The sequence below is a fragment of the Triticum dicoccoides genome, chromosome 4B (assembly GCF_002162155.2).
Source record: "Triticum dicoccoides isolate Atlit2015 ecotype Zavitan chromosome 4B, WEW_v2.0, whole genome shotgun sequence".
In the NCBI taxonomy this organism is placed as follows: domain Eukaryota; kingdom Viridiplantae; phylum Streptophyta; class Magnoliopsida; order Poales; family Poaceae; genus Triticum; species Triticum dicoccoides.
This window is the reverse complement of record NC_041387.1, coordinates 142,919,264-142,991,352: the sequence shown is the minus strand read 5'-3', so window position 1 is coordinate 142,991,352 and position 72,089 is coordinate 142,919,264. Positions and strand designations below refer to the sequence as shown.

Sequence of the window (72,089 nt, the reverse complement as noted above, 5' to 3'; positions counted from 1 at the left end):
TAACCATACGTGCATGCTACGGGACTTGCAAACTTCAACACAAGTATTTCTCAAATTCATAATCACCCAACTAGCACGACTCTGATATTATCACCTCCATATCTCAAAACAATTATCAAGCATCAAACTTATCTTAGTATTCAATTCACTCAAAAGAAAGTTTCACATATCTTGAACACCAAGTATATTAACATTAAGCAAATTACCATGCTATTAAAGACTCTCAAAATAATCTAAGTGAAGCATGAGAGATCAAATAGTTTCTTTAAAACAAATCCACCACCGTGCTCTAAAAGATCTAAGTGAAGTACCAGAGCAAAAATTATCACGCTCAAAAGATATAAGTGAAGCACTATGAGCAAAACTATCAAGCTCAAAAGATATAAGTGAAGCACATAGAGTATTCTAACAAATTCCAATTCATGTATGGCTCTCTCAAAATATGTGTACAGAAAGAATGATTGTGGTATACTAGCAAGCAAAGACACAAATAATACAAGACGCTCCAAGCAAAACACATATCATGTTGGTGAATAAAAATATAGCTCCAAGTAAATTACCGATGGAAGTGGACGAAAGAGGGGATGCCTTCCGGGGCATCCCCAAGCTTTGACTTTTTGGTGTCCTTGGATTATATTGGGGGTGCCATGGGAATCCCCAAGCTTAGGCTCTTGCCATTCCTTGTTCCATAATCCATCAAAAGAATTCATCCAAAACTTGAAAACTTCACAACACAAAACTCAACAGAAATCTCGTGAGCTCCGTTAGAGAAAGAAAACAAAAGACTACTTCAAGGTACTGTAATGAACTCATTCTTTATTTATATTGGTGTTAAACCTACTGTATTCCAACTTCTCTATGGGTTATAAACTAATTTACTAGCCATAGATTCATCAAAATAAGCAAACAACACACGGAAAGCAGAATCTGTCAAAAATAGAACAGTCTGTAGCAATCTGTAACTAACGCAAAATCTGGAACTCTACAAATTCTACCAAAATAGGAAGTCCTGGAAAATTTATTTATTGATCAGAATCAACAAGAATCAACGCAAAAGCACGTTCCTGTGATTTATCATAACTAAATTCGTGCGTGCAAAGTTTCTGTTTTTCAGCAGAATCAAATCAACTATCATCGTAGGTTATCCTATAGGTCCTACTTGGCACAAACACTAATTAAAACACACAACCACATCTAAACAGAAGGTAGATGGATTATTTATTCCTAAACAGAAGCAAAAACAAAAAAACAAAAAATAAAATTGGGTTGCCTCCCAACAAGCGCTATCGTTTAACGCCCCTAGCTAGGCATAAAAGCAAGGATAGATCTGGGTATTGCCATCTTTAATTTTTAGTTTTTTAGCAGAATCATGCTCGAATCCGGGAGGTTCTTTCCGCTTCCCTTCATACTCGGAAATTTTTAGATCTATAGAATCCAACCGCTTATTGCAAAGAGTAATCAACATATTCATGCGGTGAAGATTTCCGCTAACACTTTTAAGAGGCTCAAGAGACTTCTGTAAAAAAATTGTTACTTCGCAAATCTTTCCAAACACTTGGGTTTCTTCTTGGGTAGGATGTGATCCTCCCTTTTGAGGTAGTGTTCCCACTATTCCCTCTATAATTTCATGCGCAATACTGGGATCAATCTCAATGAAATTTCCCTTGGCAATGCAATCCAAAAGTTGTCTATGCGTCATATTTAACCCAACATAAAAATTACGAAGAAGAATTCTAAAGTTCACCTCTAGCGTGCACTTGCGATAAGATTCCATCATCCTATACCAAGCATCTTTTAAATTTTCTCCTTGCCTTTGCTTGAAGTGAAGAACTTCAAACTCGAGGAACATAGGAGCGGATAAGGAACTGGACATGACGACAAGCAAGAAAAAGAGCTAGCACACAAGCAAACAGAAAGGCAACGGGAAAAAGGTAAAACGGCAAAGAGAGGAGGAGATTGGGAAAGAGAGGGCAAATAAAATGGCAAGGGTGAAGTGGGGGAGAGGAAAACGAGAGGCAAATGGCAAATAATGTAATGCGAGAGATAGGGATTGCGATGGGTACTTGGTATTGTTGACTTGCTTGTGTGAGCCTCCCCGGCAACGGCGCCAGCAATTCTTCTTGCTACCTCTTAGCACTGCGTTGGATTTCCCCGAAAAGGAGAGGATGATGCAGTAAAGTAGCGTAAGTATTTCCCTCAGTTTTTGAGAACCAAGGTATCAATCCAGTAGGAGACCACACACAAGTCCCTCGTACCTACACAAAATGATAGCAACTCACAACCAACGCTTAGGGGTTGTCAATCCCTTCACGGTCACTTACGAGAGTGAGATATGATAGAGATAATATTTTTGGTATTTTTGATAGATAGATGCAAAGTAAAAGGTAAAGGCAAAGTAAAATCAAAGCAAGTAAATAAAGTGATATAGATTGATATGATGAGAATAGACCCGGGGGCCATAGGTTTCACTAGTGGCTTCTCTCAAGAGCATAAGTATTCTACGGTGGGTGAACAAATTACTGTTGAGCAATTGACAGAATTGAGCATAGTTATGAGTATATCTAGGCAATGATCATGTATATAGGCATCACGTCCAAAACAAGTAGATCAAAACGATTCTGCATCTACTACTATTACTCCACTCATCGACCGCTATCCAGCATGCATCTAGAGTATTAAGTAAAAACAGAGTAATGCCGTAAGCAAGATGACATGATGTAGAGGGATAAATTCATGCAATATGATAAAAAAAAACATCTTGTTATCCTCGATGGCAACAATACAATACGTGCCTTGCAACTCTTTCTGTCACTGAGTAAGGACACCGAAAGATTGAACCCAAAGCTAAGCACTTCTCCCATTGCAAGAACTACCAATCTAGTTGTCCAAACCAAAAAGAATAATTCGAAGAGACTTGCAAAGATAACTCAATCATACATAAAAGAATTTAGAGAAGAATCAAATATTTTCCATAGATAATACTGGATCATAAACCCACAATTCATCGTTCTCAACAAACACACCGCAAAAAGAAGATTACATCGAATAGATCTCCACGAGAGAGGGGGAGAATATTGTATTGAGATCCAAAAAGGGAGAAGAAGCCATCTAGCTACTAGCTATGGACCCGAAGGTCTGAAGTAACTACTCACACTTCATCGGAGGGGCTATGGTGATGATGTAGAAGCCCTCCGTGGTGGATGCCCCCTCCGGCGGAGCTCCGGAACAGGCCCCAAAATGGGATCTCGTGGATACAGAAGGTTGCGGCGGTGGAATTAGGTTTTTGGCTCCTGTTCTGATCGTTCGGGGATACGTAGGTATATATAGGAGGAAGGAGTACGTCAGTGGAGCTCCGAGGGGCCCACGAGGTAGGGGGCACGCCCAGGGGGGCACCCTCCACCCTCGTGACCTCCTCGGACACTTCTTGGAGTAGGGTCCAAGTCTCCTGGATCACGTTTGGTTGGAAAATCACGATCCCGAAGGTTTCATTCCATTTGGACTCCGTTTGATATTCTGTTTCTTCGAAATACTGAAAAAGGCAAAAAAACAGCAATTCTGGGCTGGGCCTCCGGTTAATAGGTTAGTCCCAAAAGTAATATAAAAGTGGAAAATAAAGCCCAATATAGTCCAAAACAGTAGATAAAGTAGCATGGAGCAATCAAAAATTATAGATACGTTGGAGACGTATCAGTTTCCACGTACCAGTCATGTAATCTTCATACCATCATAGTTAGAGGAGGATGATCAGGTTTGAAGAGAGGCTTCCCGTGCTCGTATCTAAATATCTGTACTACCTCCCGCGTAATTACCAAGATTGGTACCGAGCACTAGCCCCAGATGATTAGCGGCGATATTGCTAGACACTTTGAGCGGGGGCACGATTGCTTATTTTATTCACCGAGCTGGGGAATTGTTTTCCCACTTCCTTGTTTTGCTTCTGTTGCAGCAATGTAAGTACTTACCGACCGCCACCCTTCATCATATGCCCTTTCAATATAGCGCTCATAGTTGGATTGCGGCGGAGGCGGTGGTGGTCGCTTAAGGGCATCCATAGTGCGCTTCACTTTCACCGGACCTACCGTTTCCTTCGGAGGTGGACGTTTCTGTGCAAAATGGGCCTACACTTTGGCTGCCACGATTTCATCGGTTTCCTTGTCAGTACTCTCATATGGTTGAAGGAAATATGCCCTAGAGGCAATAATAAAGTTGTTATTTATATTTCCTTATATCATGATAAATGTTTATTATTCATGCTAGAATTGTATTAACCAGAAACTTAGTACATGTGTGAATACATAGACAAACAGAGTGTCACTAGTATGCCTCTACTTGACTAGCTCGTTAATCAAAGATGGTTAAGTTTCCTAGCCATGGACAAAGATTTTTCACTAAACAGGTTCACATCATTAGAGAATGATGTGATCGACTTGACCCATCCGTTAGCTTAGCACTATGATTGATTTGTTTATTGCTATTGCTTTCTCCAGAACTTATACATGTTCCTATGACTATGAGATTATGCAACTCCCGAATACCGAGGAACACTTAGTGTGCTATCAAACATCACAACGTAACTAGGTGATTAAAAAGATGCTCTACAAGTGTCTCCAATGGTGTTTGTTGGGTTGGCATAGATCGAGATTAGGATTTGTCACTCCATGTTCCGAAGAGGTATCTCTGGGCCCTCTCATTAATGCACACCACTATAAGCCTTGCAAGCAATGTGACTAATGAGTTAGTTACGGGATGATGCATTACGGAATGAGTAAAGAGACTTGCCGGTAACAAGATTGAACTAGGTATTGAGATACCGACGATCGAATCTCGGGCAAGTAGCATACCAATGACAAAGGGAACAACGTATGTTGTTATGCGGTTTGACCGATAAAGATCTTCGTAGAATATGTAGGAACCAATATGAGCATCCAGGTTCCGCTATTGGTTATTGACCGGAGATTAGTCTCGGTCATGTCTACATAGTTCTTGAACCCGTAGGGTCCGCACGCTTAAACGTTCGGTGAAGATTGGTATTATGAGTTTATGTGTTTTGATGTACCGAAGGTAGTTCGGAGTCCCGGATATGATCACGGACATGACGAGGAGTCTCGGAATGGTCGAGACATAAAGATCGATATATTGGATGACTATGTTTTGACATCGGAATGGTTCCGGGTGAGTTCGGGCATTTACCGGAGTACCGGTGGGTTACCGGAACCCCTCGGGTAGTGTATGGGCCTTATTGGGCCTTTGTGGGAGAGAGGACAAGGCGGCCAGGTGGAGGGCACCCGCCCAAGCCCAATCTGAATTGGGTGGGGGGCTGCCCCCCCTTTCCTTCTCCCTCTCTCCTCCTTCCTTCCTCTCCTACTCCAACTAGGGAAAGGGGGGAATCCTACTCCCGGTGGGAGTAGGACTCCCCCTAGGGCGTGCCATAGAGAGGGCCGGCCCTCCCGTCCTCCACTCGTTTATATACGAGGGAGGATGGCACCCCATAGACACATAAGTTGATTGTTTAGCCGTGTGTGGTGCCCCCTCCACCATATTCCACCTCGATCATATCGTCGTAGTGCTTAGGTGAAGCCATGCGCTGGTAACTTCATCATCACCGTTATCACGTCGTCATGCTGATGAAACTCTCCCTCGACCTCAGCTGGATCTAGAGTTCGTGGGACGTCACTGAGCTGAACGTGTGCAGATCGCGGAGGTGCCGTACCTTCGGTGCTAGGATCGGTTGGATCGTGAAGACGTACGACTACATTAACCACATTTTCATAACGCTTCCGCTTACGGTCTACGAGGGTACATAGACTACACTCTCCCGTCTCATTGCTATGCATCACCTAGATAGATCTTGCGTGTGCGTATGATTTTTTTTGAAATTATCACGTTCCCAACAGTGGCATCCGAGCCAGGTCTATGCGTAGATGTTATATGCATGAGTAGAACACAAAGAGTTGTGGGCGATAATAGTCATACCGCTTACCAGCATGTCATACTTTGATTCAGCGGTATTGTTGGATGAAGCGGCTCAGACTGACATTAGGCATACGCTTACGCGAGACTGGTTCTACCGATGTGCTTCGCACACAGGTGGCTAGTGGGTGTCTGTTTCTCCAACTTTAGTTGAATTGAGTGTGGCAACGCCCGGTCCTTGTTGAAGGTTAAAAAGCACACTTGATGAAAAATCGTTGTGGTTTTCGATGCGTAGGTAAGAACGGTTCTTGCTAAGCCTATAGCAGCCACGTAAAACTTGCAACAACAAGGTAGAGGACGTCTAACTTGTTTTTGTAGGCCATGTTGTGATGTGATATGGTCAATACATGATGCTATATTTTATTGTATGAGATGATCATGTTTTGTAACAGAGTTATTGGCAACTGGCAGGAGCCATATGGTTGTCGCTTTATTGTATGCAATGCAATTGCCCTGTAATTGTTTTTACTTTATCACTAAGCGGTAGCGACAATCGTAGAAGCAACAGTTGGCAAGACGACAATGATGCTTCGATGGGGATCAAGGTGTCAAGCCGGTGATGATGGTGATCATGATGGTGCTTTGGGGATGGAGATCAAAGGCACAAGATGATGATGGTCATATCATATCATTTATATTGATTGCATGTGATGTTTATCCTTTATGCATGTTATTTTTCTTAGTTCGGTGGTAGCATTCTCTCACTAAATTTCAAGGTATAAGTGTTCTCGCTGAGTATGCACCGTTGCTACAGTTCGTCGTGCCGAGACACCACGTGATGATCGGGTGTGATAAGCTCTACGTTCACATACAATGGGTGCAAGCCAGTTTTGCACATGCAGAATACTTGGGTTAATTTGACAAGCCTAGCATATGCAGATATGGCCTCAGAACACTGAGACCGAAAGGTCGAGCGTGAATCATATAGTAGATATGATCAACATAGTGATGTATCCATTGAAAACTACTCCATCTTACGTGATGATCGGACATGGTTTAGTTGATATGGATCGCGTGATCACCTAGATGATTAGAGGGATGTCTATCTAAGTAGGAGTTCTTAAGTAATATGATTAATTGAACTTTAATTTATCATGAACTTAGTACCTGATAGTATTTTGCATGTCTATGTTGTTGTAGATAAATGGCCCGTGCTGTTGTTCCGTTGAATTTTAATGCGTTCCTAGAGAAAGCTAAGTTGAAAGATGATGGTAGCAATTACATGGACTGGTTCCGTAACTTGAGTATTATCCTCATTGCTGCACAGAAGAATTACGTCCTGTAAGCACCGCTAGGTGACAAACCCGCTGCAGGAGCAACACCAAATGTTATGAACGTCTGGCATAGCAAAGCTGATCACTACTTGATAGTTCAGTATGCCATGCTTTACGGCTTAGAATCGGGACTTCAACGACGTTTTGAACGTCATGGAGCATATGAGATGTTCCAGGAGTTGAAGTTAATATTTCAAGCAAATGCCCGAATTGAGAGATATGAAGTCTCCAATAAGTTCTACAGCTACAAGATGGAGGAGAATAGTTCTGTCAGTGAACATATACTCAGAATATCTGGGTACCACAACCACTTGACTCAACTGGGAGTTAATCTTCCTGATGATAGTGTCATTGACAGAGTTCTTCAATCACTGCCACCAAGCTACAAGAGCTTCATGATGAACTATAATATGCAAGGGATGGATAAGACGATTCCCGAGCTCTTCGCAATGCTAAAGGCTGTGGAGGTAGAAATCAAGAAGGAGCAACAAGTGTTGATGGTCAACAAGACCACCAGTTTCAAGAAAAAGGGTAAAGGGAAGAAGGGGAACTTCAAGAAGAACAACAAGCAAGTTGCTCCTCAAGTGAAGAAGCCCAAGTTTGGACCTAAGCCTGAGACTGAGTGCTTCTACTACAAAGGGACTGGTCACTGGAAGTGGAACTGCCCCAAGTATTTGGCGGAGAAGAAGGATGGCAAAGTGAAAGGTATATTTGATATACATGTTATTGATGTGTACCTTACTAATGCTCACAGTAGTGCCTGGATATTTGATACTGGTTCTGTTGCTAATATTTACAACTCAAAACAAAGGCTACGGATTAAGCGAAGATTGGCTAAGGATGAGGTGACGATGCGCGTGGGAAATGGTTCCAAAGTCAATGTGATCACCATCGGCACGCTACCTCTACATCTACCTTCGGGATTAGTTTTAGACCTGAATAATTGTTATTTGGTGCCAGCGTTAAGCATGAACATTATATCTGGATCTTGTTTGATGAGAGACGGTTATTCATTTAAATCAAAGAATAATGGTTATTCTATTTATATGAATAATATCTTTTATGGTCATGCACCCTTGATGAGTGGTCTATTTTTACTAAATCTTGATAGTAGTGATACACATGTTCATAGTATTGAAGCCAAAAGATATAAGTTTAATAATGATAGTGCAACTTATTTGTGGCACTGCCGTTTAGGTCATATTGGTGTAAAGCGCATGAAGAAACTCCATGTTGATGGGCTTTTGGAATCACTTGATTATGAATCACTTGATGCTTGCGAACCATGCCTCATGGGCAAGATGACTAAGACTCCATTCTCTGGAACAATGGAGCGAGCAACAAACTTGTTGGAAATAATACATACTGATGTATGCGGTCCGATGAGTGTTGATGCTCGCGGTGGGTATCGTTATTTTCTTACTTCACAGATGATTTGAGCAGATATGGATATATTTACTTGATGAAACATAAGTCTGAAATATTTGAAAAGTTCAAAGAATTTCAGAGTGAAGTGGAAAATCATCGTAACAAGAAAATAAAGTTTATGTGATTTGATTGTGGAGGAGAATATTTGAGTTACGAGTTTGGTCTTCATTTGAAACAATGCGGAATAGTTTCGCAACTCACGCCACCCGGAACACCATAGTGTAATGGTGTGTCTGAACGTCATAATCGTACTTTACTTGATATGGTGCGATCTATGATGTCTCTCACTGATTTACCGCTATCATTTTGGGGTTATGCTTTAGAGACAGCTGCATTCAGGTTAAATAGGGCACCATCTAAATCCGTCGAGACGACACCTTATGAATTGTGGTTTGGCAAGAAACCCAAGTTGTCATTTCTTAAAGTTTGGGGTTGTGATGCTTATGTGAAAAAGCTTCAACCTGATAAGCTCGAACCCAAATCAGAGAAATGTGTCTTCATAGGGTACCCAAAGGAGACTGTTGGGTACACTTCTATCACAAATCTGAAGGCAAGATATTCGTTGCTAAGAATGGATCCTTTCTAGAGAAGGAGTTTCTCTCGAAAGAAGTGAGTGGGAGAAAAGTAGAACTTGACGAGGTAATTGTACCTACTCCCTTATTGGAAGGTAGTTCATCACAGAAATCAGTTCCAGTGATTCCTACACCAGTAAGTGAGGAAGTTAATGATGATGATCATGAAACTTCTGATAAAGTTACTACCAAACCTCGTAGGTCAACCATAGTAAGATCCGCACCAGAGTGGTATGGTAATCCTGTTCAGGACGTTATGTTACTAGACCATAACGGACCTATGAACTATGAGGAAGCGATGATGAGCCCAGATTCTGTGAAATGGCTTGAGGCCATGAAATCTGAGATGGGATCCATGTATGAGAACAAAGTGTGAACTTTGGTTGACTTGCCCGATGATCAGCAAGCCATCGAGAATAAATGGATCTTCAAGAAGAAGACTGACGCCGACGGTAATGTTACTATCTACAAAGCTCCACTTGTTGCGAAAGGTTTTCGATAAGTTCAGGGAGTTGACTACATAAGACTTTCTCACCCGTAGCGATGCTTAAGTCTGTCTGAATCATGTTAGCAATTGCCGCATTTTATGATTATGAAATTTGGCAAATGGATGTCAAAACTGCATTCCTGAATGGATTTCTGGAAGAAGAGTTGTATATGATGCAACCAGAAGGTTTGGTCGATCCAAAGGATGCTAACAAAGTGTGCAAGCTCTAGTGATCCATTTATGGACACGTGCAAGCCTCTAGGAGTTGGAATAAACGTTTTGATAGTGTGATCAAAGCATATGGTTTTATACAGACTTTTGGAGAAGCATGTATTTACAAGAAAGTGAGTGGGAGCTCTGTAGCATTTCTAATATTATATGTGGATGACATATTGTTGATTGGAAATGATATAGAATTTCTGGATAGCATAAAAGGATACTTGAATAAAAGTTTTTCAATGAAAGACCTCGGTGAAGCTGCTTATATATTAGGCATCAAGATCTATAGATATAGATCAAGACGCTTAATTGGACTTTCACAAAGCACATACCTTGATAAGATTTTGAAGAAGTTCAAAATGGACCAGTCAAAGAAAAGGTTCTTGCCTGTGTTACAAGGTGTGAAGTTGAGTGAGACTCAATGCCCGACCACTACAGAAGATAGAGAGAAAATGAAAGTCATTCCCTATGCTTCAGCCATAGGTTCTATCATGTATGCAATGTTGTGTACCAGCCCTGATGTGTGCCTTGCTATAAGTATAGTAGGGAGGTACCAAAATAATCCAGGAGTGGATCACTGGACAGCGGTCAAGAACATCTTGAAATACCTAAAAAGGACTAAGGATATGTTTCTCGTTTATCGAGGTGACAAAGAGCTCGTCGTAAATGGTTACGTCGATGCAAGCTTTGACACTAATCCGGATGACTCTAAGTCACAAACTGGATACGTGTTTATATTGAATGGTGGAGCTATCAGTTGGTGCAGTTCTAAACAAAGCGTCGTGGCGGGATCTATGTGTGAAGCGGAATAGATAGCTGCTTCGGAAGCAACAAATGAAGGAGTCTGGATGAAGGAGTTCATGTTCGATCTAGGTGTCATACCTAGTGCATCGGGTCCAATGAAGATCTTTTGTGATAATACTGGAGCAATTGCCTTGGTGAAGGAATCCAGATTTCACAAGAGAACCAAGCACATCAAGAGACGCTTCAATTCCATCCTCATCAAGTGTCGGAAGGGGACATAGAGATTTGCAACATACATACGGATCTGAATGTTGCAGACCCGTTGACTAAGCCTCTCTCACGAGCAAAACATGATCAGCACCAAGACTCCATGGGTGTTAGAATCATTACAATGTAATCTAGATTATTGACTCTAGTGCAAGTGGGAGACTGAAGGAAATATGCCCTAGAGGCAATAATAAAGTTGTTATTTGTATTTCCTTATATCATGATAAATGTTTATTATTCATGCTAGAATTGTATTAACCGGAAACTTGGTACATGTGTGAATACATAGACAAACAGAGTGTCACTAGTATGCCTCTACTTGACTAGCTCGTTAATCAAAGATGGTTAAGTTTCCTAGCCATGGACAAAGAGTTGTCATTTGATAAACGGGATCACATCATTACAGAATGATGTGATTGACTTGACCCATCGTTAGCTTAGCATTATGATCGTTTAGTTTATTGCTATTGCTTTCTCCATAACTTATACATGTTCCTATGACTATGAGATTATGCAACTCCCGAATACCGGAGGAACACTTAGTGTGCTATCAAACGTCACAACGTAATTGGGTGATTATAAAGATGATCTAAAGGTGTCTCCGATGGTGTTTGTTGGGTTGGCATAGATCGAGATTAGGATTTGTCACTCCGTGTTTCGGAGAGGTATCTCTGGGCCCTCTCGGTAATGCACATCACTATAAGCCTTGCAAGCAATGTGACTAATGAGTTAGTTACAGGATGATGCATTACAGAATGAGTAAAGAGACTTGCCGTAACGAGATTGAACTAGGTATTGAGATATCGACGATCAAATCTCGGGCAAGTAACATACCGATGACAAAGGGAACAACGTATGTTGTTATGCGGTTTGACCGATAAAGATCTTTGTAGAATATGTAGGAACCAATATGAGCATCCAGGTTCCGCTTTTCTGTCTGTTTTCTGAATTACCCGTGCACTAAAAAATATCCCGAAAATGAAAGTTCTCCAAATACCCTAAAAATTTAGTATGATTTTTTTAGAATATTAAGAATTTCTGGCACTGAGAATGCACCAGGGGGCTGCACTAGTGGACCACAAGGGTGGAGGGCGCGCCCTACCCCCTGGGCGTGCCCCTGTCTTGTGGGTCCCACATGGACCCCCTCCACTTATTCCAGCACCCATCCACTTCGTCTTCCTCCAGAAAAATTCATCCCATAGCTCAAACTCATGTTCTTGCTCATTTAGCTGCCATTTTCGATCTCCTTGCTCAAAGCTCCATTCACAAAACTGCTTTGGGGGATTGTTCTTTGGTATGTGACTCCTCCAATGGTCCAGTTAGTTTTTTTTTCTAATGATTTATTTATTGCAAATTTTTTCTGCTATGGTGACCTTGTTCTTGAGCTTGCACGTCAAATTTATATGGTCCAAAGTAGTTTTGATGCATGATAGAGCCTCTAGGCACTTGTAGGAGTAGTTGCTATTAATCTTATTAAGTTTGGTTCACTTTTATTTTGAGTCACTAAAAATTTCAGAAATTTTCAGAGGAAGAAAATGATGAGGAGATTGTTGAGAGGCTCTCGAGCCGGGGTTCAAAGGAAAAAAGAAAATGAGGAGAAGGAGAAGCCCAAGTACAATGTTCCTCGCACCGCGGAGGTTCAGCTGTGTGAATGGCCATGTGATGCATTCTTGGAAGCGGGTGGGATTTATGAGGATCTCTATTATTTGGCTGAGAATGCAGGCATCACCGAGTTTCTCCATGATAAGTGTGATTAGTACCTCCTACTCACTAATACTTTCCTGCAAAATTTTCACTTTCATGCTAGGAGATCACCACCCACGGTAGAGTTTCACTTATATGAGGAGCATAAGGAGATGACGCTTTATGACTTTTTTGAGGTTTGTAAATTACCTTATGAGGGTAGCGTCGATGAGCCACGTCCTAGAGATGTGGAAGATTTTATTGATGAAGTTACTGTAGGGGAAAGGAGAAAGGTGTCGGAAGCGAGAGTATCTAGTTTACATTTTTCCTGTTTTGTGCTACTACTCATTATTTGCGGGGAGATGTTTAATTGGTCGCGGGAACAATGGAGGCCTTAGTGCTCCTGACCTTGCCATTTTGCGCCATGCTTTACTTCATGATAGAACTTCCAGTTTAGGCTCTATGGTTTCTAAACAGTTGAGTTTAAACCGTACAAAGGGTCCTATTTTCGGAGGTATCTTCGCCTCCCGCCTTGCTAGACGCTTTGAGATACCCATTAGTGTAACGTCCCAAAATTCTAAATTTTGGAATGCTATATTAAATAAATAAATATGGTTGTTTGTCTGCTTGTTGTGTGATTGATTGTGTGAAATTGAGTGAAATTTGAAACTTTTGAAAGTTGAATGAGAGGGAATAAAAGGACTTTCCCAAATCTTTCATCTTACATTTTGATCTTCATGAATTCAAATTCATTTGATCACAAAACCCTGGAGTGAAGATGACATGACTTCTTCCATTTGAAATCAAAAGGGTTTTTGAAAGATTTGAATTATATTTGGAAATATTTCAAATTTAGAAATTTTATGCAACTCAATGAGTTTCATGAGGTAAGATAAAATGACTTCTTCAAATCCTCAGAAAGAGAGTTGGAAGTTTCAAAGAATCAAATTGAAAGTCCCTTTGAAGTTATTTTGAAACCCACTTTCAATTTGGAGTTATTTGGTTTTTATTCAAATTATTTTTCTCCAAAAATAAAATATATGGAAAATAAGGTAAAATGAATCCCTACAGTAGAAAAGTGGAGAAAAATGAGTTTGAAATCATTTTGGTATTTTAAAATAATTTTATTTGGGTTTTAAATGAACCAGTAGCACGATTTGCTTTGTTTAAATTTTTGTGGAATTTATTTGCCGCTGAAAATATGTTCATGTTTTAAAAAATCTTTTTATGAAATTTTTGATATATAATATGCCTATATATTGTTTTAAATATATTCTGTTTTTTTGTTTTCTTCCTTGTTGTTTTATATAAAAAATCCGCCAGGCCAGGCAAGGCGCGCCGACCGGCCCAGCCCAGGCCAGCGCTAGGGCTAGTGCACACACGTACGGGAGGAACTCCGAGAGTGCCGCCGCCACCTCTCTCGCTCGCCTCTCTCTCCTTTTTTTCCCTGGCGCCTGGGCCCCACCCCGTCATCTTCTTCCTTGACACGAAACAGAGAAAATCTCCCATTCTCACACGCCGCCGCCGCCGCGCCCGATCTTCTCAGGATCGCGCTCTGCGCCTTCCCCTTCCCCAAGAAATATGTCCTATAAATAGTCACGACCCTCCTCGACCGATTCCCTTCGAAACCCCTCGCCAAAACCCACCATATCGTCCGCATCACCGTTCCAATCTTGCCGCAGAAGCTGCAGTTCATCGCCGAATTCCCACGCCGGTAAGCCAACTTAGACCATATTCTTATACCAATCCAAGTCTCTCATCGATGTGCTTCTATGTGACATCTTTCCCTCGGTTATTCTCCATGCCAGAGAGCTACTTCGGGATCTTACGCCGACACTAGAGCATGGGAGTTCACCAGAGAAACAAGCTCGCCCCACTCGACGTCGGCGTTCCCGACGACCAACTCCAACACCGTGAACAAAGAAGAACAAAGAAGAGCAGAGGTAGGAGAAGAGAGGAAGGTAGCCGCCGTGCTGTTCGGTGCCGTGATCCACTGGATACCTTCCTCCTTGCCTTCGATCTGGTATTTGTAGCTGCAGCGATGGGGTAGCGGGCGGGCCAAGTCCATGAGAGGCCCAATGTCCAAGCCCATGTGCATACATGTTAGGAGGGCTGCTAACATCCCCCCTTCTTAAGATTCGGCTTGACTCCAAGCCGAAGCCACCGAGAGCCGCCCGGATCCCATTGCACTCTATATTCCGACTAGTTCGAAGTCGTGGTGGTAGCCGCGGTCGGGGTTGACTTGTATGACAGGATTGTAGTAGCCGTGGCCGATGGCGTTCCAATCACATGTGAAGCCGAAGTAGTCATTGTCGAAGCCGTGGTAGTACTTGTGGTCGACGGAGCCGTGGTAGTACTGAAGCTTCACATGTGAAGCCGAAGTCATTGTACACACTGAAGCCGAACTGTGTTTCTCCTTCTTCCACAGCAGTGCAAACTTCTCCAAATTAATTTCACAGTGGGCAAAACCATGGGTAAAATATTCATACTGAATGCTCTTGTAGTTCACATGCACCCCATGTATTGCTTCTGAACCCATCAAAGTGTTGTTGATAAGATTCAGATAGGCCATAGAACCTGCATGTGTATGCAATGTGCCAATACAAGATGTTTCCCGAGTCGCTGCCCGGCTGCCACAACAGCAAAATCCCATCAGACAAGTAACATGAGTCGGTGGTCATGGGTGAAAAATCATCAGTAAGATTTGGTCCCGGGGAAAGGTTCGGCCAGTGATGCACTCCCAAATACTTGCTGGATCAGGTGGACGGTTGAAACAGGTAAGCAACTCCCAATCCCAATTGTTTCTAAGCTCAAACATGTAAGTGATAGCAACGTCAACTTCCTTCAGTTTCAGATATGCTTGAGTAGAGCCTACCTCAAAGTAGTATCTTGGCTGTACACACTAAATCCTTGAAGTTTGCAGTACTATTGAATCGCTTTCTTCATGACCCATGTCACACTTGAGGCATCCTTTGTCCATGAATAGATTACAAGCCCCGGTTGATATAAGATGCTCGCAGTCGCATTTTTTAAAGGCCTGGAATTTGGCGAGTGTGGGTTCAGGAGTATATGTGTTGCATACACTGAGAAAAACATCATGAAACCAATCGACATGCTGACACTCAGAGAGTCTAGGTTGAATACCAGTAGCTAGCATCAGTTCATAGCGCAGAACTCTAAACACATCAAGCAGAACAAGGTAGCAAAATCTTCTCCTGTCAGAGACTGAGAAATAACCAGGAGCTGAGTTGGTCCTGTGAAACACCAAAAACTTTGCAGTGTATGGAGTCCAGGGAAACCTTTGTTTACGCCCAAACAGGAAAGCACCAACAACAAACAAACTAATCTCTGAATCTAGTATCTCTGTTGCAACTTGTACGGTCTGAACAACCAGCATTCTGAGGATCTTCAAATACCAATAATAATGATTGACCTCATTGTGGTATGCTAGTTCATATCACAGCCCAAACATTACATGTTGCCATGGATACTTGTCAGAGATAAGCTGCCGTTGTTCAGTTATGCTAGCTAGATCAGAAGGTAGTACTGGCTCAAGCTGTATTAACCGCAAACAAAAACGGCTTGCCGTGTTCCAAGCACCCCATTTTGTCATGCTCCTAAACGGATGGACAGTCATAGCAGCGGGGCAAGAATGATGTAGTTCAAGGGTGAGACTGCTAGTAACTGGACAGAGTTCAGAAAACCACCGTTCACTGTAATGAAAGAGTTTTGCATGTGTATTGAAGCATGCATCAACATCGTCTTGTTGCAAAGACCGCAAGCACAAGAGCCGACCTAGGAGTATCCTGATGCAGTGTCCAAGTACACTGAGCCACTGTCCCCATGCATTGTACACAAAGATCTCCAAGATGGAATAATTCCTCGTCTCAGTCAGCAAGATCCCGTGCTCAATGCTCAGAAAGTTTCCAATGCATTTGGATTTCACATAGCAGATTACTAGTGCTAAAAAATTTGTCAACACCAAAAGTGCCAGCCAACTCACTGACTTGTTCAGGAATAGCCAGAAATTGATGCGCAGTAGATTCCAATGAACAAACAACATAAACAGAGAGAGTCACCAGTGAAAAAAAAGGAGTAACACTAGAATAACAGTCACCAGGGGGCTCACCATTAGGTAGTTTTGACCACCATTTCAGCCGGACATCAATTAATCGCCTGATCACAGAGATAGCTCTTGCCACCGAATGGATCCAGCAAACAACCTTCTTCCCGGAACATGGTGTCAGGTGCACACTTAATAGATACGTCCAGGATGCTCTTAGATCTGCAATGCTCAAAAATGTCCAACGCATTGACATGCTCAAGACCTGCACTGCTCGGCAATCGCATGAAAATGATGGCCATGGAGTTGGTCGATTCTCATTCCCCTCAGCCATATGATCTGCCAGAAACGACGGCCATGGTGTCGGCCTCATCAAAAGTCCTTGGTGCCTTGTGGGCAACGAGATGACCAGGTCATGGCCCCGGAACGACGATGTGGCAACGACTTGGTTCGAACAATCCGTCGAATAACTCAAGAGTGTCTTGGTGATGCAGTCCTAGGGCACATCATAAGCAACCTCGAAGACCTCCTTGGCCTTTGTGGTGGATGAGGAAATGCTTGTAGGTACTGCAGGTGTGGTGACGTCGGGAGGGGCCTCCACTGCTGCGTACTTTCCCGGGTTGGAAGACACCACCATGGCGGTCACCACTGCGAGGGACTCGGCACTCACGGTAGAGTCAGTGAACTACTCCACCCTCTTGTCGCTAAGGTTGATGACGGGCTCGGGGTAGATGGTGGTGACCTTGTTGACGCTGTTGGTGGCGACAACTTGGTTCGAGCCATCCATCGAACAGTTGATGTGCGCCATCGTGATGCAAGCAGGGGGCACGTCTTGGATGATCTCAAGCACTTCCTGGACCTTGGTGGTGGAGCCAGAGACATCGGGGACGGTAGTAGAAAAAAAGAGGTGAGGCGTGCATCGGGGTTGAGACCGCCAGATCGACAAGCGAGGTGACCACGGGAGGGTCACCCACTCGTGCAATACCCAAACTAAGCTCATCTCGTCTGCCTGAGCACATAACCCCTCGAGTTACCACAACAACTGCTCCTTGGCAGACAAGGCATCCCACTCTGGTGGTTTGACGGCGGGCATGGTGTCGTTGCCGGTGGAATTGTAGGAATTGGGAGAAAAAATTGAAGGGAAAGGGTGGTGCCTGGCTCTGTATACCAGATGTAAGGGTATAGTTGGGGATCTCTCTTACTTAGGTAGCAATCACTCACAGAGGAACAATTTGGTGTAGCAATTACAACTGGATACAAGTATCAGGAGGAACAAGATGAACAAAAAAGAGCAGAGGTAGGAGAAGAGAGGAAGGTAGCCGTCGTGCCGTTCGGTGCCGTGATCCACTGGATACCTTCCTCCTTGCCTTTGATATGGTATTTGTAGCTGCAGCGATGGGGTAGCGGGCGGGCCAAGTCCATGTGCATATATGTTAGGAGGGCTGCTAACAGACCCACTCCTCCACCGCCGAGTCGCCGCACCACGACAATGCCCCGCCCCAGCACGCGCACGCACGCTCCCTCCTCCCTATACTCTTTTCCTTCCCCTGTAGAAAAAAAAACAGGTTTTTTTTAATTTTTTTATTAGGTCGGTTTTAATTTCTCTTTTAGATCGGTTTAGTACGAACCGGCCATCGTTTTTATAATTAAGCGCATGCTAGAGTTTTATTTATCTTACAACCGAGCGCCAGATAGCTTCGGATCGCACACTTCCCTGGCCCAATAGTAGTCGACTTGTAGCTAGTGCCAGATTTTTTATAGTTTATTTCCGTTTTTGTTTTAAAAACAGAAAAGTTTCAATCTTAGATTATTAATATCTCTTAGGATTTTTATTATTTTAATTTGATTCTTTTTGCAGTAGTTTGGAAATTTCTTCTAGTTTCTGTACATACCAAGTTTGGCCACGTTTGAAATTTTAAATTTGTATTTGCATGAATTTGCCTCAAGCACAATTTGGCGAATAACTTGAGTTTAAAATTAGGTTTTGAATTAATTCTTTTTGCTCCTGGTCTCTTGTGGTTTTGTCTAGCAGAAGGTTTGAGTTGGAAAATTTTATAAAATTTTAAATTAGGGTTTTATGCAAAACAATATTGTTTTAAATAGTTTACTGTTATTCTCTTTTCCGTTAGTATTTATTTGTTTTTAACTAAAAACCTTTTTGTATATTTGACAAAATTAGTTTTATTTCTGTTATTGAACAATAGACAATTTATTTTCATTCTAAAATTTTATTTTATTTAGTTTTGTACGAAAACTTGTATAGGTCATAGTTATAGTTTTATAAAAGCTTTTTATTTGTTTCTTTTTGCTATTAAATGTTTATGAAAAATACTTTCTGTTAAATTAGTTGTTTTCCATTTTTATTTTATGTTGATTTATCAGTTTAGAGCTTTATTTTGTTGTTTAGTTTTATGTAGGACAAAGAAAACTATTTTTATTGTTTGTAGTAAAGTCTTAGACATTTCCTTAGTAGTTATTCTCATAGTTTTCCTTAAAGTGCTTAGGATTTTATTTGGGTTTTATTATTTTATTTATTTGTTGTTTATTGTAATTGTGATTGCTAGAAATTGCTTGCTAGAATGATTGTTTATGTGAATGCAATGTTTGAGTATATAGATTTTCTTCAGAGAGTGACGAATAGCACTATAAGGTTCTCTAAGAGCGATATAACCTTCATCAAGTATTACCAGGCAAGTTCACTTTGATCACGTTATTCATACCTATGTTTTTATTGCGTTTAGTGTCACCATTCATGATCCCTCCAGTAGTGTTATTGACTTCTTATAGTTGAATAGAATGCATGAGGTAGGAACCCATCTCCCTATTATCAAGCCCGAGACGTTATGTAGTTTAAATGCTGTGCTATAGTAGATGGGGTTAGTATGAGTGCTCAGGAGTGGTGTGAGTATGAAGGAACCCTACGTCAATGGCGACAACTTCATGATAGCATCGGCAAGGACTGCATCTTAAGGACTTCAAGATTTCGAGACTCGAGACAAGAATTCAATACACACTACTGGGTGAAGGACGAATTTGATGAGCACCCTAGAGCAATCAGTGGATGGCCGGGATGCATGGAGAAGCGCCATGACATCTTGCGGAAAGCTTCACTCAGACTCAATGAGACGGAAGAATACTTCATACCCGGAAGCTTACCTGTGCAACCGCAAGTCACTATGGGCTCTGGCTTGGTTGACCCTAGTGGTGACTCTGGCTGGGACGGTGCTAGCAGATGTAGAACTACGTTAGGATTGGATGAGCACCGGACAGTGGTCAGAGGAACTCTTCGGAAGACCATGTTTCGGTCATCTTGTTCTCAAACACCCTGAAGAGGAACTCTTCGGAAGACCATGTTTCGGCCATCTTCTTCTCAAACACCCCGAAGTGCGAGAACGTAAAAAGAGGGATCAAATCTTGCGGGTAAAGTGTGCAAACCTCTGCAGAGGGTTAAAACCTAATCGATTAGCCGTGTCCCTAGTTACGGACAATTTGAGCCTCTAGACTTGGATCTATGTTGGAACTCTCAACACCAGATCGAAAACTTAATTGTGGGCAACTTATGATGATTTTGGGCTATGAGACATCGCTTAGCAGAAACATGTCATCTAGAAAACTCTATAGTGAAGACTCCGGATATTCCTTTGATGTAGGGAAAATAATACCAGTTTTTATGCAAACAAAACTCAGACACAGAGCCACAAAGCCATATTGCATATAGAATAGTTTTATCATCTGCTTTCTTTTATTGTGATCTTGCCGGTACATTCAATATATTGACCTACACGGCTGCAATGTCTCATGTTGCAGATGTTTTTCTTCCGACGAGTAAGAGTACGGTATAGGGTTAAAGTCTACACTCAACCTGCCGATGGCGTTGATGGGACTGCACACCAGATTGACAGTTTCCGCTGAGACTTATGAGGTATATATTAGTTTTACGTTATTTATACATGTGATTGCACTTTGATATATACATTGATGTACTGTGTGTGCTAGCATACTGATCCAGGGATGACACAGATACACAGAGGCTTGAGCGTTTGAGGTCAGGTCGCTACAAAGATGGTATCAGAGCACATGTTAACTGTAGGACGTGACCCTAGAAACTGGAAAAGCCCTTAGGATAGGATAACTCTAAAACTTTATTTTCAAAAAAAAGATCCTTTACTTCTCATATTTCTGATTTTATCAAATATTCCTCTTTACTCAAATAGTTAGAATACACCCCTTCCTTTTGACCACATGGAGGATCAACCGGAGCCGCTCCAAGAAGGACAAGATGTCGGACAACTGATGACCTCTTCAGAGTAAAAAAAGGATTTTACCATGCATTAGAAGAGTTGAAGCTACAACAGTTGAAGACTCCGAAGACTTGGAGAATTTGAAGAATCTGAAGAATCATTTGACCTTTAGAAAACCAAACCTTTGTTATATAGTTATGTTAGATGCGACGATTTCTGAGCTGTCATTTGTTTGATGTTTTTCCGACAGCCACAAAATAAAACCCGTTTCTTCAAAACCATTGTTTGTATTATGTGTATCTCCCTCCATTCTTCTCTCGTATCTCATCCCAAAACCTTTGGACCCCATAGATGATGCATGATGTTGGACTGGTATTCTCCAGACCGATGACTCAGTTGGAGGTAGAGCGATGGATTCAAAACATGGAGAGTCACTTCGGGAAAAATTTGATTGTAAGGAAGTATGGGGTTCAATATGCTCTTTAGTATTTTTCCGTGAGTGCTGCAACCTGGTGGAAAATGCATCAAGACATACAAGGATGTAATGGAGCAAGAACTTGGGAGGAATTCAAGAAGACGTTGATGAGATGGCGTCTCATCCGGAAGCACTATGATAACCCAATGAGAAACCTTGTGTCTATAAGATTTGTGGAGAAATAGGACACACCCAGGTTGAACACAAGGAAGGATGCCCTCATTGTGAGGAAAATCACCCAGCCGAAGTATGCCCGACTGGGCAGGTTACTTGTTTCCTGTGTGAAGGAACTGCGCACAACTCTGCTCAGTGCCACCTTTATCCCAAGGTACAAGAAGTTACCAAGCAGCAGAAAGAAGCCCTTAGGGAAAGTTTAGAAGAACCCATGATGGAGGAAGTTATTGAAGACCCTGATGGAGAAGGCCTAAATAGATTTTTTTGCTCATGCCTGCTATTCATGTGGAGAAGAAGGACATTTTTCATGGTGTTGCACAAAGGAAAGAGAAGAGTATCTGGGAGATTTCTCGATAGCAGAAGTGAAGTTTGCCCCTCAGGAAATAGAAGCTCTGACCATTATGGAGAAATCCAGGAAGAAAAAAATAAAGGCATCCTCATAAAAACCCAATTTCTATAGAAAAAGACCTTGAGTTATATCCCTCGTTTCAAGTGCAAGACCTTAGGTCACTATGCTAGTATGTGTCCGGGGAAGAAGCCAGAGAAGAAGCCAAGAACCCAAAGAGCATACACTCTCCCCAAGAAGCCCAAAGACTTGTCTCAAGTCATCTATCTTCGTCGCAACGAAGCAGGACGTTATACTACGAAATGCCCCGACAAGATGAAAGCTGGAGCTGGGTAGTTGGGATCCTGATATTGGTAGTAAGTGTAGTAGGAAGCAGTTTTATTTTCATGAGTACGATGAGTTGAGTTATGTAGCAGGTGCTCAGAGATTGTGATGAATTCATGAAGCTATAAAACTGTTGTGCCATGATCTCATATGTTAAATTGTGTGATTTGTTATTCTATGAACCCGGAGTTTGGCCATTTTCGAGGATATGAGAAATATGGTCCATGAAAGAATCTGTGCAGTTCAAGGGTGGTAGTACCCCGTGAGAACACCTGAGTAATGGAAAGGAAAACGTATTCCACAGAGTGGAGTTTGGACAAATTATGAGTTTTATTTTTTTGATATCTTGGTTACCCCAAGAGTATGAAGAAATGAAGTACTATTGGATTTAAAGGAGGTGTAATGTTAGAATGTGAACAAGAGTAATTCTAAGGATGAGTTAAAAAATTGTACAAGAGTTGAAGTGAGCCATAACCCACAAGCCCAGGATTTGAAGATGAACAAGCACTACCTTGTCGAAGGAAGAAATTTGGAAGAAGCTATGATTTCATCAGCATACGTTTCATAGGAGGTTACGCAAAAACCTGAGAGTTGTGAAGAAACGATAGATGTTTTGTTTTGCTTGCAGAACCAAAGGATTTACCCGAACCCAGTTCGAAGACAAGAGAAATTCTGCAATGCTTGTGAGAATGCCCGAGTGTTAAAACTACGAGATTCGCTAAACCTTATACAGGGTAATGACCTGGTGTGGAATGGATTGATCACCATACCGACTTACTCATACCATTCGCTCTTGCTATTTGGAATGGTAAATCTGAGTGACTTACCCATCGTAGAGAGACGATGATATCAAACCTTGTTTAAACCCTAGAATGGTAGGATGATTGATCCATGTATAGGCAACCGCTGCCAATCGTAGGATATACGGTGAGATTCAAACCAGATAATTTTCCTGCAAGAGAAACCTGTAATTGTTCACCACCATGAGATTTCGATGATGGTTTAGTATTGGTGATAGGCCCGTTAACTGAAAAGACCTAGTCTCGAAAGAACCTTACCATGATGAAAGGACACAGGACATTGAGGAGAATGTTATGCCTCTATCGGAAGAGTCTCAGTGAAGGAGTTATTCTAGATAATATGAGAAGACTGACACCGTCAACCCAAAGGGATGAAGAACATGAGTTTTATCGGAAACATAACCCTTCTTTTAAGTGTGGTAGCACACTAGACCATTCCGATCAATGGAATTGCTAGAAGACCCCCAAACCCTTACCTTTTCTTGCTAGCCTCTTCGAATCTCGAGGATGAGATTCATTCTAAGTGTGGTAGGTTTGTAACATCCCAAAATTCTAAATATTTGAATGTTATATTAAATAAATAAATATGGTTGTTTTTCTGCTTGTTGTGTGATTGATTGTGTGAAATTGAGTGAAATTTGAAACTTTTGAAAGTTGAATGAGAGGGAATAAAAGGACTTCCCCAAATCTTTCATCTTGCATTTTGATCATCATGAATTCAAATTCATTTCATCACAAAACCCTAGAGTGAAGATGACATGACTTCTTCCATTTGAAATCAAAAGGGTTTTTGAAAAGATTTGAATTCTATTTGAAAATATTTCAAATTAAGAAATTTTATGCAACTCAATGAGTTTCATGAGAGAAGATAAAATGACTTCTTCAAATCCTAAGAAATAGAGTTGGAAGTTTCAAAGAATCAAATTGAAAGTCCCTTTGAAGTTATTTTGAAACCCACTTTCAATTTGGAGTTATTTGTTTTTATTCAAATTATTTTTCTCTGCAAATAAAATATATGGAAAATAGGGTAAGGTGATTGGCTACAGTAGAAAAGTGGAGAAAAATGAGTTTGAAATCATTTTGGTATTTTAAAATATTTTTGTTTGGTTTTTAAATGAATCAGTAGCATTGTTTGCTTTATTTAAATTTTTGTGGAATTTATTTGCCGCTGAAAATATGTTCATGTTTGATAAAATCTTTTTCTGAATTTTTTATAGATAATATGCCTATATATTGTTTTAAATATATTACTTTTTTTGTTTTGTCCCTTGTTGTTTTATAAAAAAATCCGCCAGGCCAAGCAAGGCCGCCGGCCGGCCCGGCCCAGGCCAGCGCTAGGGCTAGCGCACACACACGCACGGGGGGAACTCCGAGAGCACCGCCGCCACCTCTCTCGCTCGCCTTTCTCTCTCATTTTTTTCTTTCCCTAGCGCCTGGGCCCCACCCCGTCATCTTCCTCCTAGACCAGAAACAGAGAAAATATCCTGTTCGCGCACGACGCCGCCGCTGCGCCCGATCTTCTCGGGATCGCGCTCTGCGCCTTCCCCTTCCCCAAGAAATATGTTCTATAAATAGTCATGACCCTCCTCGACCGATTCCCTTCGAAACCCCTCGCCAAAACCCACCATATCATCCGCTATCACCGTTCCAATCTCATCGCAGAAGCTACAGTTCATCGCCGGATTCCCATGCCGGTAAGCCAACTTAGACCATATTCTTCTACCAATCCAAGTCCCTCATCGATGTGCATCTATGTGACATCTTTCCCTCGGTTATTCTCCATGCCACAGAGCTACTTCGGGATCTTACATTGACACTGGAGCACAGGAGTTCACCGGAGAAACAAGCTCGCCCCACTCAACGTCGGCGTTCCCGATGACCAACTCCAACACCCTGCAAAGCCCCACTCCGAGCTGGACCCGACCCACTCCTCCACCGCCACCGAAGCTTGCCGGAGTCGCCTCACCACGCTGACGCCCCGCCCCCTGTACGCGCACGCACGCTCCCTCCGTGTACTCTTTTCCTTCTCCTGTAGAAAAAAATAGGTTTTTTAATGGTTTTTTTGTTAGGTCGGTTTTAATTTCTCTTTTAGATCGGTTAGTACGAACCGGTCCGCCATTTTTATTATTAAGCGCACACTAGAGTTTTAGTTATCTTACAGCCGAGCGCCAGATAGCTTCGGATCACACACTTCCCTGGCCCAATAGTAGCCTGACTTGTAGCTAGTGGCCGATTTTTTTATAGTTTATTTCCGTTTTTGTTTTAAAAACAGAAAAGTTTCAATCTTAGATTATTAATATCTCTTAGGATTTTTATTATTTTAATTTGATTCTTTTGGCAATAGTTTGGAAATTTCTTCTAGTTTCTGTACATACCAAGTTTGGCCACGTTTGAAATTTTAAATTTGTATTTGCATGAATTTGCCTCAAGCACTGTTTGGTGAATAACTTGAGTTTAAAATTAGGTTTTGAATTAATTCTTTTTGCTCCTAGTCTCTTGTGGTTTTGTATAGCAGTAGGTTTGAGTTGGAAAATTTTATAAAATTTTAAATTAGGGTTTTATGCAAAACAATATTGTTTTAAATAGTTTAGTGTTATTCTCTTTTCCGTTAGTATTTATTTGTTTTTAACTAAAAACCTTTTTGTATTTTTGACAAAATTAGTTTTGTTTCTGTAATTGAACAATGGGCATTTTTATTTTCCTTTTAAAATTTTATTTTCTTTAGTTTTGTATGAAAACTTGTATAGGTCATAGTTATAGTTTTATAAAAGCTTTTTATTTGTTTCTTTTTGCTATTAAAAGTTTATGAAAAATACTTTATGTTAAATTAGTTGTTTTACATTTTATTTTATGTTAATTTATGAGTTTAGAGCTTTATTTTGTTGTTTAGTTTTATGTAGGACAAAGAAAACTATTTTTAAACATCCGCCAGGCCAGGCCAGGCAAGGCACGCCGGCCGGCCCGGCCCAGGCCAGCGCTAGGGCTAGCGCACACACGCACGGGGGAACTCCGAGAGTGCCGCCGCCACCTCTCTCGCTCGCCTCTCTCTCTCATTTTTTCTTTCCCTGGCGCCTGGGCCCCACCCCGTCATCTTCTTCCTTGACCAGAAACAGAGAAAATCTCCTGTTCGCGCACGACGCCGCCGCCGCACCCGATCTTCTCGGGATCGCGCTCTGCGCCTTCCCCTTCCCCAAGAAATATGTTCTATAAATAGTCACGACCCTCCTCGACCGATTCCCTTGAAAACCCCTCGCCAAAACCCACCATATCGTCCGCTATCACCGTTCCAATCTCGCCACAGAAGCTGCAATTCATCGCCGGATTCCCACGCTGGTAAGCCAACTTAGACCATATTCTTCTACCAATCCAAGTCCCTCATCGATGTGCATCTATGTGACATCTTTCCCTCGGTTATTCTCCATGCCAGAGAGCTACTTCGGGATCTTACACCGACACTGGAGCACGGGAGTTCACCGGAGAAACAAGCTCGCCCCACTCAACGCCGGCGTTCCCGATGACCAACTCCAACACCCCGCGAAGCCCCACTCCGAGTTGCACCCGACTCACTCCTCCACCGCCACTGAAGCTTGTCGGAGTCGCCGCACCATGCCGACGCCCCACCCCCTATACGCGCACGCATGCTCCCTCCTCCGTGTACTCTTTTCCTTGTCCTGTAGAAAAAACAGGTTTTTATTGGGTTTTTTATTAGGTCGGTTTTAATTTCTCTTTTAGATCGGTTAGTATGAACCGGTCCACCATTTTCATTATTAAGCGAGCTAGAGTTTTAGTTATCTTACAGCCGAGTGCCAGATAGCTTCGGATCGCACACTTCCCTCGTCCAATAGTAGCCCGACTTGTAGCTAGTGGCCGATTTTTTTATAGTTTATTTCCATTTTTGTTTTAAAAACAGAAAAGTTTCAATATTAGATTATTAATATCTCTTAGGATTTTTATTATTCTAATTTGATTCTTCTTGCAATAGTGTGGAAATTTCTTCTAGTTTCTGTACATACCAAGTTTGGCCGCGTTTGAAATTTTAAGTTTGTATTTGGATGAATTTGCCTCAAGCATTGTTTGGTGAATAACTTAAGTTTAAAATTAGGTTTTGAATTAATTCTTTTTGCTCCTGGTCTCTTGTGGTTTTGTCTAGTAGTAGGTTTGAGTTGGACAATTTTATAAAATTTTAAATTAGGGTTTTATGCAAAACAATATTATTTTAAATAGTTTAGTGTCATTCTCTTTTCCGTTAGTATTTATTTGTTTTTAACTAAAAAACTTTTTGTATATTTGACAAAATTAGTTTTGTTTCTGTTATTGAAAAATAGGCAGTTTTATTTTCGTTTTAAAATTTTATTTTCTTTAGTTTTGTATGAAAACTTGTATAGGTCATAGTTATAGTTTTATAAAAGCTTTTTATTTGTTTCTTTTTTCTATTAAAAGTTTATGAAAAATACTTTTGTTAAATTAGTTGTTTTACATTTTATTTATGTCAAATTATGAGTTTAGAGCTTTATTTTGTTGTTTAGTTTTATGTAGGACAAAGAAAACTATTTTTATTGTTTGTAGTAAAGTCTTGGACTTTTCCTTAGTAGTTTTTCTCATAGTTTTCCTTGAACTCCGTTGGATTTTATTTGGGTTTTATTATTTGATTTATTTGTTGTTTATTGATAATTGTGATTGCTAGAAATTGCTTGCTAGAATGATTGCTTATGTGAACGCAGTGTTTGGCTATATAGATTTTCTTCAGAGAGTGACGAATAGCATTATCAGGATTTCTCTGAGAGCGATATAACCTTCATCAAGTATTACCAGGCAAGTTCACTTTGATCATGTTATTCATATCTATGTTTTTATTGCATTTAGTGTCACCATTCATGATCCCTCCAGTAGTGTTATTGACTTCTTGTGGTTGAATAGAATGCATGAGGTAGGAACTCATCTCTCTGTTATCAAGCCCGGGACATTGTGTAGTTCAAATGCTATGCTATAGTAGACGGGGTTGGTATGAGTGCTTGGGAGTGGTGTGAGTATGAAGGAACCCCTACGTCAATGGTGAGAACTTCATGATGGCATCGGCAAGGACTGCATCTTAAGGACTTCAAGACTTCAAGATTTCGAGACTCGAGACTTCAATACACACTACTGGGTGAAGGACGGATTTGATGGGCACCCTGGAGCAACCAGTGGATGGCCGAGATGCATGGAGAAGCACCATGACATCTTGCGGAAAGCTTCAACCAGACTCAAAGAGACGGAAGAATACTTCATGCCCGGAAGCTTACCTGTGCAACCGCAAGTCACTATGGGCTCTGGCTTGGTTGACCCTAGGGGTGACTCTGGCTGGGACGGTGCTAGAAGATGTAGAACTACGGTAGGATTGGATGAGCACCGGACAGTGGTTAGAGGAACTCTTCGGAAGACCATGTTTTGGACATCTTGTTCTCAAACACCCTGAAGTGCGAGAACGTAAAAAGAGGGATCGAATCTTGCGGGTAAAGTGTACAAATCTCTGTAGAGGGTTAAAACCTAATCGATTAGGGTTACGGACAATTTGAGCATGTGGACTTGGATCTATCTTGGAACTCTCAACATGAGATCAAAAACTTAATTGGGGGCAACTTATGATGATTTTGGGCTATGAGACATCGGTTGGCGGAACCATGTCATATAGAAAACTCTGTAGTGAAGACTCCTGATATTCCTTTGATGTAGGGAAAATAAAACCAGCTTTTACGTGAACAAAATTCCGACACAGAGCCACAAAGACATATTGCATATAGAATAGTTTAATCATCTGCTTTCTTCTATTGTGATCTTGCCGGCACATTCAATGTACTGACCTACACGGCTGCAACGTCTCATGTTGCAGATGTTTTTCTTCCGATGAGTAAGAGTACGGTATAGGGTTACAGTCTACACTCAACCTGCCGATGGCATTGATGGGACTCCACGCCCGATTGACAGCTTCCGCTGAGACTTATGAGGTATATATCAGTTTTATGTTATTTATACATGTGATTGCACTTTGATATATACATTGATGTACTGTGTGTGCCAGCATACTGATCCAGGAATGGCACAGATACACAGAGGCTTGACCGTTTGAGGTCAGGTCACTACAATTAGGCACAATGAAAAAGAGGAGAAGCTACTACCCTCTATATATTTAGATTATGAAAGGATGGTAGGACATAAGTTTATTCGCTATGATAAGGAAAAGAGACTCATTTATAACCTGGTATTTAGCGAGGATACTTTTCATATTATTACCTTGCCCTAACCTACTTTGTTCGATATTCATTCAGGCAGGTACTTCGTTTTGCCCGCGGACATCCATGCATACTGGGAGGGCATGCGATCCCCAGTTCCTGAGCCAGAGCCATCTCCTGATCAATATCAGGAGTCTATTTATCAATGGGAGCCGGAGGAGCTCACTAACCAGTGGAACCCCTAAGATCCTCCTCAGTACACCGGAGGAGCTCTTAAATTCTTTTCTTTTCTTTGGGGGTCGAGAGGAGAAGACCATGATGAAAATGTTGAGTGACTCTCATATGCATTATTGTTGTTCTAACAAAGAGCCCATATTACCTTGTCTTCTCCTTTGTGATAAATGTTTGCTGATTCCAGCTTAATCCAATGCACATGCACTCTTATTATTATTCACATCGTTCTGTCATGCAAATGAAAAGCAATAATGACGATATATGATGAAATGATTGAGATGAGGAAAAGCTGGTATGAACTCGACCTATCTTGTTTTTGTAAGTATGATTAGTTCATCATTCCTGATTCAGCCTATTATGAATGAAACATGTTTGCAATGACAATTAGAGATTATATTTACTCATGCCATGCTTAATTAGCTAGGAGTTTATAATGGTTTACCTTGCGTGCCAACATGCAAATTAAAATGGTTGTGATGTGGTATGATAGGATGGTATCCTCCCTTGAATGATTGAAGTGGCTTGACTTGGCACATGTTCACGCATGTAGTTGAAACAAAATCAACATAGCCTCCATGATATTTATGTTCGTGGTGATTTATATCCTACTCATGCTTACACTCAATGTTGGTTAATCTCAATGCATGCTTATGACTATTGTCGCTCTCTAGTTGGTCGCTTCCCAGTCTTTTGCTAGCCTTCACTTGTACTAAGAGGGAATACTACTTGTGCATCCACTTCCATAAACCCAAAGTTGTTCCATATGAGTCCACCATACCTACCTATATGCGGTATTTACCTACAGTTCCAAGTAAATTTGCATGTGCCAAACTCTAAACCTTCAAATGATAATCTATTCTGTATGCTTGAATCATTCATGTAGCAACTAGGGCTGTCTATATCTTCCATGCTAGGTGGGTTAATCTCACGGTGAGTGGACTCCGCTCATCATTCATGAGTGGACTCCACCAGTCCCATGCTCAAATCAAATCAAAATTATATCAAACAAAACTTCCCCAGGATTGTTGTTAGTTGGACGGTACCCATTGTTTCGGACCAGCCATGGAGTGTGATTGTTGGTTGAGGGGGAGTGAAAACTTTACCATTCTGTTTGGGAACCGCCTATAATGTATCTAGTATGGAAGATATCGAGATCTCTTGGTTGTTAGGTTGATAATGAAAGCATACCACTCAAAATATTATTTATTTCTATTTCGAAAACTCGAGCTCTGGCACCTCTGCAAATTCCTGCTTCCCTCTATGAAGGGCCTATCTATTTACTTTTATGTTGAGTCATCACCTTCTAATAAAGAGCACCAGTTAGAGAGCACCACTGTCATTTGTATGCATTGTTATTAATTTATATTGAGTATGACTGTGACTGGATCTCTTTTACCATGAATTACAATGTCTAGTCAGTCCTTGATCTTCAGGGGTGCTCTGCATTTATGTTTTGCGGTCTCATAAAGGGCTAGCAATATACCATCATGTTATATCATATCATGATTGTTTTGAGAAAGTGTTGTCATCCGAGATTTATTATTATTGCTCGCTAGTTGATTATGCCATTGATATGACTAAATTTGAGACCTAAATGTTATTGTGAATGTGGTTAGTTCATGATCTTTGCTGAAAACTTGAATGCTGGCTTTACATATTTGCAACAACAACAAGATCAAATAGAGTTGTAATTTTTTATCTTTATCACTTTCAGTTTGTCAACTGAATTGCTTAAGGACAAGCAATGGGTTAAGCTTGGGGGAGTTGATACGTCTCCATCGTATCTACTTTTCCAAACTCTTTTGCCCTTGTTTTGGACTCTAATTTGCATGATTTGAATGGAACTAACCCGAACTGACATTGTTTTCAGCAGAATTGCCATGGTGTTATCTTTGTGCAGAAATAGAAGTTCTTGGAATGAACTGAAACTTCACGGAGATTATTTTTGGAATAAATAAAAAATATTAGCAAAATAATCAACTAGAGGGGACCCACACCCTGTCCACAAGGGTGGAGGGCGCGCCCTATGGTCTTGTGGGTCCCTTGAGGCTCCACCGACCTCAACTCCAACTCCATATATTCACGTTCGGGGAGGAAAAAATCGGGGAGAGGGATTCATTGCGTTTTACGATACAGAGTCGCCGCCACCTCATGTTCTTCCTTGGGAGACCAGATGTGGAGTCCGTTCGGGGCTCCGGAGAGGGGAAATCATCGTCATCATCATCATCAACCATCCTCCATCACCAATTTCATGATGCTCACCGCCGTGCGTGAGTAATTCCAGTGTAGGCTTGCTAGACGGTGATGGGTTGGATGAGATTTACCATGTAATCGAGTTAGTTTTGTTAGGGTTTGATCCCTAGTATCTACTATGTTCTAAGATTGATGTTGCTATGCCTTTGCTATGCTTAATGCTTGTCACTAGGGTCCGAGTGCCATGATTTCAGATCTGAACCTATTATGTTTTCATGAATATATTTGTGTTCTTGATCCTATCTTGCAAGTTATAGTCACCTACTACGTGTTATGATCCGGCAACCCCGGAGTGATAATAGTCGGGACACTTCTCGGTGATGACCGTAGTCTGAGGAGTTCATGTATACACTAAGTGCTAATGCTTTGGTCCGGCACTCTATTAAAAGGAGGCCTTAATATCCCTTACTTTCCAATAGGACCTTGCTGCCACAGGAGGGTAGGACAAAAGATGTCATGCAAGTTCTTTTCCATAAGCACGTATGACTATATTCGGAATACATGCCTACATTATATTGATGAATTGGAGCTAGTTCTGTGTCACCCTATGTTATAACTATTGTATGATCAATGCCATTGGACATAATTATCCATCATTGATCCATTGCCTACGAGTTCGTTTCATATTGATCCTTTGCTGTTGCCACTATTATGATTGCTATAAAACTGCTACTATTACTTTTGTTACCGTTACCGTTACTTCCATACTACTTTGCTACTAAAACTTTTGCTGCAGATATTAAGTCTTTCAGGTGTGGTTGAATTGACAACTCAGCTGCTAATACTTGAGAATATTCTTTGGTTCCCCTTGTGTCGAATCAATAAATTCGGGTTGAATACTCTACCCTCGAAAACTGTTGCGATCCCCTATACTAGTGGGTTATCAAGAATACTATCCACGGGGTAGTGAGGAGCCATGAAATCAGGCTAAACGAGCTCCGTGGAAGCCACACTGCTTCTCCACTGAGATGGTGGGGTAGCTTCTGGGGCAGCGTCAAAGCAAGGATCTTCGTGCGGCTGAGGTGGTTGGCCGATAGCTCGCTGGCTCTCAAGTTCCTCTAGTTTTGCTAATCTTGCACTAAGCTTCTGCATTTCGCTTGCTTCTTGTTTCCTCTTTCTCTCTCGGCTTCTATAACCACCGCTGTAGGAAACCCATGCACCCACTGAATGGAGCCTGGTGTGCCTCGTGTTCGTCCAGGGTGTTCAAGATTCCCGAGGGCCTCTGTCAGCTCGTCCTTCTCTTTGTCGGGAATTAACGTCCCTTCCTATGCTGCCTTGATTGTTGCCTGGAGCTTCCCGATGGGTATTGCAAGTTGCTCGTCTGTCCAAACACACTCCCCTATTTTTGGGTCCAAAGTTCCCCCAACCCGAAGAACCAAGTCCTTGAACAATCTGGCCAGTGCAATGTCACTGGTTGGACCCCTTTAGCAAGCAGGTCTTGCTCAGTTTTGTCCCACAACGGTCGGACTTTGTAGTAGCCACCTGACCCCGTGTGATGGTGATACTTCTTCTTTGCAACATTTTGCTTGTTTGTCAGTGACCTTTTCTTACCCTTCTCTGATTTCTTGTAGGCCACAAATGCGGGCCAGTGATGTCTTATCTTCTCATATCGATCGATGAATTCTGGAGTCTCCTCTTTCTCGACAAACTTTGTGTCCAAGTCTTCTTCTAGTTCCTGAATACTTCTGCCATCTTCTTCATAGAAAACACCTTGACCTTTCGCTCTATAATTGGGTTATTTGGATTCTCCTCTGGTGGTAGGCTGAAATTTGTCATCGGTGAGGTCCAAATATCATCTTTTAGTCTATCCTGGACATAAGAAACTTCAGGGTCCTTATTCTTATTCCATTGTTGGATGCTGATTGGGACACTGCCCCTAACAACAACTCTGCACTGATGTACAAATGTGTCCTTGGTCCACTTGAGAGCAATCGGTTGGCCATCTTTCATGGCTTCTATGATCGTGAACCTTTCATCCTGGCACAACCTTTTCTTTGGGCCTTGTCTCCTTACAAAAGTTTGGCTCGATCCGGAGGGCTAAAAGAAGAAAGAAGCATTAATATATGTACATACCAAAACAATTAATGCATCAAGTTAGCACATGCTTAATATATATATATATATATATATATATATATATATATATATATATATATATATATATATATATATATACCTCGCCAGACTTTGCAACAGTTAAGTCTCCTCCGATCGGTCATCAGAGCTGTCATCATGATCTCCTTCCTCCGCCATTCGGTCACCGAAGCCATCATGATCTCCTTCCTCCTCCATTGTTGGATCACCGGAGCCATCATCCTCTCCTTCCTGACCATTGATGCCGTTGAGAAATGACAAGGGATCACCTCCGGCGAGGATTATATCCCCCAACAACTGTTCTTGTTCTAAATCTCTTTCCATAATTTATGCAAATATTACAACATGGCAATATACAAAAAAGAGAGATGGATTAGTGGCAAACATGGACCTAGCTAATCACAACAAGGAATCGTATGCATATATGAACAATGGATTAGTTGCGGACCGCCTCTCTCATGCATGTCCGACGTCCCCCCTCGTGTCGAAATTATCGGGGTTATACTTTCAGGAGAGGACACTTTGCAAAAAATAATCGCTATGCAGGAGATCAAACTATCCATTCTATCAAATAAATAAAGTCCCTTCAGTTCACTGAGCTAAGACCGGTGAATTAGACTCCCCCCTCATGTCGAAGTTATCGAGGTAGGGGCGGGAGGGTGTAGATCGACAACGACGCTCTTTCTTCTAGGGTTTGGGTGGCCTCGATAGTTGGTCAGGCGAGCGGATCGCCTCTCTCTCATGCATGTTCGACGTCCCCACACATCGAAGTTATCGGGGAGGGGTAAATTTTAACTTAGTGAGTCTTTTAATTAACTCATTTTGAATATATGAACATTTTAACTTAGTAACTTGGTAAATTTTAACTAATTTCTATGAACACAAAAAACATCATATGATCATTTTCTATATATATACATCCATCCATCCAATACACATACATATATACATGGACCAAAAAATGCTATGAACAAAGAAATATTCTACGGACAAAAAAATCATCATATGAACAATTTTTTTATATGAACAAAAAGAAACATACATCATCTATCATCAACATCAACAAAAAAATATATGAACAAAAAAACAAGGGACGGAGAGAGGACAAGAAGGAAAGGGGGCCGGCCGAACTGAAAGGGGAGGAGGGGCGGTGGCGTCGGGGCAGGGCGGGGGCGCGGGGCGACTTCAGGGCATGGGCCGGGGCAGCGTCGGGGAAGGGGCACGGGGCGGCGCATCGGGGCAGGGCACGGGCGCGGGGAGTGGCGCCGGCGTTGAGGCAGGGCGCGCGTCGAGGCGTAGAGGGCGTCGACGGCATCGGCGAGGGCATCGACGGTGAGGTGGAGCAGCCTGACGACGACGATGTCGACGGCGATCTTGGGAAGCCTGGCGGCGTCGATGTGCTCTGCGTCGTCGGGGGCAACTGTGCAGATGAACACTGAAAAATTCCTAAGTGTTGCTTACATACACAAGGCATTGGTCCCGGTCTGTGGCACAAATCGGGACGAAAGGCCCCCTTTAGTCCCGGTTGGTGCCACAAAATGGGACTAAAGGTCAATTTCCAGCAGCCCAGAGGGCGGGAAGTAGAGCCCTTTGGTCCCGGTTGGTGGCACCAACCGGGACGAAAGGGGGGCATTGGTCCTGGTTGGTGCCGCCAAACGGGACGAAAGGTGGGCACTGGTCCCGGTTGGTGCCACCAACCGGGACAAAAGGTGGGTGCTGCCGCGACCAAAAGTTTAGTCCCACCTCGTTAGTTCAGAGGGGCTCGGAGTGGTTTATAAGCGCCGCTGCCACTGCCCTCTCGAGCTCCTCTCTAATGCATGTAGTACTTGCCTATCTGACGCCTTGTTGGGCCTGCTGGGCCTGCGGGCCTGCATCCTGTCCCATGAAAGATGGGTTTCTAGTCGTATGCATGACGTGTGGCCCTAGTAGGCGGGCATTTTTTCTATTATTTTAGTTCATTCCTTTTAACAAATAAATTCTTTGATAATTTTAGTTAATATTTTAGTTCATTCTTTTTAGTTAATGTTTTAGTTGATTCTTTTTAGTTCATTCTTTTTAATAAATAAATAAATTGATAATTTTAGTTAATATTTTAGTTGATTCCTTTTAGTTCATTCTTTTTAGTTAATGTTTTAGTTGATTCTTTTTAGTTCATTCTTTTTAACAAATAAATACTTTGATAATTTTAATTAATATTTTTTTGCTTCTTTTTAGTTCATTCTTTTTAACAAATAAATACTTTGATAATTTTAGTTAATATTTTTTTGATGCTTTTTTACTTCATTCTTTTAAACAAATAAATGCTTTGATAATTTTAGTTAGTACTCCCTCCGTTCCTAAATATAAGTCTTTTTAGAGATTTCAATGAGTGACTACATGTGGAGCAAAATGAGTGAATCTACACTCTAAAATATGTCTACATGCATCCGTATGTTGTAGTCCATTTGAAATGTCTAAAAAGACTTATATTTAGGAACAAAGGGAGTATTATTTTGATTCTTTTTAGTTAATGTTTTAGTTGATTCTTTTTAGTTCATTCTTTTAGTTAATATTTTAGTCGATTCTTTTTAGTTCATTCTTTTTAGTTAATATTTTAGTCGATTCTTTTTAGTTCATTCTTTTTGCTATTAGTTCATTGTTTGAGCTAAATGACCCTGAAATTGAAAAGCACTACAAATGAACTCTAAAAACGTTGAAAGTTGGCAGGTCATTATCATTTCACCCACATAGCATGTGCTAAAAAGTTGAGAGGGTTACGGCAAAAGCTGGATGCACTTCGTGTACAAAATGGACAATCTCTTTCGAAGTATCAGGGTTTCAGATGAAAACTCATCTGTTACAAAGGAATTTCATTTTTTTGAACTTATTTTAACTCCAAACTTTTTGTGTGTTCAAAATGCACCATTCAAAGAAACATCATCAATTTTCAACCCTTTCTGGCTTCATTTGGTATTTTTCATGAATTTACTGATTTTTTTAGCTAAATGACCCTGAAATTGAAAAGCACTACAAATGAACTCTGAAAAGGTTAAAAGTTGGCATGGTATCATCATTTCGCCCACATAGCATGTGCTAAAAAATTGAGAGGGTTACGACAAAAGCTGGATGCACTTCGTGTATAAAATGGACAATCTCTTTCGAAGTATCAAGGTTTCACATGAAAACTCATATGTTACAGATTACATTTTTTTGAACTTATTTTAACTCCAAACTTTTTGTGTGTTCAAAATGCACCATTCAAAGAAATATCATCAATTTTCAACCCTTTCTGACTTCATTTGGTATTTTTCATGCATTTACTGATTTTTTTAGCTAAATGACCCTGAAATTGAAAATCACTACAAATGAACTCTGAAAAGGTTGAAAGTTGGCATGGTATTATCATTTGACCCACATAGCATGTGATAAAAAGTTGAGAGGGTTACGGAAAAATTTGGATGCACTTCGTGTACAAAATGGACAATCTCTTTCGAAGTATCAGGGTTTCGCACGAAAAACTCATCTGTTACAAAGGGATTTCATTTTTTGAACTTATTTTAACTCCAGACTTTTTGTGTGCTCAAAATGCACCATTCAAAGCCACATCATCAATTTGCAACCCTTTCTGACTTCATTTGGTATTTTCATGCATTTACTGATTTTTTTAGCTAAATGACCCTGAAATTGAAAAGGACTACAAATGAACTCTGAAAAAGGTTGAAAGTTGGCATGGTATCATCATTTGACCCACATAGCATGTGCTAAAAAGTTGAGAGGGTTACGACAAAAGCTGGATGCACTTCGTGTACAAAATGGACAATCTCTTTCGAAGTATCAGGGTTTCGGACGAAAACTCATATGTTACAAAAGGCATTTCATTTCTTGACATGTAACTGTAGTGATATTCTAGATCAAAGCCATCATCAGAATAGTTGTGGAGAGAAAGTCTTCACTTTTTCTTCGCGTGTGTCCCTTGCTTATTGCGCCGTAACCATGGATAATCTTCATCGTTTAAGAGGGTGCTTGGGTCAGCCTTGACTTTGAAGGGAGGAATTTCATGAAACTTTTCATAATCTTCTAACATGCCTGTCTTGCCCTCCACTCCCATGATGTCTCTTTTCCCTGAAAGAACTATGTGGCGCTTTGGCTCATCGTATGATGTATTCACTTCCTTATCTTTTCTTTTTCTCGGTTTGGTAGAAATATCCTTCACATAGAAAACCACGCCACATCATTGGCTAGGACGAATGGTTCGTCTGTGTACCCAAGATTGTTCAGATCCACTGTTGTCATTCCATACTGTGGGTCTACCTTTACCCCGCCTCCTGACAGATTGACCCATTTGCACCGAAACAAAGGGACCTTAAAATATGTCCACTATGTAACCATAACAGGTGTCCTTTCCCCTGTTGGTTGTTGCATCAAAGGGGACACCACTGTTTTGGTTGGTACTCTTTTGATCTTGGGCGATCGTGTAAAATGTATTCCCATTTATCTCATATCCTTTGTAAGTCAATACAGTCAAAGATGGTCCCCTGGCCAATGAGTACAACTCATCTACAACAGTGGTGTTCCCATGAGATGTGTTTGCAACCAACTGCCGAAAGTCCTGATGTGTTCACATGTGATCTAGTCGTCACACTGCTCCGGGTGTTTGGAGCGTAGAATATTCTTGTGTTCATTGACATACAGGGTCACCAAGGTAAAATTTTGTAGAACTGTGTAGTGTGCTTGAGACCAAGAATGCCCGTCCCTACATATTATTGAGTCCGCTCCTAGCGTGCCTTTTCCAGTCAGTATCCCCTCATACCACGATTGAGGGGGACCAATCTTCTCAAGTTCAGGAATGAGGTCAACACAAAACCCAGTGACCTCCTCTGTTTGATGGCACATGGAGATGCTTCCTTCTGGCCTAGCACGGTTACGAACATATTTCTGTAAGACTCCCATGAACCTCAAGGGGAACATATTGTGTAGAAATACAGGGCCTAGAATGCCAATCTCGTCGACTAGATGAACTAGGACGTGTGTCATGATATTGAAGAAGGATGGTGGGAACACCAGCTCAAAACTGACAAGACATTGCACCAAATCACTCTTTAACCTCGGTAGGATTTCTAGATCGATTACCTTCTGAGAGATTGCATTGAGGAATGCACATAGCTTCAGAATGGCTAATCAAACCTTTTCCGGTAGAAGCCCCCTCAATGCAACCGGAAGCAGTTGTGTCATAATCACGTGGCAGTCAAGAGACTTTAGGTCTTGGAACCTTTTCTCTGCCATATTTATTATTCCCTTTATATTGGAGGAGAAGCCAGACGGGAACTTCATATTGAGCAGACATTCAAAGAAATTTTCCTTCTTTTCTTTGGTAAGAGTTGATACTTCTTCGTCGTATCTATAATTTTTCATTGTTCCATGCCAATACTATACAACTTTCATATACTTTTGACAACTTTTTATACTATTTTTGGGACTAACATATTGATCCAGTGCCAGTTCCTGTTTGTTGCATGATTTTTGTTTCGCAGAAAATCCATATCAAACGGAGTCCAAACGGTATAAAAACTTACAAGTTTTTTTTGGAATATATGTGATTTTTGGGAAGAAGAATCAACGCGAGACGATGCTTGAGGGGGCCACGAGGCAGGGGGAGCACCCCTGATCCTCGTGGCCACCCCATAAGCCGGTTGGTGCCCTTCTTTCGCCACAAGAAAGCCAATATCCGGATAGAGACCGTGTTAAAATTTCAGCCCAATCGGAGTTATGGATCTCCGGGAATATAAGAAACGGTGAAAGGCCAGAATCCAAAACGCAGAAACAGAGAGACAGATCCAATCTCGGAGGGTCTCTCACCCCTCCCATGCCATGGAAGCCAAGGACCAGAGGGGAAACCCTTCTCCCATCTAGGGAGAAGGTCAAGGAAGAATAAAAAGAAGGGGGGCTCTCTCCCCATCTCTCCCGGTGGTGCCGAAACACCACCGGGGCCATCATCGTGCGACGACAATCTACACCAACACCTCTGTCATCTTCACCAACATCTTCATCACCTTCCCCCATCTATCTACAGTGGTCCACTCTCCCGCAACCCACTGTACCCTCTACTTGAACATGGTGCTTTATGCTTCATATTACTATCCAATGATGTGTTGCCATCCTATGATGTCTGAGTAGATTTTCGTTGTCCTATCGGTAATTGGTGAATTGCTATGATTGGTTTAATTTGCTTGTGGTTATGTTGCTGTCCTTTGGTACCCATCATATGAGAGCGCACGTGGATCACACTATAGGGTTAGTTGTATGTTGATAGGACTATGTATTGGAGGGCAAGAGTGACAGAAGCTTCAACCTAGCATAGAAATTGATGCATACGGGATTGAAGGGTGACCAATATATCTTAATGCTATGGTTGAGTTTTACCTTAATGAACATTAGTAGTTGCGGATGCTTGCTAATAGTTCCAATCATAAGTGCATAGAATTCCAAGTCAGGGATGACATGCTAGCAGTGGCCTCTCCCACATAAAACTTGCCATCGGTCTAGTAAAGTAGTCAATTGCTTAGGAACAATTTCGCAACTCCTACCACCTCTTTTCCACACTCGCTATACTAACTTTATTGCTTCTTTACCTAAAACAGCCTCTAGTTTTTATTTACATGCTCTTTATATTCTTGCAAACCTATCCCGTTACACCTACAAAGTACTTCTAGTTTTATACTTGTTCTAGGTAAAGCTAACGTCAAGCGTGCCTAGAGTTGTATCGGTGGTCGATAAAACTTGAGGGAATATTTGTTCTACCTTTGGATCCTCGTTGGGTTCGACACTCTTACTTATTGAAACAGGCTACAATTGATCCCCTATACTTGTGGGTTATCAAGAGCGTAGCTGGCAGGACCTTCATACTGCTTTGGATGCATGTCGTCTTTCTCGTGCACACGTTGCTGGTCCTCCCGTGCCTCCAGTGTATGTTTTGTCTTATCATACATGCCCAAGAAGCCTAGCAGGTTCACGCAAAGATTCTTCGTCACGTGCATCACGTTGATTGTAGAGCGGACCTCTAGGTCGTTCCGATAGGGTAGGTCCAAAAATATAGATTTCTTCTTCCACATGGGTGTGTGTCCCTCAGCGTCATTCGGAATAGATAGTCTGCCAGGACCCTTTCCAAAGATTACTTGTAAATCATTGACCATATCAAGTATGTGATCACTAGTACGGAGAGCGGGCTTCTTCCGGTGATCTGCCTCACCTTTGAAATGCTTGCCTTTCTTTCGACATTGATGGTTGGTCAGAAGAAATCGACGATGCCCCGGGTACACATTCTTCCTGCATTTGTCCAAATATATAATTTCGATGTCATCTAAATAGTGCGTGCATGCGTGGTATCCCTTGTTTGTCTGTCCTGAAAGGTTACTAAGAGCAGGCCAATCATTGATGGTTACAAACAACAATGAGTAGGTCAAATTCCTCCTGGTTGTGCTCATCCCACACACGTACACCTTTTTCCATTCCATAGCTATAAAAGTTCTTCAACTAATGGCCTTGGGTACACATCAATGTCCTTGCCGGATTGCTCAGGGCCTTGGATGAGCATTGGCATCATAATGAACTTCTACTTCATGCACAACCAAGGAGGAAGGTTATAGATACATAGAGTCACGGGCCAGGTTTTATGATTGCTGCTCTGCTCCACAAAAGGATTAATGCCATCCGCCTTAAACCAAACTGTTCCTTGCGTCACCTGCAAAGTCCCCCCACCTTCTCCCAATTTTTCTCCACTATGACCCGTGAGCGGGTGCTCTTAACTTCCCGTCTTTCTTACGGTCCTCTTTCTGCCATCGCATCAACTTGGCATGCTCTTTGTTTCTGAACAAACATTTCAACCGTGGTATTATAGGAGCACACCACATCACCTTGGCAGGAACCTCTTCCTGGGGTGCTCGCCCTCAACATCACCAGGGTCATCTCTTCTGATCTTATACCGCAATGCACCGCATACTAGGCATGCGTTCAAATCCTCATACGCACCACGGTAGAGGATGCAATCATTAGGGCATGCATGTATCTTCTGCACCTCCAATCCTAGAGGGCATAGAACCTTCTTTGCTTCGTACGTACTATCGGGAAATTCGTTATCCTTTGGAAGCTTCTTCTTCATTATTTTCAGTAGCTTCCCAAATCCGTTGTCAGATACACCATTGTCTGCCTTCCATTGCAGCAATTCTAGTGTGGTACCGAGCTTTGTATTGTCATCTTCGCAATTTGGGTACAACCCTTTTTTGTGATCCTCTAACATGCGATCGAACTTCAACTTCTTCCTTTCACTTTGGCATTGTCTCTTTGCATCAACAATGACCTGGCAAATATCATCATCGGGCACATCGTCTGGTTCCTCTTGATCTTCAGCTTCACCCGTTGCAGCATCACCGTATTCAGGGGGCAGATAGTTGTGATCATCCTCTTCTTCTTCGTTGTCTTCCATCATAACCCCTCTTTATCCGTGCTTGGTCCAAACATTATAGTGTGGCATGAAACCCTTCTCAAGCAGGTGGATGTGAAGGGTTTTCGAGTCAGATTAAGCCTTCATATTCTCACAGATAAGGCATGGACAATACATAAAACCATTATGCTTGTTTGCCTCGGCCACTTCGAGAAAATTATGCAGGCCCTTAATGTACTCGGAGTTGCGTCTGTCACCGTACATCCATTGCTGGTTATCTGTATGCATTATATATAATTAAGTGTGTCAAAAACCATTACAGAACATCATGAATAGAGAAGTGACCAAATTAATAGAAGTTCATCTCATCACATTAAAACCAAATTACAATAGTGATCAAATGTTATTACTGAAAAAATAAATACATAAAGTTCATACATAGTTCTCATTGAACAACATATAGCTCTTTAGAGCATCTAATTAAACCATACATTGAAACTATGTAAAACATTTCAATGCAACAACAAATGTGATCATAATCGCAACTAAGGTAACAATTGATCCAATGGCATAATGATACAAAGCCTCAATATGAATGGCATATTTTCTAATATTTCTAATCTTCAAGAGCATTGCATCCATCTTGATCTTGTGATCATCGACGACATCCGCAACATGCAACTCCAATTCCATCTTCCCCTCCTCAATTCTTTTCAATTTTTTCTTCAAGTAATTGTTTTCTTTTTCAACTAAATTTAACCTCTCGACAAGAGGGTCAGTTGGAATTTCTGATGCACATACTTCCTAGATAAAAACATCTATGTCATGTTGGTCGGCATAATTGTCATCAACACTAAATGAACCAAATAGTTATAAAATATAATATACCACATCCGAATCATAGAATGGCGGGGGCCGACGGGGGCGGATACCAAAACCATGGCACTATATAATAACAAACAATAATAAAAGCAAAAAATTATACAAGTATCTATCTAAATCATAAAAGTGAGAATTTTTTCTTTTAGAACGAAGATAAGAACAAGAGGCTCACCACGGTGGTGCCGGCGACGAGATCGGCGCGGGTGATCGACGGCGGTGAGGATGGGGACGGGACATGACAGACCGCCAAACCTAGACAAATCTTGAGGAAAATGGAGCTTGGAGGTCGAGCTTGGAGAGGAGAAAGCTTAAGTGTGGCTTGGGCATTTCATCAAACACATCATGTGCATAGGAGGTGAGAGCTAGAGCAACACACACATGCACACATCGGCCGGCCAAAAAACAGAGCAATGAGCGGTCAGGGGTGGGGGTATTTATAGGCCTATCTTTAGTCCTGGTTGGTGGCTAGATTCGGGACATAATATGGACCTTTGGTCCCGGTTCCAGGAACCAACCAGGACTAAAGGTGCTGGGCCAGGAGAGAGGCCCATTGGTCCGAGTTCATGTTTGGAACCGGGACCAAAGGTGTCAGACAACCGGGACCAATGCCTCCCGAGGCCAGTCCGGCGCCGTGGCCTCACAAACCTGGACTGATGCACCCTTTGGTCCCGGTTTGTAAGTGAATCGGGATTAATGCCCTTATCCTGGCCTCAACCAAAGCCCTGTTTTCTACTAGTGATTTTCTATTATTTTTTGAAGTTTTAGGCAAATTTCTGAAAATAAATAAATCATTTAGATTTATTTAAATTCCAGAAATAGTTACTGCATCATCAGTGCATCATGCTGACGTCAGCAGGTCAACAGACCCGGTCCAGGTCAAACCTGATGTGTGGGTCCCGCATGTCATTCGCACAATGTTAAATAAGTTTTGAAACCAACTAAACCAGTGATTAACATGGGTTGGCCCCACCTATCATAGAGCCAGGTGAGTCAAACCCCAGGTCAACTGGGTCAAACCGACCGGTGGTTAGCCGCCGGCCAGGCCAAATGTGGCGGTGAGGTGCGGGTTTCGTGCCCGGCATCAAATGGATGGCGGAGAGGCTCGACTTGGAGTGGGTGCTCGCCCACATCCATTGCAGCAAGCAGCAATAGCTGGGTTGGTCGAAGCTCGCCAAAATGAGCTCGCGGCTGCGGACGAGGTTCGTGCAATCACGGACTAGACACTGGCGATCATCGGACGGAGGAGGTGATGAAGATGGCGGGGACGACGTTCTGCTGCTCCTGGCCTTTTGTACGTCAACGAGGAGAGGCGACATGGGATGTCAAAGCTTGGGGATACGGTGGTTGGGTGAGTGGGGCTTGGTGGCTGCGCGAATGCTGAACGGCGACGACGGCTGGCTCTCGGTGGCGCTCGGAAATGGAGTTAGGAAGGAGGAGAGCAACCAGAGAAGGAGGGAAAAGAGAGAGGAATTCCACGGCGTCTCTGTGGCGCTGCGAGGAGGGCCATGGCTCCCAGGTGGAAGCAGGTGGTGGTCGAGGGCTCTCGGGCGGGTGCCACGCCTCTCCTCTGCCTTCTGGCAGAGGTGGGAGATGACTGGCAGGTGGGCTTGGGCCGGCTGGGCTTTGACGGGTAAGTTGGCAGGTAAGTTTTGTTTCTATTTTCCTTCTGTTTTCTATTTTGCAACTTTGTTTGAATTTGGTTTTCAAAGAAAATTAATTTTAATACTTCTAAGAAATATTGTGGGAGCTAAATTAATTATTTCAGAGCCCCGCATAAAGTTCTAGAATTATTGGAGCTAGGGAATAATTTATACGAATTTATAGCCCCAATTCAAATACTTAGTGACTCGATTCAAAGATAAAAAATGCCAATGAAAAATATGCGTCACCACTGGATAAGGTCTTCACCTTTTCCCCTTGACCGTGAACATTTTTAAATGGCATTTTGGTTTCATTGAAAATGTTTTGAGTTGAACCTACTTGGGTTATGTTTGGTGCTAGGGTTTAGCCAACCCCGTTTCAAATTTCATTGGAATCTAACATGATGCATGAATGCTTTCATGCAACTAGTTACGAGCAATTCTAGGGTTGTGACAGATTGGTTGAATTGATCTAACAAAAACATAAAATAAAATAAATAAAGAAATAGTGCAGCAAGGTAGGATTTTTGGATTAATGGATCTGAAAATAATATGATAGAAAATAGACTCGGGGTCGTAGATTTCACTTGAGGCTTCTCTCGAGAAAATAGCATACAGTGGGTAAACAAATTATTGTTGGGCAATTGATAGAAGAGAAAATAATTATGACAATATCCAAGGCAATGATCATGTATATAGGCATCATGTACAAGATTAGTAGACCGACTCCTGCCTGCATCTACTACTATTACTCCTCACATTGACCGCTATCCAGCATGCATCTAATGTATTAAGTTCATGAAGAAATGGAGTAATGCAATAAGAACGATGACATGATCTAGACAAGATCTATTCATGTAGGAATAGACCCCACCTTTTATCCTTAATGGCAATGATACATGCGTGTCATGTCTCTTTCTGTCACTGATATTGAGCACCGCAAGATCGAACCAATCACGAAGCACATCTTCCCATGGCAAGAAAAATCAATCTAGTTGGCCAAACCAAACCAAAGTTTCAGAGAAGAATTACGAGGCTATAACAATCATGCATAAGAGATAAATCTGATCATAAACTCGCAATTCATCGGATTCCAACAAACACACCACAAAAAGTCATTACATCAAATAGGTTACTACCTACAGACCCGTAGGTCTATAGTAAACTACTCATGCATCATCAGATGGGCAAGGGTGATGATGAAGAACCCCTCCGTGATCATTGACCCCTCCAGCAGAGTGCCGGAAAAGGCCTCTAGATTGGATCTAGTGGTTCTGGAACTTGCGGCGGTGAAAACTATTTTCTATCGGCTCCCCTAGTGTTTCTGGAATATTTGAGTATTTATAAAGCTGATAGTCGGTGGAGAAACCTCACGTGGGCCACACTACACACCAGGGCGTGCCAGGGGCCTCTGGCGCGCCCTGGTGCCTAGTGGGCCCCATGAGCTTCCCTTGGTGCACTTCCTTGTCTCCCAGGGTGTCTTCTATCCAGAAAAAAATCTCCAAAAAGTTTCATGGCATTTGGACCTCGTTTGGTATTGATATTCTGCAAAGTAAAAAATAAGCAAAAAACAACAACTAGCACTGGGTGCTATGTCAATAGGTTAGTCCCCAAAAATGATATAAAGTTACTATAAAATGAATATAAAACATCCAAGATTGATAATATAACAACATGGAACGATAAAAAAATTATAGATATGTTGAAGACGTATCAACGCCGATGCATTCCTTGGCGATCAGGCCATGGCCAAGGTTCAACGATGGTGCGCCGCACCATGCGGCGGTGTGCCAACGCCGATGGATTCCTTGATGGCCCATAGGTGGTGCATCGCACCATCCATCGACATTCAAGGTCGAACGGTTGTGCGCAGCATTGGCCGGCGGTACGTTAACACCGATGGATTCCTCAATGACAACAATGGTTCATCGCACCACCCTGCGAAGGCCAAGGTTGAACGGTGGTGTGCTGCACCATCCGGCGGTGCATTAACACCGATGATGACCCAACTGAAATGGTGGTGCATCGCACTATCGGCTACCCCCAATGTCAAACGAACGGTGACGCGCCACAACGGCTGGCGGTGCATCAACGCGCCGGCGGGTGCTTCCTCTCCAGAGTGTGTGCCACACTCCTCTATGTGGTTTTTTTCTAGAAGGCCTACATGGGGCTGGACGATGCGGATCCATAGAGGTAGCCTGGGTGGGCTTGGGCCAGGCCCACCCAGAATTTTCAGAATGTTTCATTGCTAAAACGGATCCACTCGGCCCAGTACGACGGTCTCTTTATATGGTCCAAGCCCACGAGACGCAACTAGGTCGCACGCTGCTGCAACCCCATTCAGCTAGGGCCCCCCTCCCTTCCTACTCTAGGAAGAAGCCGCAACCCTCCCCCTTGTCGCGCCGCCGCTCTCCCCCAACCACCTCGCCGGCAAACAGGTGATGTCCGACCTGTCGCCCTCGCACCTGGCACCTCCCACCTCCCACCTCTCGGCCTCACCTCCCATGGACCCTGCGCCATTGTCTTTTCATCCCACTATCGTACTCGCATGCCACGACCGCCCTACTCGAAGGCCACGAACCCTGCCGTGGTTGTCGAAGCCGGCCAAGTCTGGCGGTGACTAACATCAGAAGGTAGTTCTGTAGTGCTATCTCTCTTTTCTAGGTTTTTATTCACCTGTTATGATGTGCGAGGTGATCCGTATGGATTGGTTGTTGCATAGGTAGAGCGACCGGCCCACGTTGGACGATCTGTTGTCCGAGGTGAGTACAAGCTGATCACCATCTTCGTCCCTTCTTCTGGTTCGTTCGGGTCTTTGATGTTTCCAATGGTAAATTTGTTCGTTGCTGCAGAGGTGCAGCTAGGGAAAGCAAAAGGTCAAGGTGAACAACGCGGTCCTCTTGGAGGACAAGCTACTGTCTGAGTTGAGTACAAGCAAATTTCGTTCCGGTCTGCTAGGTTTTACCCTTCGTCCCTCCTGGTTCATTCGGGTCTGCTAGGTTTCACCCTTCTTTTGGTTCGTTCGTGTCTGCCAGATTTGTAATGGTAGATTTGTTGGTTGCTGTATAGTTGTAGAGGTGGAGTAAGTGAACGCAAAACGAGGTGAACAGCGCGGTGCTCTTAGACCGGCTCACTTAGGGCAAGCTGTCCCGACTCCCGAGGTGGTAAATCTGATATTTCTTCAAGCTCTGTTCGAAGTGAAAGCAGATCGACCCTCCATAATCTCCAATATCCTTCTCTGACAGTATTTGGGTAATCACCCATTGTTCCTTCTTATTGCGTATGCTATAACATTGGGGTTGCTTTACTCCGATGAATGTTGTGAATTTATTAAATGTAGTTCGTTCATATCCTTATCTGACAGTCAACATTTTTGTTCTTGACGATACTTAGTTTCATGTTGTGTTGTTAATTTGATCTGCCATTCATTTAATATGGTTACAAATTTTAAAAGGCCATTGTTTTTAAACGCGCTACATCTGCTTATGATAAAAGCCAAGGCATTAATCTGTACTTGAATTATTGTCATGTAATGTTACTTGTGTTCATGAGCATTGCTTCTGCTCGCTAAGTTATGCGCTATCTGTGTCGAGTTGTGAACTCAACTGTTTTTATACGCTTGTTCTATTTTTTATTGTATTACTCTTTAAATGTTTCTCATTTTGTGTTTGCTAGCGCATTCATAGCAAGTCAATTAAATGACTATATTTACTGAACCGTTGGAAATTATATATACCAATTTGTTATCTGTATGATGTTCTATACCTTGTGGCCCCAGGTTTTCCATTTTAATGGACCAATTACACAGTCTCAGTAATTCCTGTGCTGTTATTTCTACCATTTACCAACAAATAATTTTTTTTCTCATTGTGATTTGCAGGTCAATGGGTCCCTGGCTTTTATCTCAAGGATCTGATTGATCGTGAACTAATCTGCAAGGCTTTGCTTCACCGAAGCCAGCAAATCTACATCCAGGAATCCACCACCTAAGGGTTTTTACTGTACCTTGGAACATTTAATCTTTATATATCTAGCTTGCTCATGTTTTGTGGATTTCAGAGAGTAGTTTAGGTTCTTTGCTTGTTTGTCTTTTGTATACTGCTGTGTCTTGCAATAGCTCATTTTCATTGATTAATTCGTGACATAATTATCAAGTTTAGAATTTTTGTGGAATAATTTGCCATGTTTATCGAATCGAAACCCTGAAACTCAGGTGGTGGTGTACCACTAAAATTGAAGCAAAGCTGTTGTATGTCGTCAGCTTGGCGGTGAACCCTTTAGTTATTTTTGAGCTTTTTTAACATAATCATATTCTGTTAGATGCACATTTTGCTGGCTGCTCTACTAAAGCCTCACTAGCCCTGCTAACTTGTGTAGTAAATATTCATGCTTTAGATTTTTGTTGGCCATCTTTTCCTTTTAACAGTATTGCGCATGGATTATGCCCAAGCAACCATCCAAGTTTACTTTGGAACTGTTAATCTTTATCCAGCTTCCTAATGTTTTGCTAAATGAGGCACTAAAACATTTCAGAGAGTAGTTTGGGTTCTTTGTTTTGCATTTTATAAATTACTGTGTGTCTTGCATGATCAAGTATTAATGAAATTTTGTGGCATTCTATTTTTGCTATTTTGAGAGTCTGTGTCACAAAAATTGAAGCAAAGCTGTTTTATGTCATCAGCTTGGCAGTGAACTGTTTAGTTGTTTCTAAGCATTGTTAATTGTATTTTTTTACCAATTAGATGTGCAAAATTTGCTGGCTGCTCTATTAAAAGTCTCACCAGCCCTGTGAACTTGTGTAGGAATTATTCAGGCTTTGGTCGCTGCAGAGGTGCAGCTAGCGAAAGCAAAAGGTGAAGGTTAACAAAGCGGTCCTCTTGGAGGACAAGCTGTTGTGTGAGGTGAGTACAAGCAGATCACCATATTCCCTTCTTCTGGTTCGTTCAGGTGTGTTAGGTTTCGCCCTTCACTTCATCTGGTTCGTTTGGGTCTGCCAGATTTGTAATGGTGGATTTGTTGGTTGCTGCATAGGTGCAAAGGTGGAGCAAGGGAAAAAGCAAAATGAGGTGAACCTTGCGGTGCTCTTAGGCAGACCCACTTAGGGCAAGCTCCAAGGTGCCAAGTAGATCACCCCTTGGTCCCTTCGGGTATGTTTGGGTCTGTGAGCTTTCTTCAAGCTGTTGTCTGAAGTGAAAGCAGATCGCCCCTCCATCATCTCCAGTATACTTCTCTGATAGGCTTCTGGTAATCACCCATTGCTCCTTCTTATTGTGTATGCTATAATATTGAGTTGTTGATTGTTGTGAATTTATTGTCTTACTCTAATGTTTGTTGTGAATTTATGACATGTAGTCAACATTTTTGTTCTTCGCAATACTTAGTTCATATTGCGTTGTTAATTTGCTCTGATATTTATTAAATATGGTTGCAAATTTTAGAAGGCCATTGTTTTTAAATGTGCTACATCTAATTATAATAAAGCCAATGCATTATTCTGTACTTGAATTATTGTCATGTAATGGTACTTGTGTGTTCATCAGCATTGCTTCTGCTCGCCAAGTTATGCACTATTATCTAGGCTGAGTTGTGAACTCAACTGTTTTTAGTAGGCTTGTTCTATGTTTATTGCATTACTTTCTAAATGTTTCTCATTATGCGTTTGCTAGCACATTCATAGCAAGTCAATTAAATAATATTTCCTTGACTGTTGGAAATTCTATATTACCAATTTGTTATCTGTATGATGTTCTATACCTTGTGGCCCCAGCTTTTATGTTGTCAATTACAGTCTCACCAATTCATGTGCTGTTATTTCTACCATTTGCCTACAAATGGAAATTTTCTCATTGTGATTGCAGATGGATGAGTTCCTGGCTTTTATCTCAAGGATCTGATTGATTGTGAACTAATCTGCAAGGCCCATTGCTCATTAATTGCTCACCAATCTGTAGGGCCCATTGATCAATGGATCTAATTGTTCTCATTGTGAACTAATCTGCAAGGCCAATTTCAGGCTTCACTGAAGCCAACAAATCTACATCCAGGTAACCACCACCTAAGGGTTTGAAAATCTACCTTAGAACATTTAATCTTTATCCAGTTTGCTCATGTTTTGTTGATTGAGGCACTTGAACATTTCATAGAGTAGTTTAGGTTCTTTGCTTGTTTATCTTTTATGTACTGCTGTGTCTCGCAATAGCTCATTTTCATTGATGAATTCATGACATAATGATTTTGAAATTTTCTGGAATAGTTTGCGTGTTTATCGAATCAAAATTCACAAATGTGAACCCTGAAACTCACGTGGTGGTGTACCACTAAAATTGAAGCGAAGCTGTTGTAGGTCGTCAGCTTGGCAGTGAACTGTTTAGTTACTTTCAAGCATGTAAGTGCATCTAGTGCCCCTTAGTGATTTTGGTGTATTGAAGACTTATAGGTTAAGGGACTAATGTGTTTATGAGTGTACACAGGTCTATAAGTCTATGAGGAGTTTGATATTTACAGAGAAAGTTGACCCCTAAAAATGAATATCTTCGATTGAAGATTTTGTTATTCCTGAAGACTTTCATGAAGACTTTGAAAGTGAAGAAATTAGTGTGTTCGTGAAGACTTGATATTCATGCAAGGAATACGAAGGTTGAAGACTTTCGTTTTCATAGTTTTGTTTTTTTCTTTCTTGAACCATAGTAAACACCGTACTGTTAAAGGGGGTCGAGGAAATACTAAGGAAAAATTTCCATGTGATGCTCAACTCAAAATCCTACACCTACCACCCCTTCGAGTGAAGCCATTGGAAATCTCATATAGTTCAGTCAATTTCTTCAGTGACAGAGACGAAGTTCTTCTGCTCATTGAGGAATTTGTTCTGACTGAGGAGTTAGGAATTCGCCAGTGCGGATTGCCTACATAGTGAGGAACATGATAGCCCTGAGGAATTTGAGAGTCAAATTTCCGACCGTTGCTGTGCTGTGTGCCAGCTGTCCCAAAATATCTTATCCACCTAACGGTCATATCATTGAAGGACATTTATGTCTTATCATGTCGGGCTGCTCTCTAGGCTATAAATAGCCGCCCCTACAACCACTAGCTGGTTGGCTGCTCTGAGAGAAACTGACACTTGTCATTTGAGATCAACCCATCCTCCGAGGACTTTGAGCGAAAATCATCGAGTGAGGAAAAACTCAAACCCAAACATCTACAAACCCAAAGTGATTGAGCATCACTGAAGAGATTGATCCTGCGTGGATCCGACACTTGTTACCTTTGAAGACTGTGCTTCTTCCAGACGGTTAGGCGTCATGGTCTAGAACATCCAAGAGGAATTGTGGATTGCCGAGTGACCGAAGTCTGTGAAGGTTTGGAAGTCGCTTGAAGACTTACCACGAGTTATTGGACGATGTCTGTGTGACCTTAGTTCAAGGAGAATACGGTGAGGACTTGGTGTCCTGAGCTGCGTGCTCAGCGATTGGGTGTCCGAGACTGTGTGTCCTCGAGTTTAAATATTCAGTCGCTCCAACCAGATGTACAACTGAGACAGCAGTTGGAACTGGTCTACCAAATCATTGTCTTCACCATCCTTACTGGTTTTATTTCCTCAACTCTTTCATTTCCTCATTACTGTGTTGAGTGATTGTTCATATCTGTGTTTGAAGACTTTGACTGAAGACTTTCTTAATTTCCTCAGTTCAATTTCTTCAGTCTGTTTGTCTTCATCTTGTGTTATCCTGTGTTTACGCTTTCTGTACTCTGTGTTGGTCTTCATTTCATCATGATGACCATGTGTGTATTCTGTCATGCTTACTTCTGAGTACTTATTCCGCTGCAAGTAGTTCTTCGCTAAGGAATTTCCTCACCGGCAAATTCCTCAGTGAAGAATTCATAAAAATCGCCTATTCACCCCCCTCTAGTCGATATAACGCACTTTCAATTGGTATCGGAGCAAGGTACTCCCTTGTTCTGTGTGATTTTGGTTTAACCACCTAGAGTTCTAGTTATGTCGACCGCAGGTATGATCAAGGTCTCTGCTGGGTGTCCTACCTTCGATGGCACGGACTACCCCTACTGGAAGAATAAGATGCGAATGCATCTTGAAGCAATTGACAACGATCTCTGGTACGTTATGGAAAATGGTGTTCCCTCAGTCACACCTTCCCTGAATGCTGCTGATGTGAAGAGATTCGAGCAACGCGATTCTCAAGCGAAGAATTTCATATGTGGTCATCTGAGTAAAGGGCAGTATGGTAGAGTGAGTGCTTTGGAAACTGCTAAGCTTATCTGGGATAGGCTCTCCAAAGTAAACGAAGGAGTCTCAACTCAACGTGACTCTCGTGTTGACGTTCTTTGCAATCTCTTCAACCGCTTCAAAAGACTCGATAATGAAAATGTTCAGCAGACCTTCGATCGCCTCACTGATATCTGAAATGAGCTTCAAGCGCTCGGTGCCACTGACATCACCGACCATGAGGTGGTGAAGAAATTGCTGAGATCACTCGATTCATCATTTGACACTCTGACACTGATGATTCAAGAGCGTGCTGATTACAAGTCACTAGATCCCACTAATATCCTCGAGAGGCTAAATACTCATGAGTGCCAGCTTGCTGAAAAGAGAGATCTCTATGGTTCAAGCTATGTCAGAACACGTGCCCTGAAGGCCAAGGCAGTGTCTGAATCTGAATGTGAAGATTCTGGTAGTAGCCTTGGTGATCCTGAAGAATTGAGCCAGGAGCTAGCACTGCTCGTGAAGAAGTTCCAGAAATTCTTAAGATGTGGTCGCTTTGGAAAATCTTCAAGGAGAAGTGATTCCTCATCAAGTGACTATAAGAGAAGGCTATGCCACAAATGCAAGAAGCCTGGTCACTACATTCAAGATTGTCCTCAATGGGACAAGGAAGTAAAGAAGAAGAAATACAAGGATTACAGTTCTGATGATGCCAAGAAGAAGAAGAAATCTTCAAAGTCTTCATCATCAAAATCCTCGAAGTCTTCATCCCACAAGAAGAGAAGTTCCAAGAAGGCTCGGGCATTCATTGGCAAGGAAATGGATTCTGAGGCTGAATCTGAGGATAATGAGGAAGAGGAGGCATTTGAGGAGTCTGAGTCAGGTGTGGCAAGTCTAGCTCTTGCTACCGCATTTGTCAGCAAGTCTATCTTCAACTCTAAAGAAAATGGCAACACCAACAACGCTGATGAAGGCAATGACAACTACGCTCCCACCTATTGCTTCATGGCAAAGGCTGCTAAGGTAACTAAATACCCCTCCTCTGAATCAAGTGAGGATGAATCTGATGAAAATCTTAAGCCTAGCTACTCTAAACTTGCTAAGATTGCTGTGAAACAACAAAAGGCTATTGAAAAACTTCAAAACATGCTAGACAAAAGTGATGATATGTTGGGTGATGAAATGGACCGCACTAAAGACTTAACTGAAAATCTTCAGAGACTTCAGTCTAAGTTTGACAACCTTCAAAGTCATCATAAAACTCTCTTAACTGATCACGAGAAGCTTTCTTATGAATCTCTTCAAAGAAAGCAAGATCTTGAGAAGCTAAGAGTGAGTTATGAAGATCTTTAGAAGGAGCGCGATTCATTACTTGCTCAACAAATCAACGCTACTCAGGAAGAATTTGATCCTTCATGCTTAAAGTGCATTGAACGAGAATCTGCTAATTCTTCACCTGAATGTTCAAATGCTTCAAATGTTACAAGTTCTTCACCTGCCTCTGCTATCACTAATTCCTCATTTGAGGACATTGCTAATATCACTGACGATGCAGGGCTGAAGGAATTGTATATGACAGGCATGTACAAAAGCCTCAAAGGGCATCAGACTCTTTGTGATGTGCTTAAGAAGCAGATCCTCAACAGGAACCCTAGGAAAGAGGGTATTGCCTTTGAGAGGAAACTTAATGCTAATGGAACATATTGGAAGCCTGAGCAGTACCCCAAAACCTCATGGGTTGCTGCAAAGGGACCTCCAGTTGATCCATCTAACTTATCTGGCTTTACGTGTGAATCTTCTCATTCTTCTGATGAGTCATTTGACTCCAACTATAAACTGTTCAAAAATCAGAATGGTGAAGTATTTGCTAGATATGTTGGCACTAACTGCAGGAACGGTTCCCCTATGAAGAAAATCTGGGTTCCCAAAAGTTATGTTGAAAGTCTTTAGGTGAATGTCCTCATGACACCACCAGTGAAGAATAGGAACTCCAGATCAAACTCTTCATATGGACCAAATTCTTCATATGGATCCAAGTCCTCATACGGACCAAATTCCTCACATGGATCAAATTCCTCAAAAGGATCAAAATCCTCATATGAACATCATCGTGCTAACAACTCTGTTTCGCAGGGTAGAGCTAAGGGCTAGAATATGTGCATTATTCTTCAAATCATTATGTTCATAAGTCCTCGAAGAATTTCTCTGCTTATTCGTATGCTTACCCTAACCCCTCTTATGCAAAACGAAGTGGACTGGCGTCCATGCCACCTTTCTCAAATGGTGCTCGCAGAGTGATGAATTCTTAGCCACCTCTCCAGATGTGGGTGGTGAAGAAAAAGAACTAATCTCTTATGCAGGGTTAGGTCTCCAGTCGTGCTCAAAACAACTGAAAAATTTGTTGGAGACCTGAACTGTGCCTGATAGGACGCAGGCTAATCATGATGAAATGAACCTTCATTTCACATGTCCTCACACTGCTTATCTGTGCTATTGCTTGATGAAATTGAACTGATGATACTGATGTCATATTCTTCACCGATGAAGTATATGAGTTTATAAGCTGCACTAATTCATCTGCAGGATGATCAACCCAAAGCAAATGAGTGGGTCCTCGATAGTGGATGTACAAATCATATGACCGGTGACAAGAATCTATTGATGGATGCTCCCTTAACACCGTCACATCTGAAGCATATCATCTTCGCTGACAAAGACAAAAGTTAGGTATTGGGTCTAGGTAAGGTTGCGATCTCTAAGGACATACACATGGACAAAGTCATGCTTGTCGAGTCCTTAGGATACAACCTCATGTCTGTCTCAATGCTTTGTGATCTTGATATGGTTGTTGTCTTTGGCAAGTATCGTTGTGTTGTGATCATGGAAGCTGACAATTCCAAAGTCTTCGAAGGCTTTAGGAGAGGAGACTTGTACATTGTTGATTTCTGACCACAACCTGTCGTGTGCTTACTTGCAAAAGCTTCAGAAGGCTGGCTATGGCATCGATGACTTGGTCATGCTGGCATGAGGAATCTGCACACGCTCGCGAAGAAGAAGCATGTCATTGGCATTGACAATGTCAAATTCCTCAAGGATCACTTATGCGGAGCCTGTGAAGCTGGGAAGATGACTAAGGTCAAGCATCCAGCGAAGACTATCATGACCACCACTTGACTATTTGAATTGCTTCACATGGATCTCTTCGGTCCTAATCATTATTCTGCTGTGACAAATGATGCATCCCTATATGGCTTTGTTATTGTTGATGATTACTCTCGTTACACATGGGTACACATTGTTACTTACAAACATAAAGTGCAGGAAGTCTTCAAACGATTTTCCTCGAGGGCTTCAACCAATTTTGGTGTGAAGATCAAGCACATCAGGAGTGACAAATGGGACTAAGTTCAAGAATTCCGGTGTTGATGGCTATCTTGATGAACTTGGTATTACTCATGAGTTATCTGCTCCTTATACTCCTCAGCAAAATGGCGTCGTGGAGCGCAAGAACAGAACTCTTGTTGAGATGGCTCGCACTATGTTTGATGAAAATGAAACGCCTCATCGTTTTTGGATTGATGCAATTGATACTGCGTGTCACATCATCAACAGAGTATATCTTCACAAATTCTTCAAGAAGACTGCCTATGAACTCCTCACTGACAAGAAACCAAATCTGAGTTATTTCAAAGTCTTCGGTGCTAAATGTTGGATTAGAGATCCTCATCACAATGCTAAATTTGCACCAAAAGCACATGAAGGTTTTATGCTTGGTTATGGAAAGGACTCGCACACCTATAGAGTCTTCAACATCGCTCTTCACAAGATTGTTGAAACTGTAGATGTGCGGTTCAATGAAACTAATGGCTCGCAAAGAGAGCACCTACCTTCTGTGATAGATGAACCAGCACCTGAGGATTCTATCAAGTTCAATGCTACTGAGGATGTCATTCCTACCGAAGAATCTACTGAAGAATTCATTCTAGAACGCGAAGATCGTCAAGCTAATGCACCTGAGGAAAATGCTGAAGAAAATGGTGCTGAAGAAAATGCTGATCAAATTCCTCGATGACAACCAGCTCATCCTCGCGTTGCAAAAGAAGTGCAAGTTGAAAAGATCATCGATGACATTGAAGCACCAGGTCCTCTCACCCGCTCAAAAGCTTCACATTTATCTAACTTTTGTGGGCACTATGCTTTTGTCTCCATCACAGAGCCCACTAAGGTAGATGAAGCATTTCTGGAGCCTGAGTGGATTCAGGCCATGCAAGAAGAATTACATCAGTTCGAGCTCAACAATGTCTGGGAACTGGTCAAACGCCCAGATCCTCGCAAGCATAATATCATTAGCACAAAGTGGATCTACCGCAACAAGCAAGGTGAAAATGGCCTTGTGGTGAGGAATAAGGCACGACTTGTAGCTCAAGGCTACACGCAGGTTGAAGGAATTGATTTTGATGAAACTTTTGCACCTGTTGCTAGACTTGAGGCTATTCACATATTACTTGCTTATGCTAACCATCATAATATCACTTTATATCAAATGGATGTGAAAAGTGCATTCCTCAATGGTAAGCATGAGGAAGAAGTATATGTTGCTCAACCCCCAGGTTTTGAAGATCCAAAGAATCCTGACAAAGTCTTCAGACTCAACAAGGCCCTCTATGGCCTCAAGCAAGCCTCTCGGGCGTGGTATGATACTTTGAAGGAATTCTTCATGAAAAATGGCTTCACACCCGATTCACTCGACCCTACTCTCTTTACTAAATCTTATGATGGTGAACTGTTCGTGTGCCAAATATACATTGATGATATTATTTTTGGCTGTACTGACCAACGTTATACTGATGAATTTGCCTATATGATGAGTGAAGAATATCAAATGTCTATGATGGGAGAGTTGAAATTATTCTTAGGTCTTCAAATTCGTCAATAGCACAATGGCATATTCATATCTCAGGAGAAATACCTCAAGGATGTTCTGAGGAAATTCGGCATGCAAGATTGCAAAGGAGTCAAAATTCCTATGCCCACGAATGGCCATCTATGCACTGATGAAAATGGTATTGACTTCGATCACAAGGTATACTGCTCCATGATTGATTCTTTATTGTACTTATGTGCATCTAGGCCAGATATAATGCTTAGTGTTTGCATGTGTGCCCGATTTCAAGCTACACCGAAGGAATCACACCATAAGGCTGTGAAGCATATTCTTCGATATCTAGCTCACACACCAACACTAGGACTATGGTACCCCAAGGGCTCTACTTTTGACCTCATGGGATATTCTGACTCTGACTATGCTGGTGATCGTGTGGACCGCAAGTCAACATCTGGTACTTGTCATTTCCTCGGACGATCTTTGGTCTGTTGGTCCTCGAAGAAACAAAACAGCTTATCACTGTCTACTGCTGAAGCTGAGTACATTGCTGCTGGTTCTTGCTATGCTTATTTGCTGTGGATGAAGCAAACTCTCAAGGACTACGACATCAACATGAAGAATGTGCCTCTCTACTGTGACAATGAGAGTGCCATCAAGATTGCTCACAACCCAGTTCAGCACTCGAAGACAAAGCACATTCAGATTCGTCATCATTTTCTTCGTGATCCTGGGTTGAAGGGTGACATTTCTATTGAGCATGTGAAGACTGAAGAACAGCTAGCTGATATCTTCACAAAGCCCTTGGATGAGAAGAGATTTAGCAAGTTGCGGTGTGAGCTAAATATCTTAGAGTCTTCGAATGTTCTTTGAAAAGGACACTCATCCTAACACTTATGCAAAATTGATGACTTAGATGTGTAACACATGAAGAAACGTTTTTCTTCAATCAATGAAGAATAACACTCTAAGTGTGAAAAAATTAATGAAGAATTTGATTCTCAGAACCCTACGACAATTGTACGCGGTGTCTGAAATCATCATTCTTATACGGTGGGTCACGCCACCACCAAAGTTGAAAATCTTCAATTTGAGTTTTTCCCCAGTTCTGAAATTCTTCAATTTTTCAAATTCTTCAACCTTTCAAAATCTTCACTGTTTCCGTTGTTTTTCTTCATTGACTATATATATATATATATATGAGTTTATGTCCTTTACAACATTCACTTATGGCTATTTCTTCAAGTTGCATTTTCTGCTAAGTGAATGTGATCGGACCCTTCCCCCTCTATGCTATACTCAACCCAATCTATTCACAAATTCTTCATGTGCGTTCTATTTGAAACTCGTTCAAAATCTTCACTGTGTCCTGTCAGCTGAAGAAATTGCGAACGGAACTTTAAAACTAATCTTATCCAAATTTTGGGTTTTGCCGCTCAAACCGTCCCATATCCCACGATAGACTTATCTATTCACCCACGATCTAACACGATCTCCACTTTTCAGTACGTGGGTGACACATGTCAAGCGAATGAGAAGGGCCAGGGGCACGTTCGTCCTAAATCTTCGGGCGAACAGTTTTTCACTGCGACTATAAATACCCCCTCACCCCTTCCTCACTTCCTTTACCCCGTTCGACCGCTCTCTCTCTCGCTCGAGCTTCTCAAACCCTAGCGCCGCCGCTACTCCATCGTCGCCGGTGAGAAAGAGCTTCACTGCCTCGACCTCGTTGCCGTCGTACTCGCGCCGGCCGCGGAAATCTTCACTCCGCCGCCGTCGTAGCTGTCTTCCTCCGCCAAGTTAGGGCGTGGAAGATCTGAACTGACGAGCTTCAAATCTACACTTCTCAGTTCGTCGTGTTCTTCACCAAGGGTAATTAAAAGTTACTTTTACTGCCCTCTTTGATTCAAATTTTCTCTACAAAATCTTCAAAGGTATTTTATTCTTCAAATCCTCACACACAAAACACCTCACTAGTCATCTGCTCTTGATTCGTTTCTCTAAGCATCATTTATCTTCAAGATTCCTCAATTGTGTGGATCTTCAATCTATACAACTCTGGAACCTAAGACAAAGAACGCTTAGTGAAATTCTTCAAGACTCATCTGGTCAAATTCCTCAAACTTGTTCTTTTTGAAAACCTTCTGAGAACGCATATGACCTCTTCAAATTCCTCGCAACTATACTCTGTTCACAGGTACTCATGTCCGCTGCTGAATCACTAGGTTCTCATCAACTTAACTCATTTGCAGCGTTCCTCGAAGAAAAGTTGCATACTTCTTCAGAGAATTCGATTGTTCAAATCCCTCAACTGAAGAATATGGCAGAAGGTAAGAAACCACAAAAAGGAGGAAAGCGTCCTGAGGTCATGACTGCATTTGAAATAACTGAGGACATCTATGCTGACTATTGCACACCTGATGAGGCTAAGTTCGGAAAGGAGAACAAAAATCAGCGCAAGGTGCGCATACATAGGATTGAAAGGAGATGGGCAAGAGAATGGAGGGAGTACAGATATGTAACTCCAAAGTATATGAAGAAATTCGCTCTAAATCCTCCCTGCCCAAGAGCTCCATTGGCACCTGGCCAAGAAGCTGACCCCACCAGCATCAAGCGTGGTGAGGATTTCCCTCAAGAATGGGCTAAACACCAAGCCAAGTTGGCAAGACAAGCCAAAGAAGCAGTGAGGAAATTTAATGAAGACTCTGCTGCTGCTGCTGCCACAAAGGCCTCTGACAAGCCTAGAAAATCAATGGCAAAGAAGCCCGCTCACAAACCAAGTGCTTCACCAACTGTGCCCTCACGGCCAAGTTCCTCGGCAATGCCCTCACGGCCAGAATCTTCAAAGCCCTCACGGCCAAATTCTTCAAAGCCCTCACGGCCAATTCCTCATGCTGCTCCTGCTCCTCCAAAGTCCTCAGCTCCTCCCCCAAAGTACTCAGTTGCTCCGGCAAAGTCCTCAATACCTGTACATCTGGCCATGTGCCAAAGGACTGCAGGCATCTCTATTGCCTCTGGTGTCTCAGCGAGTTCCTCAGCTGCACCAAATTCTTCATCAGGCGCCACTCTGCTGAAGACCAAGGCAACTGCTGGATGAGTTCCTCGGCCTAGTCCGAAGAAGAAACAGGTTACCTTCCAAGTGCCATTTGACGATGAAGCTGATGATGATGAACTTGCAGAAATCATCAAAGACAGGCAAGAAAGGGCTGCTAGAGCCAAAGGCACAAATGTGCCACTGCTTTTGGATCCAAACACCCCTATGCCTGATTTTCATTTGACTCCTGGCCAAAGTCACATGCTGACCCATTTCATCACTGAAGAGAAATGGAAATTTGAGAAGGCCAGGCAAATCAAGAAGGCTCAGTTCAGGAAAGAGAAGTTCCTGAGGAACAATGTTGTCACAATGACAACTGATGAACTCCTCAAGATCCAGTCTGAAGTCAAAGCCCTCAGCGATGATTTCAATGCTTATTATGCTGATTTGCAAGGAGCCAAAGTCAGGTTCGTTAAACTGACTAAGAAGTTCACCAATGTTGCAGCCCCATCGCAACAAGAAATTCCTCAAGCTGAAGCTTCTACTCAGCAAACTGAAGAACATGCCAGCACCGCTGATGACTTTCAAGCTGCTGATGAAAATGCTAGTTCCAGGGCTGATGACTCCATTCCAGCCGTTGAAGACATTGCTAGGGCATCCACTAGTGGTGTGCCTGAAGAAAATGAAGAAGTCAGGGCAACTGCATCAGTTGCGCCTGAGGAAATTCAAATAGATTCCTCAGCTCCTCATGCGCCTACACCAACTCCTACCCTTCCATCTGCATCAGATGTGAGCAAGACCAAGGCTACAGAGAGAGCTGCAGTGAAGAAAAGGAAAGCATCATCTGCTTCAGATTCTTCAGCTCCGAAGAAAATGAATCCTATGACCATTTCACTTGAAAATCCAATTGATGTTGTTCCGATTTCCACCATGCCATCAAAGGACCTTGTTCCTTTTGGTGAAGAATATGTGATCCCTAGCGGATCTGATGAAGACAATCATTCTGCTGCTTTGTCAGAGCAGATTGATGAAGAAATTGAAGTGGATGCGATCCCTTCAACGCCTGTTGCTTCCTCGCCAATGCCTCAGTTCACAGCTGAAGAGGCTGGCATTGAAGAAATTGAAGATGAAGACGTGGATATTGGATGCGCTACGCCTGTGATGAATGATGACTTTTGGGAAAGTCAGCATCCCAATTTTCCACTCTTCACCCCAATACAACAAATACCTCAGTCCCTTGCACCAACCGTTCAAATAGGCTCTGAAGAAACTCATCCTACCTCGTCTGTGCATGAAGAAATTCCAGCCACTAGTGCTGAAGAAACTGTTGCTGCTAATACTTTGAACATGCAGACTGCCACTAAAGAGGAACCAGAAATTCCTCAGCCTGAAGAACCGGAGATTGCGATTCCTGAGGTTGTGATGCAACTCACTGACACTCCTGTGCCCAAGCCAAAGGATCCATTCTCAAAGAAGCAAAAGTTCAAGGCTGCTGATTTCTTCAACGAGCATGTGTTCTTCACTGACTACAATCCCTATGATTCTGCTCGCATAAGGAAGAGGCGTTTCTGGACTGCTAGTCAAGCCAATTTCTATTCCTCAGTGTTATTCGACAAAGACAAAGTCTTCGATCATGCAAACATTCCTCACGTGGACATGGAATCTCTGTCGTGCTTCGAGCCAGTCCTTAGTGTTCTTCATGATGCAGGATTGCTAAATTTCTACACTGACATCTGTGATTGGAATGAAGAACTCATTCTTCAATTCTATGCAATGCTGCATATCACAGGAAATTCTGAAGATGTGAACTCATGGGTGCTGGACTGGATGTCAGAAAATACTCACTACAAGGCACCAGCAACTGAATTGCTTCGTGCCCTCCCACTCAGTCCTCCCCTTGATGGTGCTCATTGCGTCTACAATGAACCTGAGCTTACAAATCATTACATGCAAGTGCTGATGAAGCCGTTGAAGCCAGGGCAGGCCCCTCAAACCAAATTCCTCGTCAAGGAATTACTGTATGTGCCATGGACTGTCTATCGCATTCTGACGAAGACAATGAGTCCTATCAAAGGCCACGACTCAAATGATGAAGAAGTCATTGGCATCATGAAGAATATGCTTTTTAATATCATTCATGGCATTCCCGTCAACTTCCATGATTTCTTCATGAGGACTCTGGCAAATATTGCTATGTCACCATTTGAGCTGAAGCCTTATGCACCATGTATTATAAGATTCATCAGGACAAGCCATGACTCAAACGGACATTTTCCTCAGCTGATGACAAAGGCAAGGCAACTGCTGTGATAGATGAAGGCATTCGTCCATTGGATGGTCAATTTCGCAAGGCTGCATCCTACTCCACCAATGATGACTCTGCCACACATGACTCTGCCTCAAACACCCATGCCAAGCAAATTCCTCAAGCCACAACACCCAGGGTGATGACTGATCGTGAGTTACTCCTCGGTCTTCATCAAAAAGTTGATCGCAATCATAAATGGGTCAAGCGTCAGTTTGGTTCAATTCTTTACAACATGACCTCAACACACAATGCAGTGAAGAAAAACCAATACTACCTCCATGAAACCTTCAACCGTACCTGGGCTGTTCTATCTCATATCTACAGCGCAGAAGATCTGAAGAGCATGGGTCTCAAGGAAGAATTTGACTGGTCTGCACCTCCATCGAAGAAATTCAAGAAGGTCAAGGTTCCTTCCTGGTGGCCAACTCCTATTCTTCATGACGCGACACTGATGAAAATGAAGACTTGGACGACACTGCGGTAGGCCCTACTACGACAACCGACCCCAACAACCCTGACGCTCCTCCATCAACTTGATATTCTTCAGGGGCGTTAGTCCTCAGTTTCGATCCTTTTGGTCATTCGATGACAAAGGGGGAGAAATCTGAGTTAGTCTTCAAGCGGGTCTATTATGTGGGCGTTTTTTGCTAAGTTACAACTCTCGCTCTTCTGAAACTTTTATTGGATCGAGTTGTAATCTTAAACCCGATGGTGCTCTGATACTTTTGATGCACTGTGCTCTGATACTTTTGATACGTTATTCTGCATGCTTGTTCCTCGTTAATATCATTGCACGCATGCTGAATTTCTTTAGGCACCATATTTCATCATGCATTTCAAATTCTTCATATTATATGTCAAATGCATGTATGAATTACAAGATATAGGGGGAGATCTCCATGATTCAACTCTTCAAGTGTGCATTGCTTCAAAAGCAAATTCCTTACTATGCACATCTTCAGGGGGAGTTCTTCTATATCTTGCAATCAAATTCCTCAATATCAGTACTTACACTTCATATGTTTATCCCCGTTGAAAACTTAACCTATATTGTCATCAATCACCAAAAAGGGGGAGATTGTAAGTGCATCTAGTGCCCCTTAGTGATTTTGGTGTATTGAAGACTTATAGGTTAAGGGACTAATGTGTTTATGAGTGTACATAGGTCTATAAGTCTATGAGGAGTTTGATATTTATAGAGAAAGTCGACCCCTAAAAATGAATATCTTCGACTGAAGATTTTGGTATTCTTGAAGACTTTCATGAAGACTTTGAAAGTGAAGAAATTGGTGTGTCCGTGAAGACTTGATATTCATGCAAGGAATACGAAGCTTGAAGACTTTTGTTTTCATAGTTTTATTTTTCTCTTTCTTGAGTCATAGGAAACACCGTATTGTTAAAGGGGGTCGAGGAAATACTAAGGAAAAATTTCCATGTGATGCTCAACTCAAAATCTTACACCTACCAATCCCTTCGGGTGAAGCCATTGGAAATCTCATACAGTTTAGTCAATTTCTTCAGTGACAGAGATGAAGTTCTTTTGGTCGTTGAGGAATTTGTTCTGACTGAGGAGTTAGGAATTTGCCAGTGCGCATTGCCTACACAGTGAGGAACATGATAGTCCTGAGGAATTTGAGAGTCAAATTTCCGACCGTTGTTGTGCTGCGTGCCAGCTGTCCCAAAATATCTTATCCACCTAACGGTCATATCATTGAAGGGCATTTATGTCTTATCATGTCAGGCTGCTCCCTAGGCTATAAATAGCCACCCCCTACAACCACTAGCTGTTTAGCTGCTCCGAGAGAAACTGACACTTGTCATTTGAGAGCAACCCATCCTCCGAGGACTTTGAGCGAAAATCATAGAGTGAGGAAAAACCCAAACCCAAACACCCACAAACCCAAAGTGATTGAGCATCACTGAAGAGATTGATTCTGCGTGGATCCGAAGCTTGTTACCTTTGAAGACTTTGCTTCTTCCAGACGGTTAGGCGTCATGGTCTAGAGCATCCAAGAGGAATTGTGGATTGCCGAGTGACCGAAGTCTGTGAAGGTTTGGAAGTCGCCTGAAGACTTACCACGAGTGATTGGACGAGGTCTCTGTGACCTTAGTTCAAGGAGAATACGGCAAGGACTTGGTGTCCTGAGCTGCATGCTCAGCGACTGGGTGTCAGGGACTGTGTGTCCTCGAGTTTAAATACTCAGCCGCTCCAACCAGACGTACAACTGAGACAACAGTTGGAACTGGTCTACCAAATCATTGTCTTCACCAACCTTACTGGTTCTATTTCTCAACTCTTTCATTTCCTCATTACTGTGTTGAGTGATTGTCCATATCTGTGTTTGAAGACTTTGACTGAAGACTTTCTTAATTTCCTCAGTTCAATTTCTTCAGTCTGTTTGTCTTCATCTTGTGTTACCCTGTGTTTACGCTTTCTGTACTCTGTGTTTGTATTCATTTCATCATGATGACCATGTGTGTATTCTGCCATGCTTACTTCTGAGTACTTATTCCGCTACAAGTAGTTCTTCGCTAAGGAATTTCCTCACCGGCAAATTCCTCAGTGAAGAATTCATAAAAATCTCCTATTCACCCCCTCTAGTCGATATAACGCACTTTCAACGCATTGTTAATTGTATTCTGTTAGATGCACATTTTGCTGGCTGCTCTACTAAAGCCTCACTGGCCCTGTTAATTTGTGTAGGAATTATTCATGCTCAGGATTTTTTTGGCACATTTTAGTAGTGCGCATGAGTTACACCCAAGCAACCATCCAAGTCTACTTTAGAACAGTTAATCTTTATCCAGTTTCCTAATGTTTTGCCAAATGAGGCACTTAAACATTTCAAAGAGTAGTGTGGGTTCTTTCTTCATGTACCTTTTATAAACTACTGCTGTGTGTTGCAATGGCTCATCTTCGTTGTTTTGAGAGTCTTCCATGGAAGAACTGGAGTATCATCAAAGAACTGGCCATGGACAAGGGTGCGTGGAAGCTATCTATCCATGTCTTAGAATCATGAGTTGGTTCTGATATCTTATGGGTTTCAGCTCTTGCCTACCCCAACTTGTTTGGGACTAAAGGCTTTGTTGTTTCTGTTGTTGTTGAGAGTCTGCCGTGCTCATCAAGATCACTAGTTTAACCCTGGAAATCTGGTGTCTGTGTGCCACAAAAATTGAAGCAAAGCTGTTTTATGTCGCCACCTTGGCACTGAACTGTTTAGTTGTTTCCGAGCATTGTTAATTGTATTTTGTTACCAATTAGATGTGCAAAATTTGCTGGCTGCTCTATTAAAAAATCAGCCCTGTTAACTTGTGTAGGAATTATTCAGGCTTTGGTTGCTGCAGAGGTGCATCTAGGGAAAGCAAAATGTGAAGGTGAACAACGTGGTGCTCTTGGAGGACAAGCTGCTGTGTGTGATTAGTACAAGCAGATCACCATCTTCCCTTCTTGTTCATTCAGGTGTGTTAGGTTTCACCCTTCACTTCGTCTTATTCGTTTGGATCTCCCAGATTTGTAATGATGGATTTGTGGTTGCTGCATAGGTGCAAAGGTGCAGCAAGGGAAAAAGCAAAACGAGGTGAACCTTGCGGTGTTCTTAGGCTAGCCCACTTAGGGCAAGCTACTTTCCGAGGTGCCAAGTAGATCACCCCTTGGTCCCTTCGGGTATGTTTGGGTCTGTGAGCTTTCTTCAAGCTGTTGTCTGAAGTGAAAGCAGATCGCTCCTCCATCATCTCTAGTAAAACTTCTCTGATAGGCTTCTGGTAATCACCCATTCCTCCTTCTTATTGTGTATGCTATAATACTGAGTTGTTGATTGTTGTGAATTTATTGTCTTACTCTAATGTTTGTTTTGAATTTATGACATGTAGTCAACATTTTTGTTCTTGGCAATTCTTAGTTCATATTGCGTTGTTAATTTGCTTTGATAGTTATTAAATATGGTTGCAAATTTCCAAAGGCCATTGTTTTTAAATGTGCTACATCTGATTATGATAAAGCCAATGCATCTTGAATTATTGTCATGCAATGGTACTTGTGTTTTCATTAGCATTACTTCTGCTCGCTAAGTTATGTGCTATTATCTAGGCTGAGTTGTGAACTCAACTGTTTTTAGTAGGCTTGTTCTATGTTTATTGCATTACTTTCTAAATGTTTCTCATTATGTGTTTGCTAGCGCATTCATAGCAAGTCAATTAAATAACTATTTACTTGACTGTTGGAAATTCTATATTACCAATTTGTTATCTGTATGATGTTCTATACCTTGTGGCACCAGCTTTTACGTTGTCAATTACAATCTCACCAAGTCATGTGATGTCATTTCTACCATTTGCCTACAAATGAAAATGTTCTCATTGTGATTGCAGATGAATGAGTTCCTGGCTTTTATCTCAAGGATTTGGTTGACTGTGAACTAATCTGCAAGGCCCATTGCTCACTAATTGTGAACTAATCTGATTGCTCATTAATTGCTCACCAATCTGCAAGGCCCATTGATCAATGGATCTGATTGTTCTCAATGTGAACTAATCTGCAAATCTACATCCAGTTAACCACCACCCAAGGGTTTGAACTCTACCATGGAAGATTTTGTCTTTATCTAGTTTCCTCATGTTTTGTTAATTGAGGCACTTGAACATTTCAGAGAGTAGTTTAGGTTCTTTGCTTGTTTATCTTTATATACTGCTGTGTGTCACAATAGCTCATTTTCATTGATGAATTCATGACATAATGTTTTTGAAGTTTTGTGGAATAGTTTGTGTGTTTATCAAATCGAAATCCACAAGTGTGAACCCTGAAACTCGGGTGGTGGTGTACCACTAAAATTGAAGTGAAGCTGTTGTAGGTCGTCAACTTGGCAGTGAACCATTTAGTTATTTTCAAGCATTGTTAATTGTATTCTGTTAGATGGACATTTCGCCGCTGCTCTACTAAAGCCTCGCTTGCCTTGTCAACTTTTGTAGGAATTACTCATGATCTGGTTTTTTGTTGGCACATTTTAGTATTGCGCATGAATTACACCCAGGCAACCATCCAAGTATACTTTAGAACAGTTAATCTTTATCCAGTTTCCTCATGTTAGTATTGCGCAGGAGAATAACAGCAAGTGTGGGTGAGTAGAGGGATGGCTAGGCCAGCGATGGGAGTACGATGGGGCGGTGAGGCCTGCGCGGCAGCACAGCCGGCCGCGGGGAGGAGGGAGCAGGCAGTCCCGCCGACGCTTGTTTGAGCGGCTGGAGCAGGAAGAGCAGAGATTGAAGAAGCACGACGACCGTTGGATGGCCATCTAATAGTTACTGCTTGTGCGTCAACCTTTTTTTTAGGAAAGCCTCAAATCCGTGGAAAACAGCATACAACCCATCTGCCATTATTTCTAATAATTTACAACCCATTTGCTAATTCTTAAGGTTTTTTTGGAGCCGATATTCTTTTTGTTAGCATTACAGCCCATATTGTGGCCACGGTTAAAAAATTATACGAAATTTTGCATATTTCAGTGCGGTCCGAACTATTTTTAATCCCGAAATTTCAACTCACATTCAAACTGATTTTAAAAATAAATGTATATCAATATAAAATCCAACAAATTCTCCACGCATAAAAATTAATGTAATTTAAAATCCTAAAATAAAAAAAAGATATTTGAAACTAATTACCGGTTTGATGTGTTTTAAAAATGTACAACCCATTTCTCATTACTGATGGGCCATTTTCTCGGCCAGCTGAATGAAAGCTCTCCTCGTCTTCAAAGATTTGCAGCCCAACAGGCCTGACAAAGCGACTTACTTGGCAAATCACAAAAAAATTGGGCCGTGGCCATGGACCCAGCTGTCAGCCTCTCCACGTATAGTACTCTTCCGATGGAAGTCATTCCTCCACGTTGACCACGCCGCACGGAGATGCCGACGACGGTGGACGATGGCGAGGCCTAGGAAGGGGACGATGCGGAGCCGGGGAAGACGCGGCAGTGGAAGCCCGCGCGGAGAGGAGTACGAGGGTTCACTGGTTCGGCTGCGGTGTGAGGCTGTCGCCGCCGCAGGGCCTGGCCAGCGGTGGGAATAGTAGGGGGCGGTGAGGCCTCCGCGGCAGCACAACCGACCACGGGAGGCAGGAGCATGCGGCACGACCAGCGCTGCTTTGGGCGGCTGGAGCAAGAAGACCAGAGGTTGAAGAAGCAGTATGGCCGTTGGATGGACATCGTACGGTCACTGGAGCTAGAATCGTTCATATTGACTAAGTTGACAAAGCCCTTCGTCCCCGTCAACTTAGTAGGCCCACAAGACAGCCTCCCACCAAGGTGGGTCCCAGCTAGCCGGGGGAGTATTCATTTTTTGTGCGTAATAAGGAGGCACTTCTGGTGGGTCCGAGCTGACAGTGGGGGGAACGTTTTTTCGTGAAATATGGTGTCCCGTCCGGTGGGTCCCACCTGTCAGAGGGAAACGGTTTTTTTCGCAAAATATTGGTGGCCCGTCCGGTGGGTCCCCGCTGTCATGTGGAGGAATAATTATTTTCCATGTAATAAGGAGGCACTTCCTTGCGGCTGCCGTGGACCCAGCTGTCAGCCTCTCCACGTATAGTACTCTTCCGATGGAAGTCGGTCGTTGACCACATTGACCACGCCGCGCCGAGAGCACCATGGCGGTGGACGATGGCGAGGCCTAGGAAGGGGACGACACGGAGCCGGGCCACGGGTGGCAGGAGCAGGCGACACAACCAACGCTGCTTTGGGAGGCTGGAGCAAGAAGACCAGAGGTTGAAGAAGCACTATGGCCGTTGGATGGACATCATACGGTCACTTGAGTATTGACTAAGTTGACAAAGCCCTCCGTCCCCGTCAACTTAGTAGGCCCACAAGTCAGGCCAACAATATGGTGGGTCCCAGCTAGCAGGGGGGTATTCATTTTTTTGGGCGTAATAAGGAGGCACTTCCTTGCATGCGAAGATATAGCTGGTGGGTCCGACCTGTCAGCGGGGGGAACATTTTTTTCGCGAAATACAGAGGCCCTTCCTGTGGGTCCTAGCTGTCAAGTGGAGGAATCATTATTTTGCACGTAATAAGGAGGCATTTCCTTGCATGCGGCCATGGAACCAGCTGTCAGCCTCTCCACGTACAGTCCACTTCTGATGGATGTCGTTCATTGACCATGTTGACCAGGCCGCGCCGAGAGCACCAGGGCGGTGGACGATGGCGAGGCCTAGGAAGGGAACGACACGGAGCCAGGGAATACTCGACAGTTGTTTCCCACGTGGAGGAGTACGAGGGTTTACTAGTTCGTCTGCCGTCACCGGAGAATAACAACATGTGTGGGTGAGTAGAGGGATGGCTAGGCCAGCGATGGGAGTACGGTGGGGCCGGGAGGCCTGCGAGGCAGCATAGCCGGCCGCGGGAGGAGGGAGCAGGTAGTCCCGCCGGTGCTTGTTTGAGCGGCTGGAGCATGAAGAGCAGAGATTGAAGAAGCACGACAGCCGTTGGATGGACATCCAACAGTCACTCCTCTCGTGTGTTGACTAAGTTGACAGGGCGTTGCTTGTGCGTCAACCTTTTTTTATGAAAGCATACGCGTCAACCTGTAGTAGGCGCACAAGTCAACCTCAAATCTGTGGAAAACAGCATACAACCCATCTGCCATTATTTCTAATAATGTACAACCCATTTGCTAATTCTTAAGATTTTTTTTGGAGCCCATCTTCTTTTTGTTAGCATTACACCCCATATTGTGGCCACGGTTAAAAAGTATACGAAATTTTGCATATTTCGGTGCGGTCAACTGTTTTTAATCCAGAAATATCGATTCACATTCAAACTATTTTGAAAAATAATTTATATAAATATAAAATCCAAATAATTGTCCACGCATAAAAATCAATGGAATTTAAGATCTTGTAATGAAAAAAATTGAAACTAATTCCCGGTTTGATGTGTTTTAAAAATGTACAGGCCATTTCTGGGCAAACCGAATGAAACTCTCCTCGTTTTGAAAGATTTGTAGCTCGGCAAGGCCGATAAAGCAAGTAGGCCTTGTTTGGGTATTTCTTTAAAAAAATAGAACTGGGCTAGCTATTTTCAGCAAGAAAAAAACACAACTGGGCTCATGATGTGGTAAACATAAATAAAACCCTGGCTAGACGGGCCACAGCCCCCGCACAGCCCCATTGTTACCCTGATCCATCGCTAAAACTAGTATAAATAACAACTGCTTGTTCCTAAAAAAAACTGCATGACTTGTTGGGTCCCTGGTGTCAGCCGCTCGTAGTGTAGTTCTCTCGTTTATTGACTACGTTGACAATGGCGTGAGCCCCAGATGTCCAACCATTAGGAGGAACCATATTTTTGGGCTTGTACTATAGAGGCACTTGCTTGCGTACTGCCATGACGCTGGTGGGTCCCTACTGTCATCCTCTCCACGTACAGTCATCTCCTTGTTCCCCTCAGTTGTTGACGACATTGACAATGCAAGAGGGCGGCGCACCGCGCACGGCGAGCGAACCAAGGCCGTAAGGCGGAGGACGACGGTGAGGCCTCAGACGGAATGAACAGGAGCCGTTGAAGATGCGCCGGTCCAGTCGCAGGCGGAGGGGAGTACGAGGGTTGACTGGTTCGGGCGCGGGTGCGTGTTGGGGCTGACATCGCCGGAGAATAACAGGACGTGTGGGGGAATAGAGGGAGGGACTGGCCAACATTGGAGGGTACGTACGGTAGGGCGGCGGAGGCGCAACCAGCCATGGGAGGCGGGAGCAGGCGGAGCCAACGGGGTGGTTTGGTTTGGGCGGCTGGAGGAAGAAGAAGACAAGAGATAGAAGATACACGACAGATGTTGGATGTCAATCCAACGACTGGTAGGCAGAA

The 72,089-nt window shown here is 42.4% G+C and overlaps 1 long non-coding RNA gene across 2 annotated transcripts; it reads left to right on the top strand.

The window, feature by feature from the left end:
* The first annotated feature begins 47,124 nt into the window (after window positions 1-47,124).
* LOC119295500 lies at window positions 47,125-51,258 on the top strand. 2 transcript variants are annotated; one of them, XR_005144038.1, is made up of 9 exons: window positions 47,125-47,428; window positions 47,518-47,557; window positions 47,648-47,753; window positions 47,865-48,047; window positions 48,676-48,787; window positions 49,598-49,696; window positions 49,827-50,039; window positions 50,654-50,839; window positions 51,049-51,258. It is a non-coding gene; the product is annotated as an uncharacterized LOC119295500 (long non-coding RNA). The 2 variants fall into 2 exon arrangements; XR_005144039.1 differs by having other exon boundaries at window positions 50,747-51,258.
* The last annotated feature ends 20,831 nt before the right edge of the window (window positions 51,259-72,089 follow it).